The following is a 72,089-nucleotide window of genomic DNA, read 5'->3' as shown; positions in this document are numbered from 1 at the left end:
CAATTGAATTGGTGCCTGGAGTAATATTGGCGTCTAAAGCACCATACCAGATGAGAATTCGTAAACTATTGAATTAAAACTACACTAAAGAAATGATTGATAAAGGCTACATTTGACCAAGTGTCTCACCATGGAGTGATCTAGTACTATTTGTAAATAAAAAGGATGGGACACTTAGACTCTACATTGATTACAAACCATTGAACAAGGTGGCCATTAAGAAATGATAATTGATGCCACGAATTGATGATGTATTTGATCAACTGAGAGAGGCAACAATATTCTCTAAGATATACTTGAGGTCTGGATATCATCAAGTATGCATCAAGGAAGAATATTTTCACAAAACTTCTTTCAGAATGAGATACGATACTATGAATTTGTAGTTGTACCTTTTGGGATTACTGATTCCCTACCACTTTCAAGTGTTTAATGAAGAGTGTGTTACATCCTTTTTTGGACAAGTTTGTCATTATTTTTGTATATGAAATATTGGTGTATTCAAGGACTGAAGAAGAGCATGAAAACCATCTAGTTGCAATACTACATTTGTTGAGAGAACACAAGCTTTCAAAAGCAATGGGTCTTTCTTCTTGCATTAAAACAACACCAATTCCATTTCCCGAGGCATAAAGGTTTTTGCGAAGTCTGACGTAGCTAATACCAGTGCTTGGCACATTTCCTCTTTAAGATGTTCAAAGGCCTCCGTTGCTTCTGGAGTCTATAAAAATGCATATTTCTTCAATAATGTTGTTAGAGGTGTTGTTATTCTCCCATAATTCTTAAAAAACTTGCAATAGTACCCTGTCAACCCGAGAAATACTCACAAATGCTTTATGGATGTGGGGGTTTTCCATTCCTTAATGGCTTTAATTTTGCTAGGGTCTACCTTAACACCTTCATGAGATACAATATGACCAAGATATTCCACCTCTTATACTCCAAAGAAACATTTGGAGCTTTTTGCATATAATTGTTTCTCCTCCAATAGTTTGAGCACCCTATCAACATGTTGAACATGATCCTTCCAAGACTTTCTATAGATTAGTATATCATCAAAATATAGATTAGTATATCATCAAAAAATACTAACATAGATTTTCTAAGGAAGGGTTTAAAAATGGAATTCATCAAACCTTGAAATGTAGAAGGTGCATTGGTAAGGCCAAAAAGCATGACCAAAAATTCATAATGACCCTCATGAGTTCTAAATGTTGTTTTTGAAATGTCTTCATTCTTCATTCTAATTTTATGATATCCTGAACAAATATCCAACTTGGTGAAGTAAATTGATCCATGCAATTCATCCAATAGTTCATCAATAATAGGAATGGGGAATTTATCTTTAATAGTGAGCTTATTGAGCTCCCTATAATCTGGACACATGCACCATGATCCATCCTTCTTGTGCACCAACACTACTAGAGTAGAGAAATAACTTTGACTAGGTTGAATTATACCAGCCTCTAGCATTTCTAAAACCATACGTTCAATTTCACTCTTTTGGGCATAGGGATATCTGTAAGGCCTTATGTTTGGAGGAACATTTCCTGGAATCAAATGAATAGCATGATCATGATCATGAATAGGTGGGAGACCTTTGGGAGTCTCAAATACCTTGGAATGATAGTTGAAGACTCTTTGGAGATATGGAGAAATAGATGATTTCAATGTGGGAACCTATAGCGAACATAATTGTGCAATTACGCCTCGTTGTTCTTTCTTTAGAAGCTTTTTCATTCCATTAGAGCTGATTATCTTTCTTGGTTTCCCTGTGATACCTCTTAATTCAACTTCCTTTCCTTTTGAAGAAAATTTCATGAAAAGTTCTTGAAAATTAAAAGCTATCGTACCTAAGGATTGTAGCCATTAGACTCCTAGTACAACATCAGAACCACCCATTGGAATGGATATCATTAGGCTATTCAATACATATTCTCCCATGGATAGCTTGATATTATGGCACTTTCCAGAGAAATTTATGGTTCATCCACTTGCAACCATCACTTGACACTCTGGTGCTGGATATAGGAAGCTATTCAATTCCTTGGCTATCTTACAATGAATGAAATTATGGGTACTGCCCGAATGAATCAGCACTATTACCTTTTTCTTCTTGATATGTCCTCATATCTTGATAGTTTGAGGAGTGGTAATTCCGGCCAATGCATTACAAGATATGTTCAGATTCATTTCTTATTTCTCTAGCGTTTATTCATGGTGTATATCCTCTTCCTTTGATGTTTCTTTTTCTTTTTCTTCCTCCTCTTCACAATCTATGTAAAATAATTTCTTCTCGGCACACTTATCAACTTTAGTGTAATTGCTATCACAATAACAAAGACCTTTTTTTGTTTTGTCTTCCAATTGTTTGGGTTTCAACCTTGTAGGTTGTGGAAGGCTAGGGGAAACAACACTTCCAGCCTTATATTTGTGAGTGGTAGGCTTCCTTGTTGCCATAATTTTTCTTTCCATTTTTCTTGCAAACCTGAATGCCTTCTCCAATGAGTCAAGTTCCTAAAGGCGAACCTCATGTTGGATGTTATCCTTTAAAGTCCCTATGAAAACATCAATCCTATGCTCCTCTGGAATATCTTTTACCTTTATGTTCAATTTTTGGAAGTCCTCAATGTGCTGCATCATTGAACCCTTTTGTTTGAGTTTTATCAATTGGCTAAAAAAAGTGTTTATTTTTGTATCCTCATAATGTGCAATCATTTCTTCCATAAAAACTGCCCAAGTGACAATTTGTTTATGAGAGAAAAGTCTTCTATACCATACAAACTGTTTGGTTCAAAATATAAAGTTGCAATTAGTACCTTTTGTGTGTTTTTCACATTATGGAGATCAAAATATTGCTCCATCTGTAGTATCCATGTTACGAGATCCTTGCCATCAAACCTCCTCATATCGATCTTTGGAACATGGTGGGTCTTCAATCCAACATTAGAGTCTATGAAATCATGGTTAACATTTCTTTTGTTCTCATCATGAGTTTCCTTTACTACCCTTTCACCATTAGTAAGCATTTCTTATAGCACCTTAGTCAAATCTATCTTCAAATCTTCCATGCCACCTTTCAGTTTTTCTTCTATATAATCCATCTTAGCATCCATGCCATTCATATTAGTTTCCACGCCATCCATATTAACTTTCTGCCATTCATATTAGTTTCCATGCCATTCATCCTAGCTTCCACGCCTTTCTTTAAACCATCAATCTTAGCTTATGATACCTTTTGTGAGAGTGAAATTTGTTGCACTTGGTCTCGTAATTTTGATATATCATGTTGCAATTATTTCTCTTCTTCATGAGTCATGCTAGAGATTTCAGGAAGCTTACTAGATGTTTCCATTTTCTTTCTTCGAGGCATCAATTAATGAGAATTGTGCTTCATTATGCCCTTTGAACTTTAAACTAATTTTTCAACACAAACTTATGCAAAATTTTAAAAAGACTACACACATTTTTTCGCTTTGTAGAAGCTCAATATTGAATCTGTTGTATCTCTATAATTGCAGATCTCCAAGGTCTGAAATTTCTTCCTACATTAGCCCTATGAGTCCTCTTTCCACTGCCACCAGTCTAATCAAAATTGGATTCTCCAAGAAAGAGTTATGCCCAATCTCCCAAGATGACCTGATTATATAATTTTTCAGTGGAGCGAACTTGTATGATGTTCCACGTGTCACTGTTTCGACGTTCGGATCTGAAAATGATACAAAGAAAACTACAATCCTTCCTCTTTGTGTAACTTCTTACTAAATTTCAATCTGATGCTCAGAGATAAAGTTATGACGATTTTCCCAAGGTCACCTGTTTGGAATGTAATTCGGGAGTCTATTTGAAACTAGGACCCGAGGTTCAAAATGATTTCGGTTCAACTAGGTTTTATTGTTAGTTTTTGAAACATCGTAGAAAAAAGGTTATAGAAAAAAATCCACAATGACCTGTTTGGAGCAGCGAAACCCTAGAATCCAAAGGCTCTGATACCAAATGTTATGAAACTAGCTCACATAAAGATAGAAAAGAAAGATCAATGCCTTATAAATCAACCTCTTTGAGGGGGAAATCTCCTTTACATTAAGAAAATGAACAATTGGATGATACAAATGAAAAAACCTCCTTTCTATATATAGGAGTCTAAGGGGTCACAATATAATCAAAGCCGACATAACAAGAATAATATAAGGGCACAAAAATAACAATAGTGGGCTTCTATGGGGCACAATAATAACAATATGGGGAAAATAAGGGCAAAACAATAACAATAAGGGCTACAATGATAAGAGTAATGGGGGAATCACTAGTATTATAAGGAACTAACATTCCAGCATGCAACTCCACCACATCCCAAGGCTCACTTTTGTCCAAAGATGCCATTTCATCAACCATGACTTCTTTCAAGAGTTTTCCATCATCTGAATCTACTGCCTCCCTGATATTTCTAGGATCATAATCAGTAATAGATAAAGAAAAAATTGAACAGAAAGCAGATGGACTGTACCTTTCTAGTTTCCTTCTTTCTTGAAATGATCTTCTCACAACTGGAGTTTGTGGTTATTCATCTTCTCATTCTTGTTCTACTGTGGATTCTGATTCGTCCTCCTTTAGCTCAAACTCTATATTCTCAGGTTCCTTTGATAGGAATTCATGTTTAATAACATCTTTCACCTCTCTAAACACCACATCTTGGTTGTACACAACCTTCCTTATTTCTGCGTTGCAAAGCTTTTAATCTTTTAAACCATCCCTATACCCAACTAAGATGCACCTTTCAGAGTTACTATCCAACTTGGTTCTTTTCTCCTTTGGAACATGTACATATGCATTAGAGCCAAATACCCTTAGATGTGAAAGACAGGGTTTCTTACCTGTCCATACCTCATGTGGAGTCTTATCCTCCAATGTTGATGAAGATGATCTATTAACCAGGTAACATACAATCTCCACTGCCTCTACCTAGAATTCTTGTCCTAACCTGGCACCATTAAGCATGCTTCTTGCTTTTTCCATCAACATCCTGTTCATTCTTTCCATAACTCTGTTTTGTTGAGGTGTGTATGGAGTAGTCTTCTGACATGCTATACCACACTTCTTATAGAAATCTTCAAATCCTTCTTGCAGAACTCTCCACCATTATTGGTCCTCAACACCTTTATCTTCTTCTCTGTCTGGTTTTCCACCAGAGCCTTAAATTCTTTAAAACTATCAAAGACTTCAGATTCCTTCCTGAGGAAATATATCCATGTATTTCTTGAGAAGTCATTTATAAATGATACATAGTACATAGACTTACCCAGTGATGGAACCGACATAGGTCCAAGAACATCACTATGCACAAGCTCTAATATCCCTTTCACCCTCCTAGCACCAGAGGGGAAACTCACCCGAATCTGCTTCCCATATACATAATATTCACATAAATCGATATCTAGAGAGAAATTAGACATACCTTCTACCATACCATTACCATGAAGTATTCAAAGAACCTTGTCTCCAATATGTCCAAGCTTTTGATGCCATAACATGGTATTTTCTCAAGAGACCACTAGATTTTCTGCTCCACTTTCACAAACCATACAAATGTTACACCCATCAATAACAGTACTACCTAGAATCTTGTATAGAGATCCAATCCAAACTCCCCACATCAATACCAGTGCTCCTCGAACCATCTTCTAGGTATCTTTTTCGAACACTATTTTTACACCTACATCATCCATCTTGCTTATAGAAATCAAATTTCAAGCCAATGCAGGAATATGCAAAACACCCGAAAGTGTTCTAATCCTTCCACCTTGCAACTTTAGCTTCAATTTTCTATATCAAATGATTCTATCCTTCCTACCATCACCTAAGAAGACATCACCACCATCATATTTCTCATACTCGCAGAACCACTCCCTATGGGGAGTGAAATAAAAGGATGCACCTGAGTCAATCAACCATGCCTCATGATCTACATGTGTACTTCAAGAAGAAGACAAGTACACATCCCCACCTTCATATGAGATGGTTTTTGCTTTTGCAAAAGTAGCATCATCAGATCCCTTTCCTTTCTCAAGAGATTTAGATCTACATTCCTTTTTGAAGTGCCCTTCCTTTCCTCATTTCTTGCACACCTTTACATATTATTCTGGAGATTTAGGTCTCCCACTCAGCAAATTATTTTTCTTTCTATTATGGGACCATCCTCATATAGACAAGGTATCTCCATTCTAGCTCTCCATATTTTCCAGTCTCATCTCCTCTAACAACAAGGATGAGACTATTTCATCAAACTTCAAGGTAGTTGTATTGCTACCTATTGCAACAACGAGACTATCCCACGAATCTGGTAGAGAACATAGCAAACCGATACACTTATCTTCATTTTAATTTTTAATATCCACAAATAAAAAATGGCTTACCATAGTATTAAAGGCGTTTAGATGCTTTGTCACTGAGTCTTCATCCTTCATCCTTAGGTTATACAAATTTTTCAGCAGGAACAATTTGTTCACCAGATACTTGGATTGGTACAAAGTCCTTAACTTAACAAAAAAATCCTTCGTTGTAGCCTCCCTTGATACATTCAACAATACTAAATCTGAGATACAAAACCATATTGTGCTCTTTTCCTTCTAATCCAACTTCACCCAGTCTTCTGTTGAAATTGTCGTTGGTTTAGTACCTGAATCTACCATTATCCACTGATGTTTATCCATCAACAGATCCTCCATCATGAGCTTCCGAAACTCAAAACTATGACCATTAAATTTCTTGATCTCTATCTTTCCACTACTCACCATATTATTTCACTGCAATAATCGATACCATAAATCTCCCACTGAATAGGGTCTACTACAGGTCCGAACAAAACCCCTCAGCAGAAAAGGTGTCCCCTTGAAGCTGAAACAACTCTAATACCAAATGTAGGTTTTAACCTTGTACAAAAATTACCTGCAAACAAATTCTTAGAAAACAGAAAATATACAATGGAGAGAAACAAAAAACAAATAGACGGGGATTTTCCCTTGGATCCCAAAATCGGGACTACTAGATTGATTTTTCATTATGTTCCTTTCAATGTTACAATATATATATATATATAGACATGTAGAAGCATTCATAAACCCCAATCCACTAACCTTGTATTAGAACATAAGAATAGTTCCCTTGAGCGAATCTACAAAATATCATGGGCAGAAAACCATCATACCCAAAACCATGTGCAAAACCCATGCACAAAACCATAGGTAGGTCCACCCACCTAATATAGAATCCAATTTTTTTTTCCCAAGGTGCTGCCCCAGACCCTATGCAGGGGGGTTTCCAACCCCTTGAAACCCCCCAATAGAGGGGGGTTGTGTGCCCCTTGTGACCCCCCTATTGTGCCCAACACAACGAACAGGGTGGACTATTTCCCCCCCATGACCCCCCTGCAAGTGAGACTAGTTGTGCAAAGAATATAACACACACCCAACATAAACAAATTTAGATAAGAAAAGATCTAGGTAAGTCACTAGTCCTAAGCTACAAAAGGTAAATAAAAATAATCAAACCTTTTCTACTTTTGCTAGAAAGTAAATGATAGAAAGGAAATATATTCTAAATCTAGTCTATCTAGCTAGAAATAAAATTGCATTAAAGGAAATCTATTCAATTTTGCAGGAAAAGAAAATCCTAGATTACTCTTGTAGGAAGGAAATCACACTTTTCTTAAAGTAAATTGTAGGAAAGGAAATATGAACTAATTGTAGAGATCAACATTCAAGAAGCAAGCAATGTAAAAGGTAAATGATAGCCTAAAAAAGCCTCAACTCAACCAAAGAGGTATTAAAGAATTCACATGCTATTCTAAGACATTAATCTATTTCTACCATGAATTTGGAGTGAATCTGGGTTAAAAACGACCTCGAAAATAAACTACTATAGGAAACTCTCTGTTGTTATAGGATTGCTACAGGAAACTCCCAACAGCCTTGTTTCTCGAGTTAACATGCAAAATGCCAAATTTAGTCAAACGAAAACAGTGTGGGATAAATTTTGTTATTAATTTAAATGTTTTTAGGCTTCAATACAAGTGGAATCAACTTGAAATGGCTTCATTAGTAGTGCTAAAATTTACTCAAAATTTACTACTAAAAACTAGAAATTTCATAATAGTGAACTAATAGGCTGATCTAAGCACCCAAATGCTTAAGCTAATCAAGTGAAAATACTATGGGGTATTTTTTTTTATTAATTTGGATTTTTTTAGGATTTAATACAAGTGGAATCAACTTGAAAGAAGCTAATTAACATGTACTAAAATTTAGCATAAATTTATTACTATTTTGCTACAGGATACTTCCAGAAATTCTAGAATTGTGAACTAATGAACCAATCGAAGTAGCTTAATGATGAATATGACTTTGTGCAGTTGTTATAATGATTCCTCAAACTTGTAACTATATAAATGACCTGAAAAACCACTTACTTCAATCATTTAACCAATCTAACCTACAATAAATGAAGCTTGAATACTAAGTGCATAAATAGGAAATGCAAGAATAATAAATGCAAGTGAACAAGACATTCAAAGAAGATAAATAATTATACAAAATGGATATGAGGCTCTTGGGATGGACAAGCCTAAGGATACTTAGATTCCAATGAAGGAAATCAAGCTGCAACAGCTGAAAATGACACCATACTTCATTATTAGAGTCAATGCAAGTACATCCCTATAAGAAATGAAAGTAGAACTGCTAAATAAAATGTTTTCTTCATAAGAAGACTAAAAAATCCATGGCCCTTAGAGAATAATTCTTATTATTACTTATACAAATTGATGGGGAAGCATATTCCTTAAAAGGAGGCAAGTTTCCCATCTAAAATCTCTCAAAAAGTGGATCTGGCTCCAAACAGTAGGAATCTTCATTAAATACCGAGTTTTGGCTTCTCCCGTAGTAGGAAACGCATCCCTAGGTTTTCTCAATAAGCGGAGCTCAAAAATCTATAAATAATTTCATGATATATTATTCATTTATTGACCCATCCTATAACATCTTGTGGCAGGGAGCAAGTCCCAAAATTCTCTCATTACGCAAATCTTCATAGCTTACTCAGTATTCTCTCAATATCATGCAAAATAAATAATATTAAGAACATATTATGAAATTATCTCTAAACCCTCCTAATGAACACATTTTATCCCAAAAAGATGTCATCAAATGTAAAAAGAGAGGTTAAATGTACTGAAGGATGGTCATATGGGCCTTGAATTGTACTTATTTGGGAGGCCCATCACTCTCTCCATCTCTTTCCACCCTTTAGATCTATCTCTATATTCCTCCCTCTCTCCTCTCTCAATATCCCTACCCTTTTTCTCTCTCCTTCCTTACTCACTCCTCCTCTCTCTCTTTACCCCCCACTCTCTCTCTCTACATTTCCACTTCTATATTTGTCTCTATATCTCTCTCTTCCTCCTCCTTTGTATCTATCTCATTTACCACCCCCCCCAACCCTCTCCTCCTCACTACCTCTCTCCCCTATCACTCACTCTCTCTCTCCCTTTGTCTCTATAGTTTTCCCTCTCTATCCCCACCTCTCTCTCTCTCTTTCTCTCCATAACTATCTATTTCACTCTCCCTCCCTCTCTGACCCCCTTCCAATTCCATCTCTATCTCCTCCATTCTTTATTTTTCTCTCTCCCTCTTTCTCCCCCAACTCTCTCTCTCTCTCTCTCCACCCTTTAGCTCTATCTTTATATCCCTCCCTCTCTTTGTGGAGTACTAAAAGAGGTATGTTTTTGATGATCATTTCAGTATCTTTTCAGTAGAACTTGCAAACCTTTTTGCATCATGAACTTGGAAAACGATAAAGAATTATAACAAAACATGTGAGATTAATATGCAAGAATAAAACACTGACAATTTTCATTTCCTCATTCAGGAAGAAGTGAAAACGAGAAGTTGTTGTTCCAAAGGAAAGGAAAAGGATGAGATAACTGATGTCCCTTTGACAGGAGACCAAATGCAAACAAGGCAAAGCAAATCAAAGCGAATCGACCTAGAAAAGGAGGTGGAGATACCAGCTCGACGCAAGAGAGAAAAGAAATGATTAAGGATTAACGGTTCGGCGAATCCCTCAGGATCCTTGATCCTGAGGGATCACTGTTTTATCTATTTTTGTACTTAGACATCTCCGCCGTCACCCTTATAAAAGGGACAACACTGTTAGCTCGAGAGGGAGTTAGACATGATTATGTTTTTATGTAATTTCTGTTAAGATCAAAACTTTGATCATCGAGTCTCGATAAGAACTGGTTTATTGTAATTTTGCTTCATGCATTAATACAAACTTGGTGATTACTTCATCTCTGAGTCTGGATTAACCTCAAGCGGTGTACCCCTGGAGGCTAAGGGCCCGGCCCTGGAGGACACTTGCTCCTGTATTATTACGTTTGCCTTCTGCGTGGTTTGCTTATCATCGTTATTTGGTAATCTGATGTGTTTTATAAGTTTACATCACATGCTCTGTTATGTTTAATTCATTAAGGTTTCCACAGACAGAACTATTGTATTGACTCTGCATCATATGATTGTTCTTTTCAGAGTTGATCTAATATCACTGGTCTTGATAGAATACTGTTACTATTCCATTTCAGAGCTTTTGTGCTGTACATTTACGTCACAGAATACATCTTGGGAGTTATGTTCTTTACGATTGTTAAATTGATGAACAATGTTGTTCTATTTTGAAACGCAGTCGTATTCCTTCTAACTGAGATTGATACTTAGATCAGATTACTATTTAAGAGTGTTGTGTATATATATGGTTTTCAAGCGTTGTTCCATAACTTATCAGTAATCAGTGTTGTTCCATTAGGGTGTGCTGTTCGATCTGCCTTAAGAGTGAAAGATTGTTGTTCGATTATGATTAATGCATTTGATTTGATAGATTAAGTTTGTTACTGCTTGTGAGACTTAGTTGCTATTCTATTTCTTAGTTGTTGTTCCATTTAAGAATTGTTGTTCCATTTCGGATTTGTTTTTCCATTGCAGACTTGTTGTTCGATTTCTTATTTGCTGTTCCATTTTCTTATCTGCCGTTCCATTTACAGTCATTTGTTATTTTGGTGTGGGAGACGATCTAAGGTTGTAGTGAGCCTTGGCATTTACTGTATGGCTCCCAGATCCACGATCTGTTCTCTGATTTCCTTTTCCATCAGTTTCCAAAGGGATGGGTTATCGCTACTGAACCCTTGAATGATAAGTTGCTTAGTCCTTTGAGTGTGTGATTTATTCTTTTGGAAGTAGTTAAGCCATAGACAAGCATCCGTTTACTCTTGTATTTTTGAACACTGTAATACCATCATTACTCTGACAAATGATAGCCTCAGACTGAGACACTCTTTGAAATAACAAAACGCTCTCGGATTGACATATTAATGTGAGGTAATTAGAGGTGAAAGAGACCCTTTTTATAGATCTACATTTTGGCGTTGTTGCCGGGGAAAGAGTGTAGCCATTTGTTCTTTTTTCAGAGTAGTGTACGAACCTGCTAGGGAAGAGTTGGATTTTAAAAACAGAAGGTAAGAACCTATGTACGGAGCATGTAAAAGCCCTGCTCCCCTGTCCGCTTTCCTAACAGATTTGTTGTTGCTTTGTTTGAATAGAATTTAGTAGTTAATTTGAGTGCATGACTAAGTAGAAAAAACCAGAAAAAAATACCAAACCTCTACCCAAGCCAGAAAAAGCTAAGGGGCCGGTGACCCTTGGCCGAACAACCTTCATAGACGAAATCTATAAGAAAGCAAAATCTCAGCCATCAGTAGGACCCAGGAAAATCATTTCTAAATAGCCTACTAATTCCCTTCAGGCCACAAGATCACCATCTGCAGCCTTTGCTGAGGTGCATAGTCAAACTGAAGAGCAGGACTTTCAAGAAATTGAAAATTCTACTCCAGAACTATTGCAGGAAGGGAATTTCAGCAATCTTTGTGAAGGAGAAGGAGAAACAGGGGAAACCGAGGAACCAAGATCTCCTATTGGAACAACTCAGCCATTAAACAGCCCAGACAAGGGAAGTGCTGCAAAAATCATTGTTGAAGAAACTCAATCTCCTCAGACATCAGGTATTCTCATTATCCCAGATAGAGGAAGTGCTATTAAAACTATTCCTGTCAAAGCCATCCCCTCTCAACCGAGGAATACCCTCCTAGATATCCCAGAAGGTTATTGGCATATATTCGACCCTATGGCTCAAAATCAGCCAAACACTCAAACCTCTACATTACAATACCCTATAGTGGATTCTGTAGCAAATGCGCCTATGAAAGCAATCCCTCTTCAACATATCCCTACATTTCACGGTCTTACATCAGAAGATCCGGATGCATTTTTATTCGAATTTGATGTGTTGTGCAGGGGATATGATTACACCACCGACCCCCAGAAACTGAAACTATTTCCCTCTACATTAAAAGGGGCTGCTTTAAGATGGTTTATGGGATTAGGTGGTGGGGTTATAAATAACTGGGATCAAATGAAAGAATCTTTTCTAAAAAAATATCAGGATTATTGCAGGTCTAGAGAACTAAAGGACGAAATATTCCAGATGACAGCTAGACCGAATGAAACATTAGAGGAGTATGTGGAACGTTTCCAGTATAATCTGCAAAGATCTCCTTATGCATCACTACCTTTACCTGATAATGTGTTAAAAACAACATTGATAAGGGGCATGAAGGAACAATGGATCGAAACATTAAACATCATGGGAAAAGGGGATATTTATCAAGAAAATTTTGCTGACATTATTGATTTATGTATCAGGAGCTCGAGAGGCAGCACAAGAGTAAAACCGGCAGAACATGATCGGTTTGTAAGAGATAATAAAATTTCGACAGAAGGAGTAACACGTGTAGAAATTGGAAATTTATTGGAAAATTTTAAAACTGATATTCTAGGGACACTAACTACACAACTTGATATTATGCAGGCTAAACAGAAGCAAATGGAGGCAGAACAGAATTTGGCGATCTTCTGTCCCCGATGCAGGAAAAAGCATAGTCACAAGGAGTGTCCACTGGATACAGTCCAAACATGCGCCATCTATACAAAAGATCACCTTATGGAGAGCTGCCCCTCACTTCCTAGGTTGAAAGCGGTATATAAGGAAGCGGAAGAAGAACCAGAATCGGTGTATTTGATCAACCAGCGCCGTCAGTGGCAGCGAGACAATCTGGTATGTTTTCAGACCCAACTTCTTCTTTTCAGCCTCCACAATATAATGCTCAACAATATAATATGTGGCAAAGTCAATCCCAACCTCCGTTTCCAAACTGGTCACCACAGTCGTTTCCTTCTTCAAACCCGTGGCTGAATCAGGCAAGCCAATCTGGTTGGCCGAATTTCCCTTATACTCTACCAGATTGGCAAGGTAGCCCATATCCTCCACAATGGACTCCCCCTACTTCACAAAGTTCAGCCTGGCAGACAAACTGGCAGAGACCGATGCATCAGCCAGTAGGAACTATTCCACTCCCTCAACCTACACTGCCAACCTTACAACAAAATCCCCAGTCTAATCTGAAACTGCAACTCCCAACCCAACCCAACCCCAATCCAAATAACAGACCGGTCCAATCTCTCCAAATTATAGAAACACTAGAAATAGGAGCCGATCTAAGGGAGTGTAATGATCTTCAGTTAAGATCTGGCCGTATTATTGAAACCGAGGGAGACAAGACAGTTCAGATTGAAGATCAGTTACCCAGAGAACATCTATCACAACAAGAGGATGTGAATAAACAAAAAACTCATAATCAAGCAACCACATCCTATCCTTCATTCCCAGAACGATTAGTCATACCTCGACCTATACAATATCCTGATTTTGACATTCTCGGAGAATTACAAAATCTGTACATAAAAATTCCATTCCTCCAGGCCATTCAAGACATCCCCATATACGCAAAAACTATTAAAGAATTGTGCATAAAGAAACCAAGGAGGAACATAACAAATAATCCAAGAGTCCAAGTAGTCGGCACTTTATCTGACTTACTATCAGGGAAAGAAACACCCATTAAATATGAAGACCCAGGAAATCCAATTGTAACTGTCCAAATTTATGGTCAGACCTTGTCTAATGCCTTAGTTGATCTAGGAGCTGCAATTAATATTTTAACAACCACTACTTTCCAAAAGCTGGGCATTACATCTGTAGAACCCACCTCTACCTTGCTAGAATTGGCTGACTGATTTGTGGTTAGGCCAGAGGGTACTCTACATGATGTTATGGTCTCTGTCGATTCCTGGGAATATCCAACCGATTTCCTAATAATAAATCCTAAAACCCGACTTGATGGACACCCGCTGATTTTAGGTAGACCTTGGCTTGCCACTGCCGATGCTTACATTGGCTGCCAGCAAGGAAATATGACCATAACCAAAGGACCAAATATCAAGAATTTAGTTTTGTATCCTCCAGCGTAGCCAAGTGTCACAATAATCAAAACTAATAAGCACCCTGTATCATACCTTACTGATAACATTAGATCTCCATTAACTATACAAGAGGCACTTGATTTTAAAGAACAAACGGAAGATGATGCCATTAATAATTTCATTAGTCAAACTGAATCTAGATCCTGCACACAGTGTCACATGATAGAAGCAGCATTTGATAATGAACTAGAAGAAGACCCTCTGAAAGATACACATGATCAAACAATACCTGTTACTTCTGTTGCAAATAGTAAAATTGTGGAAATTGAACCGGGAAAAACCTTAAACATTAATGCCAACCTCACACCTGAACAAGAAACGAAGCTCATCCATTTGTTGAGGGAATATAAAGAAGCATTTGCATGGGATTACCCTGATATGAAAGGAATTGACCCCCAATTATGTACACACCACATTTATATAGAAAAGGATGCCAGACCTGTTCGTCAACCTCAAAGGAGACTTAATCCTCATCTAAAAGATGTGGTAAAAGCTGAACTTCAAAAACTTTTAGATGTTAATTTTATCTATCTTATCTTTGATAGTAAATGGGTCTCTCCGCTTATGGTAGTACCAAAAAAGAATGGGAAATGGAGAATCTGTGTGGACTACAGGGAGCTAAATAAAGCAACACAAAAGGTCTACTTTCCTCTCCCATTCATCGACCAAGTATTAGATACTTTAGCAGGAAAGAAATTCTTTTCTTTCCTGGATGGCTTCAGTGGATACAATCAGATTCAGATTACCCCTGAAGACCAAGACAAAACTACTTTTACTTGTCCTTGGGGAACATTTGCCTACCGAGTTTTACCTTTTGGCTTATGCAATGCTCCTGCCACATTCCAAAGGGCTATCCTTAGCATTTTTGCAGATTTAATAAATGATGGACTTGAAGTATGCATGGATGACTTTACACCATATGGAGATGATTTCGATCCAGCATTGGACACCATAGAGAAAGTCCTACAACGATGCATTGCTACCAGGCTTTGTTTAAGCCACGAAAAATGTTATATGATGATGACTAAAGGACTTATCCTAGGACACTATATTTCAGCAGCTGGCATTTAGGTAGACCCGGCCAAAATCCAAATACTTTTGCTTATTCCCACTCCTACCACTCAAACAGAGGTACGCAGTTTTCTTGGATTTTCTGGTTATTATAGGCGATTTATAGAACATTATTCGCACATTGCTGCACCTCTATATGCACTAACTGCTAACGTTGATTTTCTTTGGACAGAAAAATGTGAACGTGCTTTCAAGGATCTGAAGAAGCTCGTATCCATAGCCCCAATCCTTCGAGGACCAAATTGGGATTTGCCATTCCAGATATCATCTGATGCCTCAGATACAACCATTGGAGCAGTCCTTGGGCAGGAAGAGGATAAAAAACCATATGCAATTTATTACATAAGCAAAAATTTATCCCCTGCTGAATTAAATTACACTGTTACTAAAAAAGAATTCCTAGCTGTAATACATGCTGTCAACAAGTTTAGACATTACATCACTGGATATCCTGTTATCTTGTATACAGATCATTCTGCCATAAAATATATAGCAAATAAGCCTGACACAAATGGCAGAATAACTAGATGGCTGATTTTATTGTAGGAATTTGATATTACAATCAAGGATCGACCAGGCAAAGAAAATCCTGTAGCAGATTTTCTCTCAAGAATGCCAAAGCCAATCGATGCAGCAGCAGTTGAGGATCAATTTCCAGATGAACATCTGTTTGTTGTTGCTGTTCAAACACCCTGGTATGCTGATGTTGCCAATTACCTAGCAGTAGGTAAACTACCAAAACATCTAACCCCTAATGAGCGAAAACAGATTGTTCAGAAGAGTGCTCGATTCTCGTGGATTGGGGGCTATTTTTTTCACACAGGGGCAGACATGCATATCAGGAGATGCGTTCGAGAAGATGAAATCTTTGACATTTTAAAAGTCTGTCATGATGGACCATGTGGTGGACATTTCTCTGAGCGGAAAACTGGACATAAGGTGCTGTAGACAGGGTATTATTGGCCCACGATTTTCAAAGATGCAAAGAAATTTGTCCAAGCCTGTGACAGCTGCCAGCAAGCAGGACGCCCTAGTCAGTCTGATGAGATGCCTCTGAAACCACAGTTAATCATTGAACCATTCGAGCGATGGGATCTTGATCTCGTTGGACCTATCAACCCATCATCAAACCAGAAAACATATACTTTGGTGGCAACAGAATATGTCACCAAGTGGGTTTAAGCAGAAGCATTGCCTAGAGCTACAGAGGACTCTGTCATACAGTTCTTGTTCCATCTATTTGTACGTTATGGACTTCCAAGAGAAATAATTACAAACGGTGGACCACAGTTTGCTGGAAACAGAATAGCTACAACACTCAACAATTATCATGTCCAGCATAAAATCACTACTCCATACCACCCGCAGGCGAATGGACAAGTAGAAAGCAGCAATAAAATAATAGAAGCAATTTTAACGAAAACCATTGCATCCCATAGACGTGATTAGGCTGCCAGACTACCTGAAGCACTCTGGGCTTACAGAACAACATGGAGAAGCACCACTGGTTACTCACCTTATCAATTAGTGTTTGGAAAACAACCCATTTTTCCCATAGAATTCGAAATCCAAACATTACGGACAGCGCAGGAAGTTGGCTTAGATCTAAGCGAGGCACAAATTAATCGACTGCAGCAGATCAATGAATTGGACAAAATTAGGCTCTTTGCACTTCAAAACACTGCCTTGATCCAAAAGCAGCGAGCTAAATGGCATGATGCTCTCATTAAAAATAAAGTCTTCCATGAGGGAGACTGGGCTCTATTGTACGACTCCAGGTTTCAGGACTTCCCGGGGAAACTCCAGACTCATTGGTTGGGACCATATGAAATCTAGAAGGTACATGACAATGGGACCCTTACTCTAATCACTATTGACGGTTCTGGATATGCCTTCAAGGCAGATGGCCACCGAGTTCGTCTTTATCGCAAACCACTCACTCGGGAGTCCTTCTGCCAGCAGCTACGCCGAGACTCTGATATGGAGATTTTGGGAGAGGAAGAGAAGTCTTCCTCACCTGTAATTCATTAAGGAATTCATTTATTTTTATAATTTGTACGTAAGTTCTTTTTCTATGAATCATTTTTTGGTACATATTTTTGAATTAATGTTTTCTTGTCATTTTTGTTGTTCCTTTTTCAAAAAGAACAACATTTTCTTCTGGCTATTCCTTTTTCAAAAGAGCAAATCCCTTTGGATCAACCGTCATCTCGTTGTAATTAGGAGCTTTTCCTTTATTTTTGTGTGTTCTGCTGTTCCTTTTCCAAAGGAACAACATTTTTTATTTTTGTCGTTCCTTTTCAAAAGGAATGGCATTTGTGTGTTTCTGTTATTCCTTTTCCAAAGGAACAACATTCTTTATTTTTTGTTGATCCTTTTTCAAAGGAATGACATTTCTTGCGTCTTTTGCTGTTCCTTTTTCAAAGGAACAACATTTTTAGTTACTGTTGTTCCTTTTTCAAAAGGAACAGCATTTCCGCATGTTTGTTGTTCCTTTTCCAAAGGAACAACATTTTTTGATTCTGTTTTTCCTTTTGCAAAGAAACGGCATTGGAATGTCCTGCCATTCCTTTTCTAAAGGAACAATGTCTGTGTGTTCTGCTGTTCCTTTTTCAAAGGAATGACATTTGCATTTTTTGCTATTTGAGGTCTCTTGTTGGCCCTTTTTCCAAAAAGAACATCACTTGCATGCTTTTGCTCTCCCTATGAAACAGCTTGTTCCTTTTGCTGATCTAAATTGAGGATGCCTATTGCTCCCGTTCTTTCAAGTCTTTTAGGATACAGCTATGCACTTATGCAATGGATACAGAATCACAACATACTGAAATCAGCCAATCATAAATCGCTATCTTTATAAGGCTCTGCATTGGTAAGAGGACAAAAGGAAGGACACACTTATTTATCATCTTTTGTTGTCATTGTTCTACTAATTCTGCTATGGTTGTTCATCTTTATCATGGCAACCCTTTTTTAATCCTCCTTGATTATTATTTAGGAATAAGAGCAAAGGGTTTATATCTTCCTATTGAGATGTTAAGACTTCTTCCACCATTCCTACTCTTAAGGAGTGTTGAACCACCCCTTGTGTATAAATAAGGGAAGGTACTTTGTGAAAAAGAAAGAAAAAGTAAACATGACTTATAAGTTGTCAAATGCAGGATAGGGGGTCTCATCAAGAGCCAACCTACCATGATCATGAGGACGAAAGCGAAGTGGCATTCCCACTATGGCCACCACACCAGGGATATGGTCCAAAAGGTATATAAAATAACCCTTGGAACAGGAGGTCTCATCACGAGCCGGCCTGCCCACTTTTCACTCCTTCCTCGTGAATGGCATTATGGTTAACTGGTCACCAAGCCAGCATAGTGGCCTACATTTTGACATCACACAACATTCCCTAAGTATACACAGCGGATCATGGTTCCATGGGTGAAATAAACAACTCTGCCAAGGTTATGAACACCTGTCGGTAGCAGAGCACTGTTAATGGTATCGAAGTCACATTATTTACACCAATAGGTGAGTTATTAACACCCTTCTGTTTCTTATACCTTAATAATTAATCATATATCATTCCCTGAATTATATAACGCATGTAAATTTATTATCACCGATCATGGCAGAACAATTGACAATGACCGCAGGAGATTTAGAAAGTACGATAGATGTCTTATCCTCCCAGCCTCGCATCATATCACAGCAGCCTCTTACGTAATATGCGATCTAACTCTACGCCTTGATTTTGGTAATTTGCTATTTTTCTAAACATGGCATATTTTTATACGATGTTCCTTTATGACTCTGTTTCAGAACGGGCGCTGCTCCTTTATTTGACGACCAGGACAACCTATCACATTGCGGGGGGGGAGGTTAACCTCATTATTCCTTGGATTACGTGTCAGCTCACTATTCGGGAAAGTTGTGTACTAGGGTATGGCATGGCTTAACGGCATGCTATTTTTATTTTTTTGCACGAATTGCTGTTCATAAGCCATTTCTATGGTATACTCTGTTTTTTTTTAACAAATCTTGTGTCCATTAGCCTCTCTATGTTTCAAACAGCACGAACAACTGTCGTTCCATTGAGAATTCACAGTGAAACCATGAGAGGAAGAGTGATCCGGAGGGAACCGCAGGTGTTGAGAGTCTCCGCTGCTGCTCGGGAAATCCTGGCAAGAGCAGGGTGGCTGACTTATCTCAATCGCTTGCAGGAGTCTAACGAGATAGTGGCAATTGAATTCCTGCAGAATTTGCAAGAGGATTACTCCACAGTGAGGGGGAGACATATAGCAGTCACCGATGACATAATCGCAAAAGTCTCAGGACTACCAGCCACCGGACTTGTATGGACGTTAAAAAAGGAGAGATTACAGAAGATTATAGAAATCTTCCAGGACGAAGGCCAAAGCCTGGCAATTAAAGGAAAGGGAGTTCTACCAGCAACGTTAGGAGAGCCCTGGGCAGAATTGGCAAGGACCGTTCAAAGCTACATCACCTGTGAAGGCAGAAAAGACATGGTAAGACCACGACATCTTAAACTCTTAGCTGTTCTAAAGCAGAAATACTCTGTAAATTTACCTGCACTTTTGAATTCGTTACTTCATGACGTTGCATGGAGCATAAAAAAGGCACAGCATGTAGAGTCAGTTGTTAGTCATCATGGGTTGATTCGGTTAATTGTCAGTCATAGCCTCACCTAGCAGCAGAGCAGCTGGGAAGAGCTAATTGCAATGATAGATGGGGGGTTGACAGCACCATCCCCAAAACGTAAGCATTCCACTAGTATACCAGAGTGTCCAAAGAAACGCAAAGAATTAGCAAAACAGAAACATGTCACCAGTACATCCGAGTATCCAGAAAAACACAAGGAATCGGCAAAGCGTAAGCATGCCACCGGTACACCCGAACAACCAGAAAAATGCAGGAAATCGGTCCAATTAGCACGAATACGAGGGAGGCTGGAAAAGCTCCAGGAAAACACTAGCCGGCCAGTAGAAATTAAAGATGAGCAACCCTTACAGCCAAAAGAAGAGGCCGAGCAATCTGGAGAGGAGGCCGAGAAATCCGAAGAAGAAAATGAGGAAGGAGCCGAGCATTCTGAAACAGAAGCCGAGCAATTTGAGCAGGAGGAGGAAATGGAACAACAGGAAGGTAGCCCATTGCAGGACCCAGTGGGAGAAGATGAATTGCTGCAGTCTTGGCCAATATGGGCGAATATGACCAACCTTCCATCCCATCAAACCTTCATGACAAAACGAAACCCCAGGAGGAAAATGCATCTGAAAAACCACATGCAAAGGAGGCAGAAGAAGAAAATCTGTCTGTTCATGATAAAGAAACAATAGGAGATACTGAACAGGAAAATCTGTTCCTAACCAGAAGACACCGGAAGAAATTCTGGAGGAAGCAGGGGCAGAAAAAGAAGTTGCCCAAGAATTGACAGAACCAGTTAGGGTTCCTACCCTAGAACAACCAGAGCAGAACAATGAAGAAACACCCCAGAAGGAAGATCCGGGGACTAGTCACAGTCTAGGCCACAGTGAACAGCCTGCTGTTCCTTCTAAGGAAATTTTTGAAATCAAAGAATTGCGAAAGGAACAGCAGAGATTATTGAACATAATAGTCCAGCTCCACCAGCAGATTAGGATCCTGAAAGCAAGACAGAGGGTAAAAAGGAGTTCAGGAAAGAAAAAGGTGACCACTTCAGCAAAACCCCGCAATGCAAAGGGGTGGAGGATCAGAATTCGTCCTGTTGTTCAAAACCCTGTCGAAAACCAAGCTGTTGTTCCAAATGATGCTGAGGAACAGACTGTTGTTCCATTTGAAAAGGAACAGCAACAGACTGATATTCACATTAAAATAGAAATGGATGATATGATGACCTGTGATAAGGAAATTCAGATGGAGGCACCACTTTCAGGAGTGATAAGGGTTCTGAACTCAAAGCAACACAATAGGAAAGTTCAGGTAAAACTCCCGACCTCCACTACTGCATGGAGAAGAGATCCAAAAACAGTAACCCTGCGAAAAGGGTTGAAGCAAGCTTAGCAAGAAGCAGAAAAGCTTAGAGAGCAAACGGTCCCTTGCGAGAAGTATGAAGAGGTACAGCAGCAACTTAGGAACGTCAATCAATCCGAAAGCCAGGCTTTTGAAGGTTGGCGGAAGGAAAAAGAGAAAGTTGCAAAGGTAACTCGTAGGCTAGATATTGTTATCAAGCAGATGGATACCTTGTGTTCTTTATACAATGACGTCTTAGCATGTAGAGCCCCTACAAAAAATTATGCCCTGTTTCTCCTGGAACGGTATTTGAAATTAAAAATAAAAGTTGTTAAAGCAGGTGCTCCCATACAAATTAACACTGTCAATGATTTTATAGACTGCTGTAAGCACTACGGGGTAAAAGTCCAGAGACTGTTGTGTGAGTTCTATTTACATAACCTTGTACTAGACCAAGAGACTGAGCTGAACCCTGGCCCCTTTGTTGGAGACATCCAATTGCAGGCATTCATCTCATTTGGGGTTAATCAGATTAAATGGCTTAAAGCCTATAATACTTTCCAGAGGCAAGAAAACGGCTTAGATTTGTGGGTAAGGGCTAAGCCTAGGAACCCAGTACAGTTGTGGAAAGCACATAGAAACCTCATGAAGACTCCAGGTATCATTGAAACATTAGGACCCATGCATGAGGCACTCATTCGACAGGGATTAGAATACTTTCTTTCTATCAAAGACTTTGCCATTGATGCAGCTAAATTTCGGTATCAAATCTCTAATCCGAATATCCAGCTCAGGGAACCGTTTAAGTATGAAAATTTTAAATTAGCTGCCAATCATTTGCACCTTTATGGCGAAATCATTTTGAGAGCAGGGCCATCCTGGTTAGGATATAGGTTCCGGAGTCCAATTATTTGGTACCCTGGACCTGGATACCAAGCCCTGTATGGGATGCCCGAGGGTCAGACAGGCCATTTCTTTGACTACCTAGTTACTTATCATGGCTATAGGCCTCCGCATGAGATTCCATCTCCAGCCTATTCTCTCACTGCCTTGCATGTCAACTACAATGTTTTCATGAGGGCATGAAACAGCGTAAGCAAGGGGATGTGTGGAGTACTAAAAGAGGTATGTTTTTGATGATCATTTCAGTATCTTTTCAGTAGAACTTGCAAACATTTTTGCATCATGAACTTGGAAAACGATAAAGAATTATAACAAAACATGTGAGATTAATATGCAAGACTAAAACACTAACAATTGTCATTTCCTCATGCAGGAAGGAATGAAAATGAGAAGTTGCCGTTCCAAAGGAAAGGACAAGGACGAGATAACCGTTGTCCCTTTGAAGGGAGACTGAATGCAAATAAGGCAAAGAAAATCAAAGCGAATCAGCCCAGAAAAGGAGGTGGAGATACCAGCTCGGCACAGGAGAGAAAAGAAATGATTACGGATTAACGGTTCGGCGAATCCCTCAGGATCCTTGATCCCGATGGATCGTTGTTTTATCTATTTTTGTACTTAGACATCTCCGCCGTCACCCTTATAAAAGGGACATCATTGTTAGCTCGAGAGAGAGTTAGACATGATTACGTTTTTATGTAATTTCTGTTAAGATCAAAACTTTGATCATCGAGTCTCGATAAGAACTGGTTTATTGTAATTTTGCTTCATGCATTAATACAAACTTGGTGATTACCTCATCTCTGAGTTTGGATTAACCTCAAGCGGTGTACCCCTGGAGGCTAAGGGCCCGACGCTGGAGGACACTTGCTCCTGTATTATTACGTTTGTCTTCTGCGTGGTTTGCTTATCGTCGTTATTTGGTAATCTGATGTGTTTTATAAGTTTACATCACATGCTCTGTTATGTTTAATTCATTAAGGTTTCCACAGACAGAACTATTGTATTGACTCTGCATCATGTGATTGTTCATTTCAGAGTTGATCTAATATCACTGGTCTTGATAGAATATTGTTACTATTCCATTTCAGAGCTTTTGTGCTGTACATTTACATCACAAAATTCATCTTGGGAGTTATGTTCTTTACGATTGTTAAATTGATGAACAATGTTGTTCTATTTTGAAACGTAGTCGTATTCCTTCTAACTGAGATTGATACTTAGATCAGATTACTATTTAGGAGTGTTGTGTATATATATGGTTTTCAAGCGTTGTTCCATAACTTATCAGTAATCAGTGTTGTTCCATTAGGGTGTGCTGTTCGATCTGCCTTAAGAGTGAAAGATTGTTGTTCGATTATGATTAATGCATTTGATTTGATAGATTAAGTTTGTTACTGCTTGTGAGACTTAGTTGCTGTTCTATTTCTTAGCTCTTGTTCCATTTAAGAATTGCTGTTCCATTTCGGATTTGTTGTTCCATTGCAGACTTGCTGTTCGATTTCTTATTTGTTGTTCCATTTTCTTATCTGTCGTTCCATTTACAGGCATTTGTTATTTTGGTGTGGGAGATGATCTAAGGCTGTAGTGAGCCTTGGCATTTACTGTCTGGCTCCCAGATCCACGATCTGTTCTCTGATTTCCTTTTCCATCAGTTTCCAAAGGGATGGGTTATCGCTACTGAACCCTTGACTGATAAGTTTCTTAGTCCTTTGAGTGTGTGATTTACTCTTTTGAAGTAGTTAAGCTGTAGACAAGCATCCGTTTACTCTTGTACTTTTGAACACTGTTCTACCAGCATTACTCTGACAAATGATAGCCTCAAACTGAGACACTCTTTGAAATAACAAAACGCTCCCGGATTGACATATTAATGTGAGGTAATTAGAGGTGAAAGAGACCCTTTTTATAGCTCTACACTCTTCTCTCTCAATATCCTCCCCCCCCCCCCCTCTCTCGTTGTCTCTCCCCATCTCTCTCTCTCTCTCTCTCTCTCTCTCCATCCATTTACATATTTTTATTTGTATATATCTCCCTCCCTCTATCCTTCTCTATCTCTCCCTTACTAACTCTCTCCCTTTCTCCCTCATCTCTATGTGTTCTCTTCCTCTCTCTCTCTCTTTCTCTCTCTTCTTCCCTCTCTCCAGTCTCTTTCCTCATCACCCTATTTCTCTCCCACTTCCCCCCGTCTCTCTCTCTCTCTCTCTCTCTCTCTCTCTCTCTCCCCTACATCTTCCATCCTCACCCCTATCTCTCCCTCTCTCTCTTCCCCTCCCTCCCTCACCCCTCTCTCTCTCTCTCCCTCCCCCCACATCTTCCATCCTATCTTTCTCTACCCCTTCATCATTTACTCAATCCCTCCTTCACAACAAACCCCTTTCAAATCTCTCTCTCCCCCTGTAAAATATAAAAAAAGGACTATTTGTTGATTTTAAGACCCTTTTAGGTTGCACTAATCGAATGCATTGTTTTTTCAAGGTTATGATGAATTTCATAATTTAAAAAATAAATATAAAATTAAGATCATAATTGTTGAAAATATAGTTGTGCACAAGAACACTATGATCTCTAAAACTCTATGATTTTTACAACAATATTCCATCATTTATGTAATCAAAGGTTGCGCTAACATAAATGTATGCATTATATTTTTCATGAAAAATAGCATACCAATGATAGGAAGGTTGAAAATTTTCCTACTTAGACACAATTTTTATAAATAAAAATTACATATTTGAAAAGCTATTTCATATTCTACATTCTATATTTTTACACCATCCTAAAATTCATTAAGTCTTCTAATCATTCCTCCAAATTAATAGATTGTTATTTTTCCAAATTGGCATTACCACTAACATGTCATAACAAAGAATCATTAGCTTGCACCACCTCTATGCTAAAAGAACATAAAATGGATATATGAGGTGATTTTAAAAGTCTAATCCCAAATCCAAAATTCCCCATTTGGTAAGTTGTTCTCTCTTTTTCTATCAAATAATCCACTACACTCACTCTATGTCTTATTTGGTATCATTATAAATATATCAAAGTTTCTGCATAAAGATAATAAATATTTACCCATCATTGTGAGGTCTCTTATATGTGGAATCCTAAATTAATACTTCCCTCTTAATTTCATTAGATTTAGCTTTCCATCAATTTGGGATATCTACCCTTTATAAGCATATTTGCTTGCATACAACCTAATGTGGTATTAAAATGTCCAATTAAAATTTATATGACTTTAACTTAAAATTTAATTATCCTTACCAAGTATAATTAAGGGTAATGTTGATATGTATTTGAGCATTTATAAAACATTAGACACTAAACAGGAGTAAAATGTAAAACAATTATGAAAATATTTCTCCTCTTCGAATTATTTAAGCGATAAAATTTCACATTAGTCTCAATTTAGATGATGTATGTTCTCTTTTCATAATCTCGGGGATTACATAAACACTACCTATAAAACTGAAGTGTGTCAAGGATTTCCCTATCTTCGCACCTCGAAGTTTTTTGAAAAATGAAAACAACACAATTATTGAAAAAAGTTTGTAAAGCATCTACTTTATCCATGGATAAATTGTTGATATCACCTATGCAAATCCTTAAGGTCTCTATTCCATATGCTTACCATTTCATATATTCACTTAGATTATCAATTTGCTTTTATCAGTTACTACAAAATTACGGTATCTAAAAAAAATTGACTTTTCAAGTTCCACTTACTACCTTAACCTTCTCTAATTCCACATTTCCTTTAATGTTCCTTGATCTAATTTTTTCCTCTTCAAGATGATGTATATGGTTTAATGCTTTATATTTTGAGGCCATTTATGGCAACTTCACAATCACATGGCACAACCTCACCTCCTTATATCCTTCCAAATTGAAGCACATTTTATGCCCAAGTATTGAATGTGCATAATGTACATGAAAAACATGAATATCTTTCTTTTTCTTTTTGCTTGAGATTGAAAATTCCCCAGTGTAGGTATCTTAGTTTTTCTCTAATGATGTTAACACTTAACATTGATTTCTATCATTTCCTTATTCTTTACTTGTACTTCATTTTTTTTAACTTGGCGCATATATATATATATATATATATATATATATATATATATATATATATATATATAGATATATATTCAACGAGTCATTGGTCATAGGTAAGATCTCACACCTTTTATGGAATTATATAAAATAATATTTAGGTGTTTTGATATTAGTAAAACAATTCATTGCCTCGTCTACTTCTCCAAGGAAAAGGAATAGTGTCTTTTAAAGGAAAAAAAACTCTTAGATTCAATTTCTTCCGCAAAATATCAAGTGAGCATAGCTCAACCTTGAACTGTAGTAGTAGTTGGCAACCTCAAAAAATTCGATTAAATTTGAACTTATAACTTTTATGAAAAACATTTCTTGATGATTCATCTTATTAAATTAACTTTTAAAATTAATATAAAATAATATTATATAACTATAATTACATTTATTGCTCCAAGAGGCCCTCTCTAACTCAATATGGAAAAAAATTGTAATTTCATGTTGTGTTACCTTATATTATCTAAACATTCTGATTGGGAAAAATTACATAAAAATAAAAATAAAATAAAATAATTAAATTAAAAATTGTAAGTATTAATTATCATATTAATAATTAAATTAACATAGACCTATCTTAATTTGGGATGTATCAAGTATAGAGAAGGATCAAATCTCTTGAATGCAAGTTTTTTCTTAAATTTTACATCAAGAAAAAAATTTACACCTTAAAAAATTTAATCTCTTAAAACTTAATAAATCTTAAATTAAAATAAACACATTTTGGAAACAAAACTAAAATTTTTAAATAACACATGCCAAGAGAATCATTATATTCATTATTGTAGAACATTACCCACCTTTCATAAATCTATAGAAATATTAACGGTGAAAACGACCTACCACCATAATGGAAATATATTCGAAGTAATTAATTTTACAAGCACCAAGTACTACTTTGCAGGAGGCGATATAATTCATTTACAACCACTAATTACTACTTTGTTGGAGGCCATGAGGGTTCAAATCCCATTCCAACTCCGGTTGTATATGCCATTTCTACGTTCAATAGAAACATTTTAAGTGTATAATTCTGTATGTTGTACGAGTTTGCGAACCCGGGTTGGGGTTCTCGAATTTGTCATGGGTTTTAGTTATTGGGGGTTTTAGTTCCTAAGTATTGGATTGGGGTATGGGCGTTTTTGAGAAAAAATCATAAGAACCTAATTTTTCTATGAAGAACTAGGTTTTTTATTAAAAAATTTGGGTTTTTGTCTTGATAGGTACGGAGAATTTTGATGATGGGTATCTAGAGCCCTAAAATCAGGTTTTTTGGGGTTCATTTTAGTTTTTATTTTTAAATTTTTAATTAATTTAATGGGCTTCCCCTAATATTCTAGGTAGCTAGTTTTTCATCTTGCAAGAGGAATTGTAGTGCTTATGTCTTTATCAATTCACTAAAGAGAAATAGGTTGGGCACAAAAAAGATAGAGAACTTAGTGTACATTCATAACACACTTCATCTCATATCTCGAAAAGACCCTAGGTACAAGGAGGGTCCTTGCAAGAGATGAGACCAATACATAGATGATGCTATGTGTGTGGACGAGGAGATACAATCAGATGACCTTATTGAGCTACCTCTAGTTGCTATGAATGAGCAGGAGCCTCAGGATGAGAGTGATTCCTACCTGGAGAGCATGCTAACTGAAGATCTGAGTGACATTGATGACATGGATGTTGATGACATGGCTTGAAGAAGCCATTGTTCACTATTAGCTATTTTTATTTTAGTATTTTAAAATTTCCTAGTTCTTGTTTAGAGATGCCTTAAGACAAATTTTGAAAGTAGTATGACAATCGACATATATCATGATTCTTATTTATATATGAATTCCAATTTACACTTATATCAAATTAGAAATATTGAAATTTCAATGTGAATGTTCAATAATATACCTATTACATTTATATAATGAAATTATGAGCACCTCGTGATTTCTCTTTAATAATATGTGAAGTTGATAGTTTGGACGAGGACACGTCAGCCACACCACTCTGTCAACCTCACACGTGCTCCCAGTTGGACACCAACTAGATCCTTCACCTCATTTCCCAATTATATGTCATACTTCTCTTATCGCTGGCGGAGACAATTGATTCATCTCACGATCATTGTTTTTATGTTTTTTCCTCCTTTTAGAATCCGGTCAAGCGACCAACACCTCCATCTTAAAGAAGTGTTTTGTTTTTTATATTATATCTTTTCCCTAATTTAATTAAGTAAAAGAAATTAAAATAAATATAATTTAATCAAAGAATATTAAGTATTTAGATAAGTTAAGTTTTCTTTGTAGGTATGGGAATTTTTATGAATCTCAAAGTATTACATTTGAGGCAACAACAACAGAGAATATCTTCTTCTTTTGTATAAAAGAATAGTTCAATTAGTGTTAATTTATTATCAACCTGGTGCTTTTCACTGAATTGATTGTTAACATGGTCTCATGTCAAGTGTATCTAGCAAATTATCATCATTGTTTTGGGACAAGAGCATCAAGGATGACCACCAACTTATATTGCATGTTAAACTTAACACTATCTGGATCATTGTTATTCACTACATCAACATGGAAAGATGCATCATTATGATATTTTATAATGTGAAAGAAATGGAACTGGTGACAAGAATGATCATTATTCTTAGGCATCAATACTCAAGGAAGTAGTTTGTTGAGCACTCGGTAGTTTGTTTGGGATTTGAACAGTTTGAAATTGTTTTGATGAAAGGTGGTATTTATAGTTTGGTATTGGTTTTGTGGCACTTCTGACATTATGGGTAGCTTTTATGAGAATATTTTATAACTTTTGTTGATCTAGGTTATATTTCTAAGTGTGTTTCAATTGTGCCTAGTCTCTTATCACAAGTTCATTGTTTGCTCAATAGTTTTTTATTAAGACATCATCCATCCTTAACTTAGTTAGACTTCAATTCTAGGCTTACCTCTCTTAATATTTTATGGTGTAGATCATCTAGTTTTTTTAGTGCAGAGACCTTGTCCAATTAGCAAAGTTTAAAATATTTTGGAAGGGAACTCAATTATATTATGGTTTTGATCTAATCAACATAGTACAATGACACACTAATGGCTTAATCTCAACATTTTACCTTTGGGATGGTGGACAATCTAGTCCAATGTTGTGTGTGCAATTATTGAGAAAGAGAAAATCCCGAACCTCAACAAGGCTCTAAGAAAACATGTAGAGTATATCCAATCTAATAGAACCTTCACATTTTTAATCACTACCAAGAGGCATGAAAACGACCATAATGGTATTCTCTAAACACATACCCTAATCTAACAAAAACAAATGATGGATATTCTAGAAGCCAAAGCCAAATGTAATATGTTGATAAACCTTGTGCTTAATCTTCATTAGGACTCTTTATCTAAAATGTTGAACAACACAATTTCTATTAATTTAAATTCAAGAAAAAACAATCATTCATCCACTCAATATGGAAAAGCAACACTCCCCTACCTTTATAGTTTTCATTAACTAAATGTTCTTTTAATTTGTCAAGGTTTTATGAAATTTTGTAAAACAAGTTACATATAGAAAAATCTCTAGAATGTATTTGTTATAGTTTATTACAAAGAGTTATGCTATGTAATAAACTTTTGAATTTATGCTTTTGTATACTACTATAATAATAGTTACACTCTTTAATATGATAAATGATTTATTATTTTAATAAAAAACAATAATAATAATCATGTCAATGAATTATTATTTAAATGAATTCAATTTTTTAAATAATTGTCTTAATTTTTTAATATAATAAATATGTTACTATTTTGATTAATAATAATAATAACCATCTATATCTATTATTATTTAGGTAAATTGATTTTTTCTATTTGTAAATTATTTTGTCATTTAAAATAAATTTCTATTACTTGTGACTTGCTCTTAAAATTTAAAATAATATAATATAATATATAAAAATACAAAAATATCAATTTTAATTATTATTAAAAATATATATATTTATGCCTACAGGGTGTAGAATAGATGATAAATTCAGTGGGCAAAAATTAGGTCGTGGTTTCTCAAACCGCTTGATGTAATTTTTGATGAACGGAAACCACTTGACTCAAAAATATATATTTATAGAAAATTTTTATATACATTTTATATTTATATAAAAAAACATTTTCCAATAATAAAAATATAAATATAAAAAACAATATTAATGTGATTAATCCAAAACACATACTTACTAAAATATAATTTATTTATTTATTCTATATTCAATTAAATATAACAAAATTTAATTTTATAAAATATAAAAATATTATTATTATTTTTTATAAGTATTCTTCAAGATAAAATAAAAAATTCAAAAGCAAAATCTTCGAAAAACGCCGACACGGTCACAATACATGTATATGTACGTAAAGCGCACCCATATTTTATTAAAATTTTGGTAACAACCTTGTCTATCAGGTTACAGTTTCTAAAAATAGGGTTCGAGCTTGACGTAGAGTCACTAGAGTCACTTTCGTCAGATAAATAAATAATATATTGCATGCGAAAGTCGTTGATTTAGACACTATGAACCACTCTTGTCCTTGAAAAAGACAATGGCAAGTTGCAGACACCCCGAAATATCTTTGTGATACATAACAAGCTGCGGGCGAATCGAATGGAGTCTGAAAATAATATCTATGAAATCTCTGATAGTGATCCAAAGAGCTATCTTATAATACATCTAAATCAACAAAATTTAAAATATGATAAATATTATTTAAATAGTAAATTTATTTTAAATTATTATTATTAGTTGTAGTGAAAAATTGTAATTTTATTAATTAAAACAAAATTACATGTTGTAAAAGTTTATCATGCATTCAATCATGTCAGTTGAAATTGGTGTTTACAGAGACTAGAATACTATTCCGAAATGGAATAATCTGGTTACTTTTTTCTCCATTTCTTTTTTACTACCTTTTGTCATTCTCCTTGGGATGAAGTGGACTTATCTTCATTCATTTTCACATACATGATGACACTTAAAACCCCTTTGGAACTTCATGGTTATCTCCCCCCTTTTCTACATTTTCTTGTGGGTTTTGGGCTTCTTCATTGGTATTGGGAGTCCATTTCTTCATCCTTCTCTTCTTCATGTTGTTGTTGAGAGAATTTCCATCCCTTGGGTTGCATCAGAACATGTATTTTGTAGATGTCCTATTTCTCAGCATATTCCGCATCATGTTCTCAAAATCTAAAAACTGAGTCCAACACTCTTTGTAATGTGTCAAGAGAATACGATCCAAAAATCATTTGCTAAGGTCCACCTCCACACATATTCTAGCTAAAGTGTAGATTTGTTCTTCAATTCTTTATGAATCCATCTTTAGGTAATGCCCTAATAGATAGTGTAGATTTGTTCTTCAATTCTTTGTGAACCTATCTTTATGTAACACCCTAATAGATCTCCAATGCCCTCTAGCACATCTCCAATGCACTCTAGCACTTTATGGTGCCAGAAATGTAAAGGGACATTGTGCAAACAAAACCATACTCACATTCTTGTTACCACCATTGTATTGGCATCGAAATATGGAAACCATGCAGTGACAAAAACTCTTTCTTCAAATTATTATTATTATTAATGAAAAATTAAAAAAATAATATTAATTAAACATAGATATTCAAAATAATATTTCAAAATTAATTATCATCTTTGTTGGCTTTTAATTAAATAGATTAATTAAAAAAATATTATATGAACCTAAAGTCATGTAAATATAAGTCACTGTATATTTGGGACATATTATATTAGTGAGTCATACCAATGATACTATAACAAAATCTATTCAAATTATAAAAATCTTTATAATAAAATGAGGTTGAACCTTTCGTAGTAAAGTATTTACTTACATTTTTTAAATACATAACTCATATATTATTTTTTTTAATCATAATTTAAAATAAATTATAATCTAATTAATTTTTATAATTTTTAAAATATATAACTCATATACTATTTTTTAATAATAATTTAAAATAAATTATAATATAATTAATTTATATAATTTGTTTTTAAATATTAATCTTAATAATATAAAATGGATATTTTACTTAAATGTTATTCATTGATTACATTAATTAAATTAAATTTTGAAAATCAAAATTTTAAATAAAAATAAAAAATAAAATGTTATTCATGGATTACATTAATTAAATTAAAATTTTGAAAACCCAAATTTTAAATAAAAATAAAAATAAACCAGTCTAGGAGTATAATTAGTTATTATATTGGGTTTGGAGTATGTTTAACGTTTTATTTACTTAGTTAAGAATTGTATAACTGGGTTAACGGCTCAAGACTAAGCATTTGGAAGAAGTAAAAACCTTGCACCATAGGTAATTACAAGTGGCATGATTTTCCTTGGATGACAATAATGATTCAACCTACATTTGGTAATCGCAGCAAATGATTGCTATAATCAGCATGGTCAAACCACTAAATTATAATAGTTTTTCCACTATATAAAAAAGAAAATAGTCCACGAAATTATAGATATAAAATGCTCTATAAAAACACTTCTTGATGTGAAATCATTAAAAAATTAAAATAATATATTATACGTGATAGAGATATCATCCCACCACACTTACCAAAAAAACAGAACTGAGTATTTTAAGCACAAAACTAGCCACTTTACACACACATGGATTACCTAGACATTATTCCCATTGGAGTAGAAATTTAGACATTAGACTGTACCAACTCATGAATAATTAATCAATGCTATCAAGTAGGGAGGTGCGGCCCCATGTACGAGCTTCTGAATAAATGATTTGCCTCACTGAAAATCCTCATCTGGAAGGCACCGTTTGGATCGTTCTGGAATGAGCGAAGATAACCACGATCTGATTTGCCTTAACAGTGATCCAGTATAGTTTCTGTCCACTCGGTATTGCGGCTGCTGTCGGTGAGCCTCACGTGAAAACAATTTGTATGTTATCGGGGCTCCAACCATCGAGACAACTCCAGACTCAAATTCACACTATGCCATTATTTCATTATAAATGTATGCAGCCCATGGTGTCTAACATCCCAAATCTCTCACGACCCTGAGCCCCATTAATGATATGCAGAGATGGATGAAGTAGGGAAATTGTCTGCAGACTGCAGAAAGTTGACTGAAGTTATGTCGCCATGCGCAGCCTGCAGATTATTGAGGCGGAGGTGTTCAAAAGAATGCAATTTCGCTCCTTACTTCCCTCGAGATGATCCTCTAAAGTTTGCAACCGTTCACAGAATATTTGGAGCAAGTAACGTTCAAAAAATGTTGCAGGTAAAATCTAAATCTCATGTATTATGAATAAGTTGTTAGGGAATTTTATGGTGAGCCGAGTAGCTCAATTGAAAGATCCTTTTATTATACTTTGGGTAAACCATGAGATGCTTTATTATAAATATCATGAAATTCAAAATTTAAATCAAAATGTCTTTTGATCCGATCAAAAAATAAGTATATAGCAGATATCATGAAATTCAAAATTTAAATCAAAATGTCTTTTGATCCGATCAAAAAATAAGTATATAGCAGATTTCTTTATAATGAATTAAACAAAGTTTTTGAATTAAACAAAGTGTTTTTTTGAGAAAGATTACATGAGAGAATTTTTAGCCGACTCTTTTCGAACCAATAAGTGTAGTTCATCATCCAGACCACATAATGAACCACACTTGTTGGTTCGAAATTCGTCAACCAAAAAATTCTCTACTGATATCTGCCGAAAAATTTTGTTTAATATATAGCGAATTTCTATGATATAAAACTGATTTTACTATTTTGAATGTGTATGTGAAACAGGATATTCCTATGAATCAAAGAAGCGATGCAGTGAGCAGCATGGTTTACGAAGCTCATGCCAGGATCAGAGACCCGGTATATGGTTGTGTGGGTGCAATATGTTCGTTGCAGAAGCAAATGTTAGAGCTCCAGTCCCAATTGGCATTGGCACAAGCAGAGATCACGCGCCTGAGAATTATGCAGCAGGATGCACATGATGATTTCATCACTGATCTCACTGCAAACATTATGCAGTACCCTTCCCCAGACGCTCATGATGATTCCATCACTGATCTCACTGCACACACTATGGAGTGCCCTTTCCCAGTGGCATACCATGGTCAGCAGGTGAGATCATCCATGTTCTTGGATGCTCAGGAAGCATTCAAATTCATGGACTAAATGGGTTTGCATTTCCTCTATTACCTTTATATTATTGGCATCACTCAAGTTTTATTGCCCAGAAGTAAGCTCTGAGAATGGTTCATGGCTTTCAACGATTTCAACTATATACCTCAACTATTTCGAAGTTGCAGGTCGAGTGTTGATAGTTCAGTCTCATGTCAAGTTGGTTAATGTGGGATAGGTTTGTGAACTGTGCAGACCATATTTCTGGGAATCTGCAGTTATGTCTCTGCTATTTCAAAGTCGCAGGAAACTGTAATAAAGATACAGAACTTAACGCCTTCCTGCCTGGTGCAGAGGGGTCTTTGATGCTGTCTCGTGCTATATTTCAAAATGATTAATTTGAATGTTTTACGTACGTGTTATGTTTTAAAATGATCCATGAGAAGGATTAAAATATCAGTTTCTATTTATTTTGACTGCATTGTATTGGGATCAAAATGACTTTCGGATCCATTCACATTTAAATGATCAAATACTTTAACATATTTCTAATTTGAAGTGTTGGATTTGAATCTTGGATTTTTCAATATTTTTTTAGATTTCACATTATATTAATCATCAATTGAACTGCTCTTCATAAATTATATATAGAGATAATTACTTCTATATCAATGGATAGAATTCACATCACTAATTTTACTGCATATATATATATATTATATCCCATATCTATTAATAATAATATTTTTTTTTTTTCTAAAGATGAATCTAGATTCCAAACAATATTCGGGAATATGAATACTATGACATATTCTCATATAAACCTACAATCAAATACTCCATCCCACACCAATCTTGAATCTAGATCTTGGTAATCCCTCTCGAGATATTTCAAAAGGTTTATCTATATATATTTTTAGAAGAAACTATATGTATAAATATGTGATTTATAAACTAGTATAGATCCATCTTAACCACAAATTTAGGAAGAGCGGAGAGGGATCAAATCTCTTGAAAACTTCTTTTAGAGTGAAAAATTTGACACGGAGTGACATTATTGATGTTTTATTATAATTTTAATTAAACAAACCAAACATGTATATTCATTTTTGTTTTTTAATTATATATCACGTGAAATATTTTATTTATAGTTGAGAGTGAGTAAAATGTTTTTACCACTTCTCTTCAGTAGGTGAGATTATTTATGTTTTATAATGCTTTTAATTAAACAACCAAACAAATATATTAATTTTTTGAATATATATAACCACTTGTCAACTCCAAGTTGAATATAGATACATTTCTCTTATATTGAGTTGTAGAATGAACTTTTTGACTGGATAAATACTGTCATACACATCTCTCATACTAAATTGTAAAATGAATTTCTAAGATAATCAATAGAACACCGTATTGATTAATTATCTTAATTTCTCGTTACCTCTCCGCCATTTTGTTTATAAATATTGAATTTAAATAAAATATAATACATTCACCTCCCATAACATAAAGCATATTTAAATGGTAATATTAAACATAAACCGGTGCTACGAACATATAAATGTTAATGTTATGCATGAACTTGTGCAACAGCACAATTCACATGTTGAAGTACGTCAACCTCCTTAGTATGCTAAAGGATTTTCGTTCAGCTTTATAGGAAAAATCAATCAACCACATCGTTAAGACATTTAAGCGCGCAATCAAACTTTATTTCACAACGAGTACAATCTCTATTTACGCAGTATTAACCGGCACAGAGAGTTGGTAAAACTAGCCATGGTTAATGTTAGGAATTATATGTTACATTTCAACAATATAAGCAAACTCTGATATGAAAATTTGAATTATTTTATATAGATCGGAATATTGAATATCTATGTTTAATTATTTATCTGAATAAATTGCTGTGTACAAATAATAATTGAATTGTTTCTTGAAACAACTATGCAATGAAATTATGCACTCAAGTGTATGATGTGACGATCGGGCGGGTTGGTTTGCACGCCTCTCGCCTGGTTTTGATTTCTGCTGAGCTGCGCGTATGCTGCAGCGCATGTTGATCCATAGACATCCTGGTGATGACGATTAAAACTTCGATGTGACGGTATCAGTGCTCAAAAAGAATCCATAATACTTCCAAAACGAACTAGCCCTCCCTTCTTTAAAAACTATGTGATGAAATTATGGCATTGGAATTTGGCCAATTACAAAAAGCCTGTAATATTGTAAAGGATGGTCTATTTCAAACGATTTGAGTGAATTCACACTGTTCACACACCATTAACATAGGTCATTTCTTAATTATAGTTTATTAAAACGATTTCAGGGAATTCATATAGTTAACAAGCCACGTACCTTAAAATTGCAATTCAAATTTTCCATTTATAATAATGAAAATATCTAATTTAAAAGAAACATGATGGCTTGAGTGTCCTTAGTCTTTGCTGTGAGTTTGAGTGGGAACTCCTATATAGGAAACTAAGGGTATGAGAGAGATTTTTGGGATGTTATTTTGAAGTTTTTATTCGGTTAAGAATTAAGAATTAATTATGGTTTATAGTATTAATAATTTTAATTTTATCATAAAAAAAAATTATAATTTTTTATATATTTTAATTTTTAAAAATAATAATTATAATTTATTTTAATATTTATTTATTTATGAAATAAATATTTGAATAATAAAAATTAAGAAAGTATATATATTAGTTTTGAATTTGAACATATTAAAATAGTTTTTTTTTACAAGAATGGTATGGGTTTATATTAGAACTGTGGCTAAAATGCCTTTCATCGGTTACAATAATTCAGGCCAAGCCCATGAACTTTCTTCCACCAGATGATCAAAGGCCCCAAGATTTGGGTGCCAATGTTTCTTACTCGGAACTAGAGAATCTATTTCCGTTATTTTCCCTATCTTATGGACACAAACAAATTGATTTAGTATAATGCAGTAAAACATGAGAACAAGATTATGGAATGGAGTCCCACTCCTCGACCCCATCTCTCAAGAGAGAGCCAGCTGCAAGAGGCACCGCTCTGTTGGCTTCCGAGTCAGCATCCTTATTTTTCTCCCTCAATACATGAAAGAAATTAATAGACTGAAGAGATTTCACCAAAAGTTTGATTCTTGACACCACTCTAGCTAATCTAAGATCAGCAGGAGGATAATTCTCCACTATGACTTTAGTAATGGACTGAGAATCTCTAATAACATTTACCTTTGTTAAGCCAAGGGCCTTGACTTGCTTGAGACCTTGAAGAAGTGCCCAGGCTTCAGCTTGGATACTTGTGGAGTACCCTAATCCCCAAGCAAAGTTAGTCACAATTCTGCCTTCCTTGTTCTTTATAACTCCTCCTGCCCCTGCCATATCGGGGTTTCCTTTCGCTACCCCATCAAAGAACAAGGTATGCCTGGATTTCCTGGTGAGCCATTCTGATAGTTCATTCTCCTTCCCTCTGAATTGCCATTCTTTTTTTCCTTGTGATGCCTTATTTCTCGAGAGAAATGGAGATCCAACGAAGCGCCCCAATCTAAGTCTTTTTGACTTAGGTTCGAATCCGACAAATGCTCACCCATACTTTCTTTCCATTGACTTTTTATCTTGATTATAATGAATTTCGAATTTTGCCCTTCATCTCTGAAAACTCTTCTATTTCTCTTAAGCCAAATTTGCCAGCAGATAAATTTTGGCAAGGAGAGCTAAGCAGCCTTAAAGATTTCATTTTTTGAAAGGGTTTCTGGATAAAAATTTGACTAGGTTGCAAATAAATCAGAGATAGAAATTGGCAAGATAAACACTCTTTTCCAATGGCTCAAGAGATTATGTCATATTTCTACTGAGTATTTGCATTCCAACATTAAATGGTGGGCATTCTCTTCGCTGTCACAACACAATTGGCATCATGAGGGTCCATGGAATCCTTTCTTCTTTAACCTGTCCTCAGTAAGAATTCCTTTGTGGCATAACAACCAACAGAAAAAGTCCACCTTTGGGATGGTCTTGTAACTCCATAGACCCTTCCACACAGCAGGATCTGGTGGAACATGTGGACACTCCTGCAATGATTTATACCCCTACACTACTGTATATGTTCTAGACTTATCTCCCCAGCCACGGGAATCCTTCTTCCCTACACGCAGAGGTGCCTTCCCATTCAACAGCGTGAGCAGAGTGTCCCGATCGTCATAGCAAATAAGTTATAGGAAATAAGTTAGGACACTTTGTCAAAGCTTCTGAGGCCACTAGAAGGGGAAAGTATACTTCCTTTGCTAGAATATGTGTGGAGATGGATCTCTCTGGAGCTCTACCGGATGAAGTTATCTTGGAAGTATATGATGAGGAATGGGTTCAAACAGTAGATTACAAACATATACCATTCAGATGCCGCAAATGCCATGAACATGGGCACCTATTCAGAGATTTCCCTCTCAGTAAAATGGAGAATAAGAGTAAAGCTAACACAAGGAAAGATGAGGAAAGCTTTCACAAAGTGGCACATAAGGAAAAAGGAAGCAAAAGGGGGCCAAAGACACAAAAATCAGGAGGACAACAATCCAGTCAGAACAGGTTTCAAGTCCTCGAAGAGGAGGACGGGAATACAAATGCAGACCAGACAAAGGAAGGAAGTCTAGTGGAGGAGGGGAAAGAGGAAGATAGTGATCAAGCACAAGAAAATATTAAACAGAAAGAACCTATAATGAATGAAGCAGAGCTGGAGATGGACCATGAAATGACCCAGAGTGAGATGGAAACAGAGGACCAGGAACTACAGGAAATACTTGAGAAAGAGAACCTAGATCTGGAAGGGTTCTTGGATCAAGGAACCAGGGAAGGCATGGATTCGTTACCTCCAGAGGAGTTCACTAGAGTGCAACAGTTGTTTATATGGAAAACCCAAACCAAAGGGATGCAGAGACAAAGAAATAGTGATAAGCAGAGTAGCGAAGGTGTGAAAACGATGAAAAACACACCAGGATTAGCACCCAGAAACCCAGGAAAGAAAAGAGGTAGAAAAAAGCAGAATGAGCTACTGATGGAATGTGGAAAGCTTATGATAGATTCAGGTAAGATGAAAGACCTTACCAGCTACTCCTTCACAAATCTTTAACTATGAAGTTCACTTCTTGGAATATTAGGGGTCTAGGTAGTAAAAGAAAACAAAGAATTCTGAGTAATAGAATGAAGCAAGTAGCTCCAGATGTGATTTTCATCCAGGAAACCAAATGTTCCATTCAAAAAATAAAAGAAATCCATAGAAAATGGCTCAATCGATTTGAGTTTCTAGAAGTCAAAGCAGAGAATATTGCAGGAGGTATACTCACTCTTTGGAATCCCCAAAAAATTAGCATTATAGATGCTGAGGCATCTAGGGATTATTTATCGGTGGTCATCCAGCCTGTGGGAGATAAGGAAACCTACCTGGTAACAAATGTGTATGGTCCTCAAAGATTGGATGATAAACTCAGGTTTCTAAATTCTCTGGAGGATCTCAGAGATAGACATGCAGGATTACCATGGATCCTAGGGGGTGATTTCAACATGATCAAATCACTTTCGGAGAAGAAAGGGGGGACCAAAATTACAAGCAAAGATTCTTTAGCTTTTCAAACCTTCATAGATAATATGAAGTTGGTGGACATTGTAACAAGTAATGGTCTCTTTACCTGGAACAACAAAAGAGGAGGTGAGTCTCAGGTGGCCTCTAAATTAGATAGATTCATAATTTTAGAGGACCTTATGCTCATAGACAAAGAAATGATAGCTAGAGTTCTCCCCTTTGGAGGCTCAGATCACTGGCCAGTTCAACTGGAGGTTCAGGGCATGGGAACCCCCAGGAATAGACCTTTTAGATTCGAGAACATATGGCTCTCCCACCCAGATTTCATAAGCAACATTGCCAATTGGTGGGCAGAAGATTTGAACATTCAGGGCTCAAGAATGTTCCTTCTCCAAAAAAGACTAAAACACATCAAGCTCAGGCTTAAAGATTGGAACAAAAATGAATATGGCAATATTTTTGAAGTTAAAAAATCTGTTGAAGGCAAAATGCAGGTACTCAACCAAGCCCTTATCATGGATGGCTTTGATAAGGATAAAAGTGATCAGGTTTCCAAATATCATCAAGACTGGGAGTGTTTATGTAAACAAGAGGAAATATTTTGGAGACAAAAGTCTCGAGTACAATGGCTAAAAGAGGGGGAGAGAAATACCATATTTTTTCATAGATCCACTATTGCGAATAGAGCTCATAATAGGATTTCTTCGATCAAGGACAAGGGTGGTAATGTTCTCAATTCTCATGAAGATATTGAAGTTGTGCTAGTTCAGCACTTTAGCGACATAGCAAAGGAAACCATTTCAGATCAAGAACAGTCCATCAGGGTTCTTACAAGACATATACCTAGGTTGGTGTCTAGTGAGGACAATTTCAACCTTAATAGGGCAGTTAATGAAGAGGAGGTTAGTGAGGTCCTTAAGGAAATGTAAAAGGGCGAGGCACCCGATCTTGACAGTTTCAACGTGGACTTCTTTAAAGCATGCTGGAGTATAGTCAAACAGGATATTCTGGATATAGTCGAAGGTTCCAGGAGGAATAAAACCATTTTGAAGGCGTTCAATACCTCCTTTATCTCCTTGATCCCAAAACAGGACTTGGCTCAAACTCCTGACAGGTTTAGACCCATAGCTTTGTGCAATGTGGTTTATAAGATAATATCTAAGGTGGTGGCCAATAGACTCAAACCTCTCCTTCCTTCTCTTGTTTCTGTGGAACAATCTGGATATGTAGAAGGTAGACAAATTCTTGATAATATCATTCAAGCTCATGAAGTGGTGCACTCTCTGTCCAACAATAGGAAGGCAAGAATGATTATGCAATTGGACATAGCAAAAGCCTATGATAAGCTAAATTGGACCTATATTAGGAAATTTCTTATTGCTTTTGGGTTTGATCACAACTGGGTTAGATGGGTCATGGCCCTGGTGACTTCTGCTAGCTTTTCTATTCTGGTTAACGACTCTCCCTCGGAAATTTTTATTCCTTCAAGAGGACTTAGGCAAGGAGACCCACTCTCTCCCTTTCTCTTCATCCTCATGATGGAAGGATTGGGCAGGTCTATCAGGCATGCAAAAGAAACAGGTCAGATTAAAGGTCTCCATCTCTCAGATGATGGACAGGCCTTAACTCACCAACAATTTGTGGATGATACCATGCTGCAAGGAATACCCATGGTCAAAGAAGCTCTCACATACAAACAAATCCTATGTGACTTTGCTATGGCTTCAGGTATGGAAGTCAACCTTTCCAAATCATTTTTTTTTCTTTAACACTAATATTGCCATTCAGAGGAATATTTCCAGAATTTTGGGCTTTCAAAGAGATATCCTTCCTTCAAAATATTTGGGAGTGCCACTTACAGCTAAACCTTTGCACAAGAGCATTTGGGAGCCAGTGATTAATAAAATGTAGGACAAAATCAAGAAATGGACTATAAGATCTTTAAATTTGGCTAGAAGGTTGGTCCTCACAAAAGCTGTTCTTCAAGCTATCCCAATGTTCATGTTATCAGCCATCCCAGCACCAAAAGGAGTCTTGCAACATTTCAGATCCATTCAAAGAGACTTTCTTTGGGGTAAGGGGGAGGAAAGAAAGAAATGGGCCTTGGTGGCCTGGGATAAAATCTGCAAACCTAAAAACTATGGGGGACTTGGACTGGATGATCCTGAGACTCTTAGCAAGGTTTTAGGGGCAAAATTATGGTGGCGATGGGTCAAAGATCCAAAGGCACAATGGGCTAGTATTTGGAAAGGAAAATATGCTAGCTCTTGGCATTATAGTGATCACATAAGAATGTCTGGAAATATAAAAGGCTCACATATCTGGAACAAGGCCTGGGAGAATAGAGAATTAGTTCAAAAGAACAGCTTCTGGGAGATCAGAGAAGGAAATCTAGCCTTATTTTGGGAGGATAAATGGCAACAGGAACCTATACTATTTACAGAGGACTTTATGGAACTCAAGAATGAGACAGACACTAAAGGATTAATCAGGGTAAATGATTTCTGGGATCAAACCAATAGTGTAGGAAAATGGAGAACCTGGAAGCACATGGATTATAGGGATGGCAGCCCTTTAAAAGAAAAGGCAAATAAGCTTAGGAATTTAGTGGAACAAAGGAGGATATTAGTTACAGGTGGGCATGATCAACTTAGATGGGGCAACAACAATGAGGGTTCCTTTAATCTTAAGGAGGCAAAACGCTTACTCCTTGAGCTAAACTCCTAGGCTCCAGACAGGATTTGGTTGAATCTTTGGAGGTATCAAGGCTGGATGAAGATCAAACTTTTCATGTGGCTAGTGTATCATAAGAAAATTTTAACCTGGGACAACATCAAGAAGAGAGGTGTTTTGGGGCCTTCCAGATGCCTTCTATGTGGTGATCAAGAGGAAACCATGGAGCATCTTATTAATAATTGCAGTTTCACCTCCTGGTTGTGGAATGCATTTGCTACCATTTTCCTGCAGATAGACAGAGACCAAGAGTGTATTATCAACACCCTAACCAAGTGGAGACGTAAATTTCCAGATTACGAATTTCTAAACACTGCTTGGGTTCTTATACCAGGCTTTATTGTATGGAATGTCTGGAAAGAAAGAAACAAAATAATCTTCAAGAATGAAAAAAGACCCCCCCAACAACTTTTGGAGCAGATCTTAAATCAGATCAGGGAAATGGTTCGCACCTCTGTACGGAACCCCCCTAAGAACCCTCCCTCGGCTGCAGAATTGAGGATTCTTTGTCAGCTGGGTATGCAAGGACACATACCTCAGATCCTGCAAAGGAAGGTTGCGAAGATGGACATGGAACAAGATATCTGGCACCCTCCCCCACAGGGTTTTTTAAAATTCAATATTGATGGAGCTTCAAAAGGTAACCTGAGGACTGCTGGTTTTGGCAGGGTGTTAAGGGATGAAAATGGCAGCACTCTTGTCATCTTTCACGACCATTTAGGAATGGCCACTAACAATATGGCGGAGCTCATGGTTATGGAACAATGTCTGGATTTTATGAATCAGGATAACCGCCAAAATGTGATTATTGAAGCTGACTCTGAGCTAACTATTAATTCGGTCAAGAGAATCAGTGATGGCACGGCACTTGAAAAAGTCTCTAAACACTGGAGGCTGATCCAAGTCTTTCAAAGGATTTAGAATCATCTCTAATGCCTTTGCACAGTTCGTTTTAATCATGTGCGAAGATTGGCTAGTGAATTGGCGGATATTCTAGCTAATCAAGGAGTTCTCTGTACTAAGGGTAAAGTCAAAATGGAATTACAAGATATGACTCAGGATAGATTAAAGGCGTTTTGTCACGCCCAAGCTGAGGAAGATTGGAGGGTGGTTCAACTCAGAGACATGGAGGTTGATTCCAGATGACTAAAATTATTTTTTTGTTTCGGCCTTTTTCTCATTCTGTTCCTGGCAGAAGGCAGTTCACCATCGGCCTCTCCATCCCAGACATTTTCGGAAACAGATGCTCCAAAGGAATAACCTAGTCAGCGGAGTGTTGGTGGGAGGATTGGCATGGTCAGATTAGTGCGAGGGGTCGGATTCTGGCTTTTTTCGGCAGGCACAATACCCTGAGTTCTCACGCGATTGACACTATACTGCTCTCGGAGCAGTTGATGGTTTATTGCAAGCGATCTAAGTGAGAAGCGGTTTTAGAGTTTTGGGAGCAATTCCATTCAACTAGTGACAAGTGGCCAAGAGGAGGAGCCAAATAGCACCCTCATTGCGCGTTATTATCTGGTCCACTTGACTAGTGCGATATTTTCTTGGTCCATTTGATTAATCAAGGTGGATCGATGGATGAGAATGATCGTGCATGTTGGTGGGTCCGGGGGTTTAGCGTCATGCATAATGGTTTCGTGATTTCCTCCAATGCCATTGGTTATGGCAAGCAGATTGGACAGTTGAATTTAAAAGGGTATGTCGGGACAAGTTATGGTTCACAGGCAGGAATAGTCTTTTCCGGCGGCCGTTTTACTCCTTTTTCCAATCTTCGGGAGACAAATCCCCTCACTGGGCGGTATTTGTTTGATCACTCCCCTCTTAAACAGGAAGCGGTTTTCGCGATTTGGGAGCGATCCTATACAGCATCAGACATGTGGCAGGGGGCCGGAACGGTTAACCGCCCTCATCGCACACTAAAGTTCGGTACCATGAAGCAGCGCGATATTTTTATCATCCGTTGGATTTCGAGGTTTGGATCAACGATTAGGAATGATCATGCAGTTTTGTGGGGTCGGGGGGTTAAGTACCGTGCGCCTTCTCGGAGCGATATTCTCCTCAGCCGTCGGATGGAGAAAGTAGACTGGACAGTTGCGATTAAAGAGGCTGGTTTGGTGAGCGATGGTGTGGGTATTTGCTTGGATTTCAAAAGTCTGGCCATTCCTTCGGATAAAATTTAGTTTGTGGTCCAAAGGTTTGGTAGGTTATTTGTAATGGGTGGGGGGACCATACCCTAGGCGGTTGACATTCTTGTTCTGAGACCACAATGCCTGGTGGATAGTTGTAAACTTTGTACATTATTTTTGGATTAATGTTATAGAAGGAACGTCTCTTGCTTCAGCAAAAGAAAATATATCAAATCATATAAATAAAAAAATCTTATTTTTTTTAATATTTTCAAATTATCTAAATTAAAATATTTTAATATTTTTCCAATTTTCAAAATTATTTAAAAAACATTTACTCTTTTAAATAGAAACACAAAATTTATTCTTTATGGAAAAAATATTTTTATTTAAAAAAAATCAAATTACCAAAATTACCACCTCCTAAACTTATCAATAAATCTATAAAAAGTTTTGGTTCTATATAATTTTTAAATATATTAGAAAATTTTCATTTTATTATCTAAATCCACCCATCAAAATTTTAAGTTTCCTCATTCACTTGTCAACCATAATGGAAACCTCTTTACTTATTAATGGAGCAATTAGTATATTTTTAATATACATAATACACTATGATATTCTTAATAGGCTATAAAACACATTTGTTTGATTTTTTTTTTTAATCCATCTTCAAATATTATTGAGAATATTGTCTATTCTCTTTATGTGAGAGCTTTAATTTTTAAATACACTTTTAAATATATTTGGATTTTTTAAATTTTAATGTGTTAAAATTATCTTTATACTTACGTAAAATAGTTTTTAAATTTAATAGACACTGGCAATTTTAATTAGTAATAATTTGATAAAACTAAATTCAAACCAATCAACTTATTTACATTTCATAAATAAATAAATAAACAAATATATAACCATGTCATAATTAAATAATTTAATTTACAAAACCATCATTTTCAAATATCTATTTTAAATAATAATAATTTATTATGTTCTAATACCTTCAATATAAACATATGCATACTAGACATAGTAATGACACACCATGTTCTTATCATTATTGTAATTAAATATGAACTGATGAACGGTTCTCATAACCTACCCAATATATTACATATAGAGTAGAGAGAGAGCTTGTCAAGCATCCAACACGGTGAATGAGAATTTAGAAGGTGGAAGCTTCTGCTCCAATCAGAACAACGATTAGGGATTTGTTACCAACATTCATCCTGCGAGATCCAAATTATAGGATCAGTACATGGAACCTTGTGCTCCAATCAGAAGAAGGAGGAGGATATTTGAGACATATTGAAGTTCACAGGAGTAATAGTGTATTCTTATTCCCACCCAGGCGTGTTAAAACGGCGATATGACAATCGAAAAGATCTTAACGTTTGGCGTACAACACATGCATATAAGTTTCAGAATGTTAGGGCATAGCCATAGTTATCATATCGTAACCCTATTCGATGTCGCAAAATTTAATAAAAAACAATCCAAACATAGAAAATGGCGCACTCCAAAATCGACATAAGAGTGTAGGTATTCGTAACCACACTCACTGTCATCAAACACATAATCAATGCTCTGGAAAATTATATATTTCCTGCTCGCACCGAATGGAAATGGTCGAGGGTTGAAAGAGTATGTCCTCAGTCCACATACATTGAGAAACAAAGAATAGTCCAAGTAATCGTAACCACACTCGCTGTCATCAAAATAACCAATCAAATCATGAGAAAAATTATATAACTAATCAAATCATGAGAAAAATTATATACACTGTAATAGTGTCAGAATACACTATTACACTTGTGAACTTCAATATAAATCCTGCTCCGCTTGAATGTCATTTTACAGGTCGGAGATTTAGGCGCCATATTACGGATGAATTGATTGCTCCCAGACGCTGCACATCGACTACCCAGTACCCACATCTTTCTCTTTCTCATGACAACAACATGCAATGGAACGGAGTGTAAGAATACACTATTACTCTTGTGAAGTATGTTCTGATTGGAGCATAAGGTTCCATGTACTAAACCTATGTTTTGGATCTGGCAGGATGAATGTTGGTAACAAATTCCTAATCATTGCTCTGATTCGAGCAGAACCTTCCCAGTACTAAACCTATAACTTAGCTATTGGACGCTACTCACTTCAGAATTCTCATTCACCTTGTTGGAGGCTTGACAAGCTCTCTCTCTCCTCCATATGTAATATATTTAAGGTGGGTATATTCCTAGAGTAATATATTTATTTAAGTTGGATATATTATTATTATAGATTTATCTTAAATATGAATCTAAATTTTTTTATGAGTTGACATTATTTGAATGTTTTGTATAGTTTTTTTTATAGATTTTTTATCATTTTTATTTTGGGACATAAACAAAATTTCAATTCAATTTTGATGATTGATTCACAAAATTACACATTACACTGGGCTGTAGAACAAGCTTCTGGGCTCAATAAGAACTGTTTAGATTCATATTTAATTACAATAATGAAAAGAACATGGCATATGATTGCTATGTCTAGTATGCATATTCTAATGTTAAATATAATAAATGATTATTATTTATAATAGATATTTGAAATTATTTTATTTATTTAGGAGAGTTTTGTAAATTAAATTATTAATAGTATATTTTTTTCTATTAATTTATAATTATATATATTATTTTTTGGTGTAAATATTATATAAATTAATTTTTATTTATGAGATGTAAATAAATTGATTTCTTTACCTTTAACAAATTATTATTTTTAATAAAAAATTTAACTCATCTATAAAATTTAAAGACTATTTTATATAAGTTTTCAGATAATTTTAATACATACAATAAAATTCCAAATATATTTAAAAGGGCATTTAAAAATTAAAGTTCTCACCTAATAATATTTCCATTATCCAAATATTGGATAATGGGATTAAAAAAAACTAATCAAGCAGATCTGTATTATATATATTTAGAATATTTTAGCCCTTGCTTGGATACCTAAAAGAGGTTTCAAGTTAGTTGAAAAGTGAACGAGGAAAAGTAAAAATTTAAAAAGTGGATTTAGATAATAAATTAGAAATTTTCTAATAGATTTAAAAGTGTATAAAAAATGAGAATTCTTTATAAGTTTATTAATAGATTTAAAAGTGTATAAAAAATGAGAATTCTTTATAAGTTTATTTATTGACTTATTATGTGATAATTGTGATAATTTGATTTTTTTTAATATAAATATTATAGTTAGTGAAAAATAAAATTTTTATTTTTATTTTAAAATGATAAAATAATAATAATTTATAAATATTAAAATTATTTATTTATTTGATTTTATTTTATTAAAAAAATTGAGATATAAAAATACATAAGATATTATCAATTTTTTTCATATATTCCTTTTAAATTTTTCATATATTCCTTTTAAAAATTTTAAAATGAAATATTAATTAATTTATATGTATATATATAATTTGCTTAATTTTATTCCAGAGAAAAGTGAAAAAACCGGATGGATTCTATAATATCCCTATTATATTTATCCATGCGTAAAAAAAAATAATTGTAAATTACAAATCGGTTAATCAAACCGGCGTAAAAGTAATTGTAAATTACAAATCAGTTACAACTGATTCTTGGCGTTGGTTAAACGGATTGGGAGAGGATTTGCTGGTGCTCTCCCTTGGGAACAGGGCGGTTCGCTCCTTGTGCGGAGGTTTCTTCACCGGCATCTCCATTATGTAGAACCCGCTCCGCACAGGTCTCGGATTCCCCATTCTGCACAGCGACTAAACCGATTTGTATTAGAGGCAAAATACTTTATTTCGGCAAGCTGAACTATGTCCAGCAAAATACCCGGTTGGGGTATCTGTTCTTGGTCGTGCTCAATACATAGTGGGAAGCTTTGGGGTTTTTATACAGAACGGTTAATAGCACCTCAACGTCGGTGCTCAGGATTGTCCAGGGGTTTCTCCAGTCCCGTTGGCTGCCAACGAGCAAGACAATCCATCAAGGTATCGCCGTCCTTGAAGCCATGGTAACTTTTTCTCCTTTTTCCTATGTGGGTACTATTTCATTTGAGTGATAGCGTTGGTTTTGCTGGAATGTATGCGGTAGCTTCTACTGTGGGGCTAACTTCAAGTTCTGGGGTCTCGCTCATTCACCATTCCATGTTTCCTTGGAAAAACTGAATATTCATCGAGTCTTAGCAATTGAGGGTTTGATCGTTTTTACTGAGGGTTAGACGAACTTTTTCTCCTGTAGTAGCAGTAACTCAGATACTGTTAAGATTGTAGTTCTGGTAATGAATATCTCTGTTACTTCGTTGCTCTACATTGGGTCGGCTGCTTCTGAGCATCATTAGCTTGAATTATTCAGCTTGAATACGATCATGTTAATTAGTCAGAACTTAAAGATATAAATTTTGTGGGGTTTCAGTAAGCAGTTTGATTGCGATTTCTGGGTTTTCTTTTACGCTTCCCCACAGGATCTGTACTATTCATTAATGTATGGCTTACGCGCACGATAGAGAGACCCTTGCATCGAGCAGGGTTGTTTCTCTGCCCATGTGGTGTTTAATATTAGATTATTTATCAAGCATTTGTATTGTTATGGGAGCACACTTCTGTGTCCCGTCGAACTAACCATTATTACACCCAAATAACTATGCGAAGGCTAGATTCACCTCTTTATGGTTTCTTGATGTTTATCCATAAATATAGGGTATCTTTAATAGTTTCTGGAAAGATAACTATGTGAAGGAATGCATGTGCAAAGGCACAGAACAATAGTTTATTACCTAGTATGTAAACTTAACCATTGTGTTATATGTTTTAAAAGAAACATGGACTTGTAAACTAATGGTTAGATCTCTTAGAGAGAGATATGCACCGGTGTGAATAAGCTTTGTGAAAAGTAGAACAAGAATCTACTTGAATAGATGTACTAGTTAGTTAGTATGTTATGCTTGCTCATGCAGATGAGTAGATGATAAAAGATCATTTTTTTTAGAGGTTGTTTAATGATTTATTGATATTGTAGCTAATCTTGTTGCCAAGATTGTTGTCAACAGCATTGACAGGAAAAGATGGCGGTTGGTGCCAAAGGAAAGTAATGTTTAACATTATGGCAGGAAAAAGGATTATTCGTCCATGCAAATGAATTCAAGCTGCACTATTTTCCATTGCTAGAACATTTATGCCACAAGGAATGTTGCATATGGCGGTATGTAAATAATAGAATACATGTAAATTGTATTAGCTTTTAGCTAGTTATGTGACAGCTTAATGATAGTTCATTGTAAAGATTTTAAGACAATGGTTAAGGGATGGAATCCCTTATAAGCCATTGAGTGAGGGGTGAAAACCCTCACGAGCATTTAATAATAAGATTAAACATTTGTTGGTTTTCACCCTACGGGGTTTCCAGGGTATATCCGTGTTCTATGGTGTGATTGATGTGATTGCCTTATGTGTCTGTTGATAATGATGGGTCCTTAATGATGATGGTTCTTTATTTGATGTGACAACCATAGTGTCTTAGTACATGATTATCTAACATGGTTAAGGATATCAAGAAATGGATGCATGGATTCATGAGACAGTTTGTGTTATTACAGTGATGGTTAAAGGCTATGTAATGGTTATGAAATTTACTGTCTTTGATGGCAATTTACTTGATGTACTAATGAATTGTATATCTAATGGTTAGTGATGATTTGTGGAGTTGTGAATTGATTAATTACTTGTGGTAATTGTATAAAAAATTCTAACTCCCTACTTTTACATGCGAGGTTACCGGGGGTATGTGACAAGTGGTATCAGAGCTAAAGGTTGCAGTACTGGCGCCTTTGGGATTGGTAAGCGGAAAGGATATTGAGGTACGCCATCAGTAGGCATTAACTCAGGTACGAGTTTAATCATTCACATATTCCTTTATGAAGTACACTACTTTTGGCATGATAGGTGTGATTCATGTTTATAACTGCTTTAAGTAGTAAGTAATAAGTTGTTGCATAACTACGTTCATAACGTTAAATTCCTGATGAGGATAAAAGACAATGAAACTTTTGTCACACCTAAGAACAATATTGAGTACTCATTACATTCATGAACAACATTGAACACTCATTGAGGGAAGTGACAATCAACTACCAAGTTTGATTTGCAAATATGGCAATAACAATGATGCATTCAATGAACAAAATTGAAGTTACAATGAACAAAACTTAATGAGCCAATGCATGAATATAAATTAGGGGAACATCCTTGAATAGGATGAAAAATTGTTTTTAAAAAAAAAGACATTAGAAGAACCCCTTTAGATATTGAAAACATGCAATGAGTCAAGCAATGAGACTTGATTGTCATAACTAACTTTTGATTCAGTCTTGTCATGGATGCATGAAGACGATTGGTAGTTGAGATTGGTTAGTGTTGTATGACTAACCCATAGAACTTATATGCATTAATTCAATTGGACTAAGATTGTTACAATTTGTAAACAAGTGAAGGTTGATTGATGTCACATGCATGGAATGTGTGTATGAAGATTTTTACTCTCTCTGTGCTATAGTCCAGTTGTTCATGAGAAGAGTTCTTAATTTTATTCACCATGAGAATGCATGATGAATAGTATATGCTTATGTCTTAATAAATTTAATGATGATTACCCTCTAATTAAGTGAAATCCATTAGCATGGTATGTGTTTATCATTACTTGTTGAGAGATAAAAACCATTGGAGCCTCGATTTAATGATGGTTGAATTTATCTCTACTATGGGAATGATGGATTTCTTATGCATGTTGCATTCCAGTGTGAAGTAAATTGTAGAGGCATGTGCAGTGAGTAACATTTCTAGGACCTATTCATGGTATAATTACATGTGATAATTATACATAAATAGACTACCTGTGTTAATACAGTTGTCAGTAAACTCTAACTACCTTCCCCAACTATAGATGCTTCCAAAGGAAATGGAAGCAAGGAGAAGGAAGAAGACCGTGCTGTAGGGACAGACGGAGATAGGAAAAAGAAATCGCTAAGTCTGGTGGTGACCAGATAGCGCAAGCTTTGAGTGTCAGAATCTTGCAGAAGACGCTAAGTCTGGGGTTGACTAGATAGCGCTCGATGTGCATATGAGTATTCCTTTGACCATGCTTAAGGAGTTGGAAAATGATAACTATAGTGTGTTGATGTTAATGATTTCGTAATGTCTCCTGGAACTCATTATTCTGAAATGGTCACATAGTAGTGTTATGATATTTGTTGCATCTAGCACCAAGTAGTAGCTCTGGTGCATGTGTGACACTTAGGAGATTATGCTTCTAATTGCATAAGTAGAGCAATTGCTTCCGGTAAGGGTGGTTTAACTTGTTAGTTATGCATGTTGACCCAAGGATAAGATAAGTGTCTTGTTCACTTACTTGAAGAACACGTATGAATGTTTTATATGATTTCTTAGTAGAGAAAGTATTTGAATGCATGCAATAAAAGAATGGTTCTTTTATAGATTTTCTTGGTAAAGAAAATGGGTTAAGGCATGCAGTTAAAGATTGATTGTTTATATGTTTTCTTGGTAGAGAAAATATGATAATACTTGCAGTAAAAGAATTGGTTATTTTATATGCTTCTTAGTAAAGAGAATAGGTAGTTCCTCCTAGTAGGACTACATGTGAGTCTTGTGAGAGAAATGTTTGTCTCTTGTTGTTTTTTTTGGAATAAAATCCTTGCTAAATATAGCCAAAGTATCTTCTTGAGAAAAGAGGATGAGGCATGTAAATGTCCTGAGGACATAGCATGGAAGGTGGCCAAGTTTTAAATATGTATCTTTATTGATAAAAGCTTCTTGGAATATATATATATATATATATATATATATATATATATATATATATATATATATATTATATATATATATATATATATATATATATATATATATATATATATATATATATATATATATATATATATATATATATATATATATATATATATATATATATATATATATATATATATATATATATATATATATGTTAATTGCATTATGATACTAGCTAGTTTCTAAGTTCTAGTGAAATGATTATGCATTACATGCATGATAAAGATAGCTAAAGATGTGCTTCTAGGCACATAGATATTCACTTCTAACTTTTTGAAGGAAGAGTATAATATATATATATGCATAAATATAGTTTCATTCTAAGAGTGTGCATACTTCATGCATGAAGATAAAGGATTTTATGAGAGTTCTTGAAAATGGAAATAGAGGTTCTTTCCTTTAAAGACACATTAGAATAGTGTTCATACAAGAACCAAAATCCTTACTTGTTTCATGAAAAGAACTATGTGCATTAAAGTAAAGTAATTGTGTTAGGAGAACACATGTTGCATATTGGTAGCTATTTTGACTTTGGAATTATGAGTCTGTGTGTACTTAGAGGAAGTGGTCATGTTAGCTTCCTTGAAAACAATAATCTCTTGGAGAGATTGCCTTGTTGGATGAGCTGTGCTGATTGCTTGATTTTGATGCATAAAGGATAAGTAAACCTTGTTTTTGTATCTTGATTTTTATGCCGAAAGATAGATATCTTTAATAATTTCCTGAAAGGGAATCTTGAGAAATCCTCACATCGGAAGATAGAGAAATGAGGATTAAAATGACTTCCTTTAAGAAAGAGGTATGTGGTTTGTCGTATGAAATGATGGTAGTCTTATAGTGAAGGGAATAAGTGTTGCATACATTAAAGAAGGGCTTATATGATAAGCAATAGTATGCACAAAGATTAGTCATTGTGACATAAGAGATATGTTCTTGTATGTTAGAGAAATTATGTTTAATTACACTAACGATGCATGACTAAAGCTAGCCATAATAAACGTAAGATAATACTCCAGTAATGACGATTTGGAGTAAGACCACAGACTATGGCAAAATTGGAAATGTTTAGATTATTAACTCAACTGTTGTTGACATTTATACATTAATGAGTATTTGCATATGCTTTTATACATGACAATATTGTATGCATGAACATTCTTGGAAATGGAATACGTGTTAACTGATGCATATTTATAACTAACGTTGCTGATGGGATTAAGTAGTGGTAGCTTAATGGCAACAAGAAAACTCATCACATAAATTGCTGCAATGTGAAACGCAATTATAAATGAGAAGAATGATGTTATATGATATGCATGAATTATGTTATTTGGAAAATTTGCATGCATACAACGTGTATGATGGATATGTTTCCCATCAATCTTGATGTTGTGGACCCATGTTGGGGGTTAAGTGTAAATGCATGGTATACATGCATGTTTGTTGTGCTAATGATAATGTTCATATGGTTCATTGTGTAAATTACTTTGAGAAAGAGTAATAAAAGTGAAATTTAACATGCCAGACAGTTGCAGATAGTTGGGTTGATGACAGTTACCTGCCCGGAGGGGTTGATGGTACTTGTCTGCCCGGATTGTGAAAGGCTTGAATGCCTTGGGTTGATGACAGTTACCTGCCCGGAGGGGTTGATGGTACTTGTCTGCCCGGATTGTGAAAGGCTTGAATGCCTTGGGTTGATGACAGTTACCTGCCCGGAGGGGTTGATGGTACTTGTCTGCCCAGATTGTGAAAGGCTGGAATGCCTTGGGTTGATGGCAGCTACCTGCCCGGAGGGGTTGATGGTACTTGTCTGCCCAGATTTACTCTCCCTGGAATTCTTGAGCTGGTTGGCCAGTGGAATTCCATGTTAGACCTGGTAAGGTCTCTATCAAAGAAACTGTCTGGATGTGAAAATGACTCGGTTTGGTTGTGGGAACCAGTTCCCATGGGTTGGGAATTCTTTAGTCCATTGTGGTCTCATGGCTAAAGGAATTAACTAATCAGCTATATGTTATGTTAAAAATGAATTTTACATATAGTTGTGTTATGCACATTTAACAAGAAATGAGCTTAGTGCTCAATAAGGAGTAATTGGAAATTTTAATTCCTTTATTGTATTATTAATGTTGTGAACATCTTAGTGGGAGCTAAGACAGTTCTTGCTTGATGCAGTGATTGACTGTTTTGATGATTAGAGAGCTAGGTGCTCTTTTGGTACATCTAGAAGCACTTGCGAATGTCTTTAGTGAGAATTCATTCAGTGTGCACGAGAGCAGTGATTCATCATTTGATGATTAGTGTTAGTGCTCTTTAAGTACTTGTAAAAACACTGTGATTTAGAAATCATCTAGCATTGCACAATTGATGGCTAGTCAAAAGTATTTCATTTGACTCAAAATATAGTGACTAATGTGATTGAATTGTTAGTCATATATTACAGGAATTACTTACCATGGAAGGTTGAAGAATTGTCCAACCACTATTAAATGTTTACATGAAGGTATTCATGATTTTCAAGAATAGATGGTAAGTAATGGTAAGTTGACACAGAGAATTGTTTATTATGAATGAATAAGGGCCAAGTGGTGGCGATTAGAAGTTGCATATTTTTGCAATTATGGACGCTTATGACTATTGATGCTTATAACTAATGATATTTCTTATGACTATATCATTACTATTTTGTTTGTCGTCTTTTCTTGGAATGAAATCGTTGATTTCAAGGAGAAAGGATCACATTTTGTTTGGTTTAGATGATTAAACCATGAGTAAAATATCAAGTTCCCAACGAGAGATGAACACCGAGGACGGTGTTCTTGTTAAGGGGGGGAGTATGTAATATCCCTATTATATTTATCCCTGCGTAAAAAATAATAATTGTAAATTACAAATCGGTTAATCAAACCGGCGTAAAAGTAATTGTAAATTACAAATCAGTTACAACTGATTCTTGGCGTTGGTTAAACGGATTGGGAGAGGATTTGCTGGTGCTCTCCCTTAGGAACAGGGCGGTTCGCTCCTTGTGCGGAGGTTTCTTCACCGGCATCTCCATTATGTAGAACCCGCTCCGCACAGGTCTCAGATTCCCCATTCTGCACAGTGACTAAACCGATTTGTATTAGAGGCAAAATACTTTATTTCGGCAAGCTGAACTATGTCCAGCAAAATACCCGGTTGGGGTATCTGTTCTTGGTCGTGCTCAATACATAGTGGGAAGCTTTGGGGTTTTTATACAGAACGGTTAATGGCACCTCAACGTCGGTGCTCAGGATTGTCCAGGGGTTTCTCCAGTCCCGTTGGCTGCCAACGAGCAAGACAATCCGTCAAGGTATCGCCGTCCTTGAAGCCATGGTAACTTTTTCTCCTTTTTCCTATGTGGGTACTATTTCATTCGAGTGATAGCGTTGGTTTTGCTGGAATGTATGCGGTAGCTTCTGCTGTGGGGCTAACTTCAGGTTCTGGGGTCTGGCTCATTCACCATTCCATGTTTCCTTGGAAAAACTGAATATTCATCGAGTCTTAGCAATTGAGGGTTTGATCGTTTTTACTGAGGGTTAGACGAACTTTTGCTCCCGTAGTAGCAGTAACTCAGATACTGTTAAGATTGTAGTTCTGGTAATGAATATCTCTGTTACTTCGTTGCTCTACATTGGCTCGGCTGCTTCTGAGCATCATTAGCTTGAATTATTCAGCTTGAATACGATCATGTTAATTAGTCAGAACTTAAAGATATAAATTTTGTGGGGTTTCAGTAAGCAGTTTGATTGCGATTTCTGGGTTTTCTTTTACGCTTCCCATCCCCACAGGATCTGTACTATTCATTAATGTATGGCTTACGCGCCCGATAGAGAGACCCTTGCATCGAGCAGGGTTGTTTCTCTGCCCATGTGGTGTTTAATATTAGATTATTTATCAAGCATTTGTATTGTTATGGGAGCACACTTCTGTGTCCCGTCGAACTAACCATTATTACACCCAAATAACTATGCGAAGGCTAGATTCACCTCTTTATGGTTTCTTGATGTTTATCCATAAATATAGGGTATCTTTAATAGTTTCTGGAAAGATAACTATGTGAAGGAATGCATGTGCAAAGGCACAGAACAATAGTTTATTACCTAGTATGTAAACTTAACCATTGTGTTATATGTTTTAAAAGAAACATGGACTTGTAAACTAATGGTTAGATCTCTTAGAGAGAGATATGCACCGGTGTGAATAAGCTTTGTGAAAAGTAGAACAAGAATCTACTTGAATAGATGTACTAGTTAGTTAGTATGTTATGCTTGCTCATGCAGATGAGTAGATGATAAAAGATCATTTTTTTTTTAGAGGTTGTTTAATGATTTATTGATATTGTAGCTAATCTTGTTGCCAAGATTGTTGTCAACAACATTGACAGGAAAAGATGGCGGTTGGTGCCAAAGGAAAGTAATGTTTAACATTATGGCAGGAAAAAGGATTATTCGTCCATGCAGATGAATTCAAGCTGCAGTATTGTCCATTGCTAGAACATTTATGCCACAAGGAATGTTGCATGTGGCGGTATGTAAATAATAGAATACATGTAAATTGTATTAGCTTTTAGCTAGTTATGTGACAGCTTAATGATAGTTCATTGTAAAGATTTTAAGACAATGGTTAAGGGATGGAATCCCTTATAAGCCATTGAGTGAGGGGTGAAAACCCTCACGAGCGTTTAATAATAAGATTAAACGTTTGCTGGTTTTCACCCTACGGGGTTTCCAGGGTATATCCGTGTTCTATGGTGTGATTGATGTGATTGCCTTATGTGTCTGTTGATAATGATGGGTCCTTAATGATGATGGTTCTTTATTTGATGTGACAACCATAGTGTCTTAGTACATGATTATCTAACATGGTTAAGGATATCAAGAAATGGATGCATGGATTCATGAGACAGTTTGTGTTATTACAGTGATGGTTAAAGGCTATGTAATGGTTATGAAATTTACTATCTTTGATGGCAATTTACTTGATGTACTAATGAATTGTATATCTAATGGTTAGTGATGATTTGTGGAGTCGTGAATTGATTAATTACTTGTGGTAATTGTATAAAAAATTCTAACTCCCTACTTTTACATGCGAGGTTACCGGGGGTATGTGACACATTCCAAAGGAATTATTTAATTCTTATAATGGTGTTACCAATTCGAAGGTTTGTTATATATTTTGAGAGAAAATATTTTAATAAAAAAATGCGACGAAGGTTTCTTAGATAAAGATAACGCAACTTTTTTACTCAAATTCGGATTATTATTATAAAAAAGAAAATTTATTTGAACAGATGATGTTATCATTTATTCCTACAATGAAGAGAATTATATTAATATGAACTTATTAAAAAGAATTATATTAATATGAACTTAATAAAATAACCATTAATTTTGAAGTCAAGTATATTATTAAATAAAAACATTTAAGGAATTTAAAATTTATGATTTATTTATTTTGACAATTATAAATTTATACACCAATTCAATTTTCTAAATTTTATCTATTTTTATACATATCTCTAGGTTTTAACTTTATAGATATTTATTCCATTCAATGTTATATTATTGACATAATTCTAAATTCTATCTTGTTGTAAATATTAGAGACTTTAATTATAAATGTGAAAAGTAAATTTTATTTATTTTTATACATAACTCTAGGTTTTAACTTTAGAGATATTTATTCCATTCAATGTTATACTATTGACATAATTCTAAATTCTATCTTGTAATGGTTAAATGGGATGAATGCGATACAAGAATGGATGATGTAATGTAACATGACTCTATGGGGATCTAAATAGACTTCATGGATGCAAGGGTGGCTTGATGAAGTTGCCAAATGGGGGAGGCCCAAAGGGGATAAAAGAAAATGAGTAAATAATGATTACTCACGATGAAACTCGACACTGAAGGAAACAATTTCATTAGAAAAATGGTGTCAGAGTGTAAGTGACTCACGTGAAGAGATTTAATTAGAATTGGGGAAAAAGTGATACTTTATGGAAAAAATGGCTTCCTAGTTAAGTTTGAAATTACCAAAAACAAAGAGAGATCCATTATAGAGCTCAATGAGAGCTTTCCAATGGTGTTGACAGTTCATCAAACCAAAATATGGTTCGTTGATAATGGTCAAGGAAAAAACTAGGGTTTTTCCTATAAAAGGTTTTCTTGCCCCCCAAATCCAATCATTTACACATTGAGTTGTTAGAGAATTTAGAGAGGATGAAGAGGCCATAAATCTTTCCAAGTCTATAACGAATAAACTAACTGTCAGAATTCAGATCTTGGAATTTCAGGTAGGTGGCCTAACCTTACTCATTATTTCCAGTCGATTAAGTTCTTAGATTATGGCTTCATAGCACTTAGGGAAACCTTGGAACTTCCTCATGGCCGCAACACACTTGTTGGGAATTTTTCTATTCTTTCGGGTGTAGGAAAGAGGCTAAAAAGTGTGCCCAACACAGTTCTGTGAGAAAAAATTACACACTATTCTTGAGGGAAAGACAATACTGGGGGTTTCCAAGAAGCTGAAGCTAAGGTCTGAAAATTCATTTGATGACTCTGATCTGATAAAATATGATGGTGTTTGGCAGAGTTAAAGATGGTATGGTGAGAACATGACTTTGATGATTCGCACACTGAGATTCAGGGGAATTAGGTTGTCAGAGGGGCTCTTGCACGATATGGGTTTCTCAAGTTCTTGGAGAACCCATTGATAAGGGTGGGTGAGGCACTTTTATCCCGAATTGTGAGATAATGAGACCCAAATCACGAGGTCTTTGTGATACATGGGCAAAGGATTGAGATCGCAATCCAGGACATATGCTTTTTGACAAGGTTTCCACCCTTGGGGTGGTGGGAGAGATTCGTCTAGTTCTACCTCATGGGACCTGATACTCAGGTAAAGGACAAAACCATTCAAATACATGACTTAGAGAGGATTGAGACATGAGCTACAACCATAGTAGTGGTGAGGATCTTGGGTAGTCATGGCTTCCACCACATTTTTAGAAGGAATATGATGCTAGTGGAGAGTGTACTGGGTGGGACTAGATGTTGTTGATGCATTTTAAATGTCAGTTGGGTCTATGTTGGCAGCGATCCAATGATAACTATTCATTTGGGACAATTTTATGCTCATTATTCTTTAAGAAGATCAATTCCATCTCACCACATGTACAAATTTGTGATGGGGGCCAACAAGAGCCCAAGATGTGCCATTGGTGGCAGCTACTATGACGAGATTTGGTGGGAGGAGTCAGATGGGTGTTTAGACCTAAGTTCTTTGGTCATTTGGATCAGATGCCATTATTCATAGATGACTATCCATAAAATAGAATGAACTTCGAGGAGGATCCTGATATACCGCTTCCACAAGGACAAGCATGTGGACCAAAAGGTAAAAGATAGTTGCTATATTTTGGTTTCATGTATAATTTAGAAAATATATGTATGTGGTACTGATTTTTCAAAATTGTGGCATGTAGATATAGCACCAGTGAAACTGACATGATATGTGTTGTGAGTTGCAGTGCCTGGGGATACAAATCAGAGAGGATCGACATCACAATAGAGGCCATATAGTGATGCATTACTGGAGGTTATCTGTCGTAGGTTTGACTTCCTACAGACTGGGGTGACAGAGTGTGGTTGGCATGAGTAGGAAGACTAGTATACTGATGCTTGTAATATTCTTCCCTTTGAGTGGCGAGCTATCATGAGGCACATAACAATGATTAGTCAGTCAGTCTGAGACTTATGAGCTGAGGGAGTAGCCCCATTGGCACAAGTCTCACCAGAGGATAGTGTTATGAAACCAGCTCACAAAAAGATAGAAAACAAAGATAAACGCCTTAGAAATAAACCTCTTCGAGGGGGAACCTCCTTTACATTACACAAATGAAAAATTCTTGGATGATGCAAATGATAAGACCTCCTTTCTATATATAGGAGTCTAAGGGGTCATAATATAATCAGAACCGACATAACAATAATAATGTAAGGGCACAATAATAACAATAATGGGTTTCTATGGGGCACAATAATAACTATATGGGGACTACATGGGCACAACAATATAATAAGGTGGTTGTACTAATAACAATAAGGGGTTACACTAGTAGTATAGGGACCTAACATGCCCCTCTCCTTCAAAAAGTGTTGTCCTCAATGCTTGAGTAGTTTTTGATGCTTCTGTATAAAATTCTTGTCCTTCCATGTGGAATGTTCAACGAGTAAGTTCTTCCACTTGATGAGATACTCTGAAATTGATCTATTTCTTAGCTGTCAGGTTCTTGTTTCTATGACTGCTCCAGGTTCCAATATGATTTTTCCTTCCGCGTCAAGTTCTGGAAATATTGTTTGAACTAGGACCTTCTGCAACTTTTGAATGAGTGGCCACACTTCTTCGTCCTTCTACCATTCATTCCTTGCTTCGTTTATCCAATCTAGTTGGATAATATAAATAGCACAAAATAATGCTTTCACATCCTCATCCTTTCTTGAGAGTGCATCTACAAAAACATTTTGCTTCCCTTTTTTGTAGATGATTTCAAATTCATAACCCAACATATTTGTGACCCATTTTTTTTGTTCTTCTAAAGATAATCTTTGTTCTAAAAAGTATTTAAGACTATCATGATCCATTTTTACCTTAAAGTGTCTTCCCATTAGGTAATGTCACCATTTCTTGAGTGCATGTACTATTTCCAACATTTCCTTCTCATAAATAGCTTGCTCGAGATGTAGCCGTAAAAATACCCAATCGCCTACATCAAAACTTCTTTCACTGCGATGTTGATGTACCTATTGTTTCATTCGATTCTGCACCAAAGTGGCATTATCCTTTAAAAGTTGGAGAGCTTGTTATTGATGCTTGATGTGATATTTCACTCCTTGAATCTTTTTCTTCTTGATACGCCTGTCTATCTTGAGAGTTTAAGGAGTGGTAATTTCTTCCAATGCATTACAAGATATGGTCGGATTCATTTCTTGATGCTCGATGTGATCTTTCACTTCTTGAACATTTTTTTTCTTGATATGTCCTTCTATCTTGATAGTTTGAGGAGTGGTAATTCTGGCCAATGCATTACATGATATGGTTGGATTCATTTCTTCTTTCTCGATGTGATCTTTCACTTCTTGAACCTTTTTCTTCTTGATATGTCCTTCTATATTGAGAGTTTGAGGAGTGGTAATTCTTGCCAATTCTTTACAAGATATGGTCAAATTCATTTCTTCTTTATCTAGGGCTGGTTACTGGTGTATATCCTCTTCTTTTGATGTTTCGTGATCCTTTTCTTCCTCCTCTTCATAATCTATGTAAAATAATTTCTTCTCAGCACACTTATGACCTATAGTGTATTTGTTATCACAATTGTAACAAAGCCCTTTTTCTCTTTTTTCTTCCAAGTGTTGTGGTGTCAACCTTGTAGGTTGTGGAAGGCTAGGAGAAAAAACACTTCATATTTGTAGTTGTGAGGGGTAGACTTCCTTGTTTCCATAATGTTGCTTTCCACTTTTCTTGCCAACCTGAATTCCGTCTCCAATGAATCAGGTTCCCAAAGACGAACCTCATGTTGAATGTTATCCTTTAAAGTCCCTATGGAGACATCAATCCTCTACTTCTTTGGAATATCATTTTCCCTTATATTCAATTTTTTAAAGTCCTCAATGTGATTTTCCATTGATCACTTTTGTTTGAGATTTATCAGTTGGCTAAAGAAGGTGTTTCTCTTGGTATCCTCATAATGTTTTATCATTTCCTCATGAAAATTGACCACATGACAAGTGATTCACGAGAACAAACCCCTTTATACCATAAAAAATGATTTGGTTCTAAATAATTAGATGCATCACACACCTTTTATAACAGTGGTACACCATATAGATCAAAATATTTCTCCATCTGTAGTATCCAATTTACCAGATCCTTGCCATCAAACTTCCTCATCTCACTTTTTCTTGAATTTAGGAGCTCGATATTGAAACGACTGTAACTCTGTAATTTCAGATCTTTAAGATCTGAAATTTCATTCATAATATACCTCTAAATCCTCTTTCGAACTCTGCAAGTCTGATCGCAATTAGATTCCCGAAGAAAGATTTATTCCTAATCTCCTGCGATGACCTAATTATAGACTAGTTCAGTAGAGTGAACATGTATGACGTGCCACGTGTCACTATTTCAACCTTAGGTTCTGAAAATTATACCCAAACAGAATACAGTCTGTTCTATTTCTGTAACTTCTTACAAAATTTCAATCTAATGCTCAGAGAGAAAGTTATGATGATTTTCCCAAGGCCACCTGTTTAGGTTGTAATTCGGGAGTCTGCAAAAACCTTAACTTCCTCAGATCATATATCCAAAAATATAGTGAGCCAAGATCTGAAATTTAGACCCGAGGTTCAAACTCGTTTCTTCTCAAATGGGTTATCTTAGCTTCTAAAAATTCGTAGAGAAATGGTATAGAGAAAATTCCACGATACTTGTTTTAGATGAAATTTTGGAGCTTGCAAAAAACCTAACTTCATTAGATCATATCTCTGAAAATATAGCAGGACAAGATCTACAATTAGGACCCGGGGTTCAGCATGATTTTTTCTCAAATGGGTTTTCTTTTTTTGCTTCTGAAATGTTGCAGAAAAAGAGTTATAGCGAAAATTCCACGACGACTTGTTTGTAGCAGCAAAACCCTAGAATCCAAAGCTTTGATACCAAATGTTATGAAACCAGCTCACAAAAAGATAGAAAAGAAATATAAATGCCTTAGAAATAAGCCTCTTTGAGGGGGCAACCTCCTTTCTATATATAGGAGTCTAAGGGGTCATAATATAATTAGAGCCAACATAACAATAATAATGTAAGGGCACAATAATAACAATAGTGGGTTTCTATGGGGCACAATAATAACAATATGGGGACTACATGGGAAAAACAATATAATAAGGGGGTTGTACTAATAACAATAAGGGGTTACACTAATAGTTACTATAGGGACTTAACATATAGTGATTAGTTTAAGGGGTGTGTGCGCACCCATTTTTGTATATAGCATGTGATGGGCATGTCATATGTAGTTAGAGTATTGGACTTCAAACATTATTTGATGAATATGATGATACATAATATGGTTATGCATATTTTTGTGATGATATGGTTCACCATTTTTTTATGTTATGGATTCCTTCTTGTATTTATGCTCTAGGAACATGAATGAATGAAATGGATTCAAATTCACATATCGAAATCTTAACTCCTAGATATTTTCTAAATAGGTCGGGATTATGCGCATGATAAATGCCATTCAATTTCATGACGAGTAGCAAGGAATCAAGAAAAACATGAAGACGAAGGATTTGATGATCAAGTGCATAAGCTAACAAAACTATCACAACATCATATTTAGCCTGATTATCGGTGGCATATATGATGCAAACACCATTGGAGTGGACTAACAAATGCAAAGGGGTGAAAATGGTCCAAGTTGTTGAGGCTAGCTTCCAGGAGAAGTGACTCACACCATCAGTGTAATCAATATATGGTGTGGATGATAGGTCCATCTGAAAGGTACAAGAAGAAAATGAATGTAATGATGCGGGATACAAGATACGTAAATGTAAAAAATAAAAAAGAGCATTCGTTTCAATGGGAAATCCTATGAGTAGAATTTCTTCAGGTAGAGTGCATTGCGAGGGTTAGGAATAATTTCTCCTTTTGGAAACTCTAAAAGGTATGCCCCCATTTCCAAACACTTACGAATGATATAAGGATCGTGCCATAATTTTTAAAATTTCCCATACCTTAGGACATTGTGAGTATAGCCACAAACAAGAACAAGGTCACCTTCATGAAAGGTATGAGGGTGGAATTTACAGTCATACTAATCTTTGGTGTGATTTTTGTCACTTTGATGGTTTGGAAGGCAACACGTGCACTCAAGAATGATGAGTCTTTGTTATAATGTTTAGGTGTCTACGAGGAGTTCAACAGTAAGGTCACAAGGAGGGGATTTCACACTCAATCAGTAAGACTGCCTCCTATGCATGGACAAGGTGGAAATGAGTGAACCAAGTGGCAGTTTTGGTAGAAGTGCTATATGCCCACAAAAATGGGAAGAGTATAAGATGTTAGTGGGTCTTGTGCTTATTCACCGTCCATTGAAGCATATTTTTAAGGATTTTATTGACTACTTCAATTTTTCCATTATCTTAAGGGTAATAATATGATGAATATTGGTGTTCAAAACCCAACAGTGAGGATACCTCACACCAGATCTCATATTCAAAGTGTTTGCCATGGTCAAAAAGCAATTTTTTTGGAACCAAAATAGATCGATAAAATGGTTAATGAATAACAAGGTTGTAATAGTTGTAGTGTTATTGAATGTGGGCATGGCTTCACCCATTTGGTGGAATAGTTAATTGCCACAATAATATACTTATGGTTATTAGCTGATGGAGGATGGAACTCCATAAAGTCAATGGACCACTTAAAGAAAGGATTGACTGCGATGTTAGGATGGAGTGGAGTAGGTGGAGCTCGAGCCTTTGGGGTGTATAAATGACATTTGGGACAATGTTTAACTTCTTTGATGCAATGACTAAAGAGAGAAGTCCAAATGTATTTGGCACACATGATTTTTTGTGTAGTGGTCATTCTAGAGAGATGACCACCACAAGTGCCACCGTGATAGGAATTGAGAAATTCCTCAACTTCAGCATCAGTGAGACAACAACGAAGGACAAGGTCAACACCGTGACAATAGAGATCATCACCAATCAGAAGAGAATGATGGGCTTGGTGTTAAATACATCATCGATCATCACGATTTAGATGGGGGATGAATTTCTAGGTTTTCAAATAGGTGAGGATATCACCATACCAAGGATCATCTGAGTTTTTGCGAACATATGTTCATCAAGACGATCATCATTTACCGATGGATTGGGTGCCCAGTAGAAATATTTTATTATATAAGGGAAAATATATTCAAACTAGTTAAATATCTTTATTTAGAAAGTAGTTGAAGTAATTAACAAACAAAAATGATTTATTAATCACTTTGTGAGAATTAATAAAGAAGTGATTATTAAGGAATGGTTTAATAATTATCTCAAGGTGATTAAGTCAAAATTGATGAGAAATAATTATCAAATGATGATTTAATAACTATTTCTAGAGAATATTAAATAAATAATGATTTATTTAATTATTCACATAGGTGCTTTTCAATTTTAATGAGAAATAATGTAGAAAAATGTTTTACTAAATTATTTCCTATAGTGAAAGTGGATTTTACAATCGTAAATTTAATCCTACCTGGTTTTTTTCGATCAACCTAGTAGGAAATGGCTAGGTGACCATTTTTTGGGTGATAACAATGTATATGCTAGATACGCATATGAATACAACCACTTTCTTGGAGCCCTGGTAAAGCCCCCCCCCCCCACACACACACACATTGACATTTAACGAAGTGAGGAGGGGATTGAATCCTTAAAGACAAGAGAAAGGGACCTTGGGAAGGAAGGTTTCAAGCCATGTTAACCAAAAGGAACTAGCATGAAGACCATATACTAGGTAGAAGGAGGTTCAAACATCGGATAGAGGGCATAGTTGTGACTCGACAGAAAACAATTTTTGTCTAGGGATGAGGTGGCATGTAAGGAGACCAAAAAACCTATATGTTTGGAAGGGGGAAGTTTCACCCTTATACGGTAATTTTCCTGTGTGTATGTGTGTGCATACATTTAGTAAGATATGAAAAAGGAAACATATAGTTATATATATATATATATATATATATATATTGTGTGTGTGTGTGTGTGTGTGTGTATGTATGTATGTATATATATATATATATATATATATATATATATATATATATTATATATATATATATATATATATATATATATATATATATATATATATGTAACATAATGTCAGTATGAGTGTGTTGGAAACTCCCATAGGGCGACAACATGGACACCCACATGGGTGCCATGTGGAAGTACCCGTTAGGATGGCATATTGCATTAATAAAACCTTGAGGGCATATAACTTTTATCTCTAGAGTTTCAATTAAGGAAAAATTATATGTTTACAAAAATTTCTTGTTATATGAATAAAATGGTGTCATTCATTTTGAGTTTTGGAAGAGTGAAAGTGATTGAAAAACATTAACCCCATTTCTACGACAAGACACTTGAGGTCGGGTAGAAAAAGTAACCATATCCTTACATATCTAGTGTGGTATAGGGGTGGTAAGGGGGCTTGTTACACACTCTCTCTCTTCCTCCACCCCTACCTCTTTTTCTCTCTATCTCAACACAAATATTTCTGCCTCTCTTCCTCTGTTTCTCTCTCACCCTCCCTTAACATTATTCTCTCTTTCCCCCTTTCCATGCCTCTCATTCTCTTTATTTCTCTATATCTCTACACTCTCTCTCTCTCTACCTCATCTCTCTCCCCCCTCTCATTCTCTTTGGTACTCACTCTCTCCTCTCTCTATCTCTCTCTCTCTTCCCCCCTCTCTCCCTTCCCCTTCTTTTACTTGCCACTCTCTCTCCCCTCCCCCTATTCTCCCTCTACTTCTCACTCTCTCACTCTCTCACTCTCTGATTTATACCCGCACTCTCTCCTTCCCCATCTCTCCCTCTAACCCCTCTCTCTGACATCCCACACATCTCTCCTTCTCCCATTCTCTCACTTCCTCTAACCCAAACCCCCCTTTTCCTCCCCCCTCTCTCCTCAACCACTCATCCCTCTCCCTCCCCCATATCTCTATCCCCCTTTCTCCTCTATATACAACCCCACTCTCTCTCTAAGCCCCTCTTTCTAACACCCCACTATCTCTCTAACCCTTACTCACTAACCTCCCTGACTCTCTTTCTCTCTCCCCATTTTCCCAACTACACACTGTCTCTCTAACCCCAACACTTTGTTTAAACCCAACACACTCTCTAGCCTCAACCCCCCCTTCTCTCCCTCCCTCCCTCCCTCCATTCTCATTCTATCTCTTCATCATGAACCCCACCCTCCCCCTCTCTCCCCCGCTATTTCTCTCTAACCTCCCCCATTATCTTTATAACTCCCCCACACTCTCTCTAACCCATAATTCTCTCTTTAACTCTTTGTAACATCCCCTCTCTCCCCCATCTGTATCTCTCCTATATTTCTTCCCCTAGGCCCCCTTATCTCTCTTCACCTCACTCTCATCCCCAACCTCATCTCCCTCTCCCTCACCATACCAACCCTCTCTCTCTCTCTTTCTAACCTACTCTCTCTCCATGCTATATCTCCCTACTCTCTCTCTCTCTCTCTCTCTCTCTCTCTCTCTCTTCCCCATTTATGTCCCTACTCTCTCTCCCCTCATTCTCCCTATCTCCCTTCTATGTTTTCTTGGTATACTTCTCTCTCTTTCCCCCCATCCCTACTCCAACCTCCCTCTCCCTGCCCCTTCTCGCCTTCATTTTTTCTCTCTAGCCTTGTATTCTTGTCTCCCTCTCACTCCCCACTCTCTCTCACTAACCCCAAAAAATCCTTATCTCACCCCCTACTCTCTCTATCAAACCCCTACTCTATGTACCCCTCTTCTCTCTTTCTGTCCGCTCACACACACACTCTCTCTAATGTCCCCCAACACCCTCTCTCAAATCCTCCCACTCTCTCTCAAATCTACCCTTTTGTCCCTACTTCCCTCTCTTCCCCACCTTCATTCTTCCCCACACTCCCGCCTTAACCCCCACCCATCTCTCCCTCTCTCCTATCTCTCTCCCCCTCACTCTCTCTCTAACCCTCCACTCTCTCTCAAGCCCCCACCACTTTCTTTGCAACCCTTTTCTCTCCCTCTTTCTAACTCCCTATCATTCTCTCACCCCAACCCCCTCTATCTTTGCCCCTACCCTCTGTCTCTCCTTCTATCTCTTTCTCCCACCTCTTTCTCTCCCCTTGTGCACTCTCTCATTCTATACATCTCTCATTCCACCCCTATACTTTCTCTTATCCTCTCTCATACTCTCCCTCTAAGTCACTCTCCCATCTCCCGCTCTTTCTTTCCTACCCTCTCTCACTCATATTCACCCCCCCTCTCCTTCCATATCTTCTCCTTTCTCCCCATTTATCTCTCTCGTCCTCTTCCTCTCGCTATCTCTCCCTCCAAACTCTTTACTCCCCCCCCCCCCTCTCTCTCTTTCTCCCTATTAATATCTTGCTCTCTCACTCTTTCACTCCGCTTCACTTTCTCTCCCTTCTCTACCCCTCTCTCTCCCCCTCTCTCCCTATCTATTCATGCCTCCTCTCATTCTCTCTCTCTCTTAGCCCACTCCCTTTCTATCTCCCACTTCCCCCAATTATCTCTTCAACCAAGCCCCATTCTCTATTTTCCCAACTATAAACCCCTCTATGTCCCCCTTCTCTCACTTCCCCCAACCTCTACCCTAGTCTCCCTCCTATTTCCATTTTTCTCCCTTCTTCTCTGTCTAAAACCCCTCCCATAGTCTCTCCAACTCCCTGCCACTCTCTCTCTCGCTCAATATTTAACCACTTGCCACTCTATATCCACACTCTCTTTAACTTTCACTCTATCTCCCTCCCTATATCCATCACTCTATCTCCCTCCTTTCTTTGGCTTCCTCTCTTCTCTAACCCTCTATCCCTCCCTGCATATACAAACACCTCTCCCTCCCTTTCTTTGGCTTCCTCTGTTATCTAACCCCTCTCCCTCCCTCCTTCTCCATCCCTCCCTCTTTCTCCATTTTACTCTCTAACCTCCCCCACCCTTACCCTCCCTCCCTCTCCTCTTCCCCCCCCACCCTCTAATCCCACCACTTTTTCTCCCTCACACTTGCTCCCTTCATCCTCTTATTCTCTCCTTCCATTCCCTTCTCTCTCCCTCCCTCTTGATACCTATTTCTCTCCCTCAAGACACTATTCATGAACATTCAAATAAAAACACCAACTCTTAAAAAGATGCACCTACATATATACATAATTATTCAAAATTAATATAATAATTTACATTATATTAACAAAAAATATATAATGTTACAACTCTATATTATAATACAATTGAATTAAAACAATTAACATACACATTAATAAAACATGATAATATAATTTAATATTAAAATATAATAAAATAAAAAACATACATCATATTATAGAAAATGCAATGACGATATTGAAATCCTATGTTGAAATATAATTGTTAGGATATTCTGACACATAGGATATAGTTAAGTTCAACTTGGTCTAGTATAGAGTTAGGTTAGAGTTAGGTAAAGTGTGTTTCTTTACGTTGTACATTTTGTAACTTACAATCGACGGTCACGATATGTAGTGATCCGACGGTTCACTCTCACCTCGATATTACCGACACTTGATCCGTGGCTTGACACCCAATTGGTCCATGAGTTCTATTTAAAGCGCATGGAGGGTCATTGTTCGGGAAATCCGTGCATGAGAGAAGCTTATGTAAATTTTCATTCTTTGATTAATAAATTGCCTGTAGTACCCACGTTGGGACAGGCCGTGGACTGTTTCCCTCCTTGCACTTTGAGGGTTTTAACCACGTCAAAAATACTGAGATCTGGTTGTGAGCGGTGTCCTTTTGGTATTCTTTATGAAGAACTTACCCTGTAAATTCCTACATGGTATCAGAGCTATTTGAGGCCGCGTCCGTTGGTGATCCAAATCTGAAGCCGGTAGAACTGCGTGCGGCTGTCGTTTCCTAGATCTGTTGTTTCTGACTGCTTTGGGCCGAGAGGACTTCTCTGTTGCGTTCGGAGCATCTGTTCCAGTGAGGAACCCCTTTCGTTTCACGCGAAAAGGTTTCCGGTAGCCCTAGCTGCGTCATTTTTCAGATCAGGAGGTATACAGTGTTTTTTGCAGTTTACTGTTATTTTCTCTCTGCTTATTTCGTTCTCAGTTTATTTAGCCTTTTTTTTTTAACGGATCTATACCTTTCATTTCTGCGTATGCTCTTTGCCCTGCGACTCTGTGCGATCTGGGCAAATCAGAAACAGAAAGGAAGGATTTTTCTCATGCGTATGCTCTTTTCCCTGCACCTTAGTGTGATCTCGGAAAATCAGAAACATTGAGAAAAATATTTAGTTTTTCGGCTAAAGCTAACTTTGAGATTTTTTTTAAATTTCTAGTTTTTTGGCTAAAGCTAACTTCGAGCCGCAAGGTTCGTTTTTCTTTGCATATTCGTGTTGGGTTTTTGTTTTGTGTTTTGTAGGGGAAAAAGAGCTTTCTCAAGGCAAGCACGCAACAAAAAACCCCCCCCCCCCCCCCCCCTCTCTCTCTCTCTCTATCTCTCTCTCTCAAATTTTTTTGTATAGATCAATTGGTTCAAAGCTATTTTAAGAGAGTAGAGGTCTTGGGTTCAAGTCTCCATTTTGTGGGGGCGGATTTTTTTTTTCACATTCGCGCACTTTGCCGGCAACGTCAACAATTTTTTTCAAAAAGCCATAACTTCTTCATCCGGAAGCCTTTTTCAGAGCCGTTTTTTTTAAAACCGCCTATTTTTTCGAGATCTATCCATTGGAACACTTACTTTCAGCATCTTCAGCTTCAGTTTTTTTAAAAATGGAAAGTCCATGCCAAGTCATTCTTGACAGCACTAACTACTTCCAATGGGTAGCCTACATGGAAGATTTACTTAGAAGTAAAGGTCTCTTCAGAATAGCCACAGACCAAGAGAGAAGAAACCAAAGATGAAGACAAGGCTGAAAAATGGGAAAATAGAAAAGATCAAGCACGTGGTTTGATAGGGATGTCTATTTCTCCTGATCTTAGATTCCACATTGCAGAACTTGAGACTCCTCATGAAGCATTAGAAAAACTTGCTAAAGTTTTTGGGATTAAAAATGAAATTAGAGCCCATCAACTTGAAAATGAGTTGCTTACTTTGGATCCTAATAATTTTTCTTGCATTGAAGATTTCTTGTCCAAATTCAAGACCCTTAGATATCTCTTGGAAGGTGTTAAAGTTAAGAAAGAAGATGGTAACCTTATTTATTCC

At 36.3% G+C, this 72,089-nt stretch overlaps 1 protein-coding gene and 1 pseudogene across 1 annotated transcript; one reads left to right on the top strand and one right to left on the bottom strand.

The window, feature by feature from the left end:
* The first annotated feature begins 33,730 nt into the window (after positions 1-33,730).
* Positions 33,731-35,092, top strand: LOC149151338 (LOB domain-containing protein 4 pseudogene; annotated as a pseudogene).
* A 2,609-nt stretch (positions 35,093-37,701) lies between these two features.
* Positions 37,702-38,100, bottom strand: LOC149151337 (uncharacterized). The gene has a single exon (XM_089443129.1). It carries the CDS (start codon positions 38,098-38,100, stop codon positions 37,702-37,704), a length of 399 nt encoding a protein of 132 aa, XP_089299255.1.
* Positions 38,101-72,089: the final 33,989 nt, after the last annotated feature.

This window comes from Pinus tabuliformis, chromosome 9 (genome assembly GCF_031772625.1).
Source record: "Pinus tabuliformis cultivar Carrire ecotype Pingquan chromosome 9, CPIR1, whole genome shotgun sequence".
Taxonomy (NCBI): Eukaryota; Viridiplantae; Streptophyta; class Pinopsida; order Pinales; family Pinaceae; genus Pinus; species Pinus tabuliformis.
This window is presented reverse-complemented; position numbering and strand designations above follow the sequence as displayed.

Excerpts from the sequence above, each read along its gene's own strand:
- LOC149151337 (XM_089443129.1), bottom strand. The coding sequence starts at position 38,100 with ATGGCAGGGGCAGGAGGAGTTATAAAGAACAAGGAAGGCAGAATTGTG.